Source organism: Acinonyx jubatus, chromosome A2 (genome assembly GCF_027475565.1).
Source record: "Acinonyx jubatus isolate Ajub_Pintada_27869175 chromosome A2, VMU_Ajub_asm_v1.0, whole genome shotgun sequence".
NCBI classification, from domain to species: domain Eukaryota; kingdom Metazoa; phylum Chordata; class Mammalia; order Carnivora; family Felidae; genus Acinonyx; species Acinonyx jubatus.
Genome location: NC_069383.1, coordinates 22,145,965 through 22,218,053, shown reverse-complemented (window position 1 = coordinate 22,218,053; position 72,089 = coordinate 22,145,965). Strand labels below are relative to the sequence as shown.

General features: G+C 45.1%; 1 long non-coding RNA gene across 1 annotated transcript; it reads right to left on the bottom strand.

The window, feature by feature from the left end:
• Positions 1–37,307: 37,307 nt before the first annotated feature.
• LOC106989397 (uncharacterized) lies at positions 37,308–71,058 on the bottom strand. The gene is made up of 3 exons (XR_008296631.1): positions 62,407–71,058; positions 62,058–62,103; positions 37,308–43,229 (listed from the first exon to the last, which is right to left on the bottom strand). It is a non-coding gene; the product is annotated as an uncharacterized LOC106989397 (long non-coding RNA).
• Positions 71,059–72,089: the final 1,031 nt, after the last annotated feature.

Sequence of the window (72,089 nt, the reverse complement as noted above, 5' to 3'; positions counted from 1 at the left end):
TTGGGACCTCATCAAAATAAAATGCTTCTGCACAGCAAAGGAAACAATCAAGAAAACTAAAAGGCAACCAATAGAATGGGAGAAGATATTTTCAAATGACATATTGGATAAAGGGTTGGCATCCAAAACCCATAAAAAACTTATCAAACTCAACACCCAAAAAACCAATAATCCAGTGAAGGAATGGGCAAATGACATGAATAGACACTTTTCAAAAGAAGACATCCAGATGGCTAACAGACACATGAAAATGCTCAACATCACCCATCATCAGGGAAATACAAATCAAAACCACAATGAGATACCACCTTACACCTGTCAGAATGGCTGAAATCAACAACTCAGGAAACAAACAGATGTTGGCGAGGATGCAGAGAAAGGGAAACATTTTTGCACTGCTGGTGAGAATGCAAACTGTTGCAGCCACTCTGGAAAACAGTATGGAGGTTTTTCAAAAAGTTAAAAATAATACTACCCTACGACCCAGCAATTACACTACTAGGTATTTACTCAAAGGATACAGGAGTGCTGATTCGAAGGGGCACAAACACTCCAGTGTTTATAGCAACACTATCGACAATAGCCAAAGTATTGTAAGAGCCCAAATGGCCATCTGCTGATAAATGGATAAAGAAAAAGTGATATACATAAACAATGGAATATTACTCAGTGATCAAAAAGAATGAAATCTTGCCATTTACAATGATGTGGATAGAACTAGAGTGTATTATGCTAAGTGAAATAAGCCAGAGAAAAGACAACTATCATATAACTTCATTCATATATGTAAGATATATGTAAGATACCTATACTAACCAAAGCCATTTATAGATTCAATACAATTTGTATCAAAATTCCAAAGGCTTTTTAAGAAATAGAAAAAAATTCCTAAAATGTGTACAGAACACAAAAGATCCTGAATAGCATAAGCAATCAGGAAAAAGAGGAACAAAGCCAGAGGCATCATATTTCCTGACTTCAAACTACTACAAAGTTACAGTAATTAAAACCGTATGGTACTGGCAATATACATATAGACCAATGAAGCAGAATAGAGAGTCCAAAAATAAATCTCCACACGTTTGACAAGGTTGCCGAGAACACTCAATGGAGAAAGTGTTTTTTAACACTTTTTAACAAAAAGTGTTTTTAACAAATGATGTTGGGAAAACTGGATAACCACTCGCAGAAAAAAAAATGAAATTGGATCCCAGGGTAACACCACTCACAAAAATTAACTTGAAATGGATTCAAGAGTTAAACATAAGACCCAATACCATAAAACTCAGAAGGAAACAGAGGGAAAAACTCCTTGACACGACTGGGCAATGGTGTTTTAGATATGACACCAAAAAAACAGAAGCAAACATCAACAAGTGGGACTACATTAAGTAAAACACTTCCGCACAGTAAAAAATAATCAACAAGGGGCACTTGGCTGGCCCAGTTGGAAGAGTGTGGGGCTCTTGATCTTGGGGTCATGAGTTTGAGCCCCACATTGGGCACAGAGATTAAAGAAGTAAACTCAAAAAAAAAACAATCAACAAAATAAAAAGGCAACCTACAATATGGGATAAAATATTTGCAAGCTATATATCACATATAAGGAACTAATATCCAAAATATATAAAGAACTCCTACAACTCAACAACAACAACAAACAATCCTATTTCAAAAAACAGGTAGAGGGACTAAATAAAAATGAAATCCAAATGGCCAACAGGTGCAGGAAAAAATGCTCAACATCACTAATCATCAGGGAAATGTGGATCAAACCCACAACGAGATATCAGTTCACATCTACTAGAATGGCTGCCATCAAGAAGACAAGACATAGCAAATGTGGGCAATGACGTGGAGAAAAGGGAACCCTTAGGTTGGTGGGAATGTAATTCTAATTCCCACTGTTGGTGGGAATGTAATTGATGCAGCCACTGTGGAAAACAGTATGGAGGTTCCTTTAAAACATTAAAACTAGAACTACCATACGATGTAGTAATTCCACTTCTGGGTATAGATCCAAAGGAAATGAAAACAGGAGCTCAAAGAGACATACGCACCCCCATGTTCATTGTAGCATTATTTGCAAAAGCCAAAACATGGAAACAAGCTAAGTGTTGGTCAACAGATGAATGCATAAAAGAGTTGTGGTACATGTGTAAGAGAATAGAATAGTGGTTACCAGATGCCAGGGGGTGAAGAAATTGGTAATAGGCTGTTTAATGGTACAAACTGGGAACTAGCAAACAAGTCCCAAAGAGCTAATGCACAGCATAGTGATTATAATCAATGATACTGTATTACAGACTTTAAGGAGTTCTAAGAGACTAGATCTGAATTGTTCCCATCACACACGTACAAAAATGACAGTTATGAAACATGATAAAGATGTTAACTAACTTCACAGTGGTAGCATGTAGCTATTATTTAAATATGTTCATTTTAATGTGTAGGTATATTTGTGCTGTCTCCAGTTTTAGGCTTTTATAAACAATATTTCTATGAATATTCTAGTACATGTCTCACGGAATTGCCAAATTATAGGATATGTGCGTGGTCATCTTTACTTGGTAACGTCAGACTCTTTTCACAAGTGGTTGTAAATCATACTCCCAACAGTATGAGTTCCAGTCAACGTTTACCTTGGTTTTCCAAGGTAACGGGTAAATGGTGGTTTACCAATATTTGGTACTGTACTTTTTTGTTTTGGCCAATCTGGACTCATTTTCATTTTGTTTTGATAATTAACTAGGTTGATCACATTTCCATGTTTTTTATTTCTCTAGTTAAGGTGACCAGGTTATACCCGTTGCCCCAACATGATTATTAAAAGGGACCACTTTTATTCTCTAACATGTCAATTTGGACAATAAATTATGTGTGACACCCTATTCCTCGTGGAGTGCCTTCCCTCACAAAGAAATTTCTTTCTTGCTCTTGAGGATTAAGGATCATACTCATGTGCTCAAGCAGCTCTAAAGGAAGAAAAAAAAATTAAGGGTAGGTACAGAGGATGGAGTGAAAAATAAATGAGAAGGAAACCAAACTTATTAACTATGATTATTCAGCCTGACTCAGGGGGACCATTTCCAAAACAATGCGAGATGGAGACTTCTGACGGGCACGAGCAGATGGAGTTGATCATAATCAAGCAAAGTGGAAGAATTTGTTCACTTATTTCTCAGAAATGATTCAAGTCATAATCATTACTTGAAAGCTGGTCATAGGGGCTGCTGCAACCACTCATTTCTCTTTCGGTCTGAAATAGTTCTCTTAAAAACTGGCAGGTAAAGCCAAACGGTACCTTTCTTACCTTGAGATCAGGTTGTGAAGTCCCCTACTCTCTTAAAGACTCAGCTGTAATGATACTGTTGAACAACTTCCATGTTATATTCAAATAGTGCTTCATACCCTCCCCACACCCCAAAGGGGAAATCAAATAAGTAACATCTTCATTATAATTTATAATGGGGGGTACTTTGCATTTGTTAAAATGGCTTATGATGTTTATAATGGTTCTAGTCTTTTCCCTAAAAAAAACCACAAAAACACCCGGAGAAAGCATTCCTCCCCCTCCCGGCCCCTGAGCTGTTTAGAAAAACATGGAAGGCCCATCAAGGCTAACTGAGTGGCTCCTAGTCATTAAGAAAAGGAAGCAGAGTGTTGCCCCAGAACTGCTGAATCTATGGTTTAGTCTAGCACATTTCCTTCCTAATATGAACTAATGGGGTTGTGGTACCCACTCATGTTGAGAATCAAACGCTAAACAATTTTCTTGCTTGATATTCTTCCACTATCATTTCAAATATGAGGTATTTCTATATTCCATATGTCCCAAACTGTATGTTGGGAGAATCATCAATCAGCGTGTTATGGAGACCACGTGGCTACATTGTCCAATATGGTAGCCACTAACCACAGGTAGCTATTTTAATTACATAAAGTTTAAAATTCAGTTGCCCAGTCTCATTAGCAACATTTCGAGTGCTCAGCGGCCACGTGGGGCTAGAGGCCACCATATTGGATAGTGCAGATGTAAAATATGTCCATCACTGCAGAAAGTCCTCTTGGACAGCACTGCTTCTCAGTGCTGTGGTGAGCAAGACTTCCCAAAAAGTTCTGGTGTCCACCTTGTGGGCTGCCTTGTATCTTGTTTCAAAGACCAGTGCGTCACTGGCTCTATCCCAGGCATATCACTCTTCATCAGGGCCAAGGTGCCTGTTGGTTGGTCTACATACTCCCCCACCTCCACAGGGAGCCTCAAATGTAGAAATTCATAGGTATGTTAGGGAAGAAAGCTTTTTGACAGTGACTTTTAGGGCAAGGTGACAGGAAAGCCAATCTCATGAGTGCAACCTATGTAGTTCTGTTGGCTTTCTTTAACTCGAGACCCATCAGGTCACCCAGCTTGTTCCTGGTTGCAGGCGAGTAGGGAGCCATCCTCCGCACCCACCCCTAACTTCCCAACACACCCTGCCCTGCATGTGCTCCACACTCCTTACTGTCCCCAGACTTGCCTGACTCTCACTGACTCTCAGGTCTCCCATCTTTGTTTCTTGCCCTGGCTAAACCCTCTACATCTGTAGCTGACTTCTTTCTGGATTAGTAGCTTAGTTTATGTGTATAACAGAGAAGAAAGAAAACCTGCCATTTCTGAAGAAGTGAGGCAGTAAAGGTACAGGGCAGGACAAGATTAGGCAGGATCAAAAGGCAAGAGTGGGATGGATGCTCATAACAAAGCAGTTTTAAAATTATAACTATAATTGTTCATTCTGTTGGAATTTACTGGCTGTCAGCACATCGTGGGCGTAAATTGTAAGGCATCTGGATGAGTGATCTCTCTCCTCATTCCTCCTGGCTCTCTGATGACTTCCCCTACGAAGCTCAATGTCATTATTAAAACCTAAAAACAAACAGCACGCTGATGAATTAATTTGCTTGGAAGCCAGTATTTGACCAACTCTTCAATTCACAAATTTGGAAATAACATATATTTTACATAAAACAAAGAGTGTGACATTAATTAAGTGATGGAATATCAGTCTTCAGTTATTAGTTAACAGTCCACTTGTTAGGGTTCTTCCAAGAATCAGAGCCAATAGTATGTGTCGAGTGGGAGTGGGAGGTGAGACTCATTTTAAGGATTTGGTTGCAAATCCAGTCTCTGCAGGGCGGGTAGGCTGGAAATTCTGGCAAGAGTGGGTGTTGTAAGTCTTGAGTCTGAAGGCAGTCTAGGGTCAGAATTCCCTCCTCTTCAGAGGCCCTCAGTCTTTTTATTTAGGGCCTTCTACTGATAGGATGAAGCCCACCCACCTGGTGGAGGGTAATCTGCTTTATGCAAAGTCTACCCGATTCAAATGTTAATTATATCTGAAAATACCTTCACGGCAACATCTAGGCGGATGTTTGAACAAACAAGCAGGCACCACAGCTTGGCCAAGTGGCCACATAAAGTTAACCATCACAGCCACCAAACATCTAATTAACGTGATGAATGGGTATGTTTTCTAGAACTGCCCTAACAAAGTAGTACAGACCGCGTTGGCTTCAACAACAAAATTCATTTTCTCACAATCCTGCGGGCTAGAAGTCCAAGATCAAGGTCTTAACAGAGTTGCTTTCTTCTGAGGCCTTTCTCCTTGGCCTGTGGATGGCTGTTTTCTCTCTGTGTCTTACCGTGGTCTTCTCTCGAGGCACGTTTGTGTCCTTATCTCCTCTTCTTACAAGGACACCAGTCAGATTGGATTAGGGCCTCCCTAATGACCTCACTTAAGTTCACTGCATTTTTACTTTTTCCTCTTATTTTTATTTTAGAGAGAAAGAAAGCCCAGGGCGCAAGCAGGGGAGAGGAGCAGAGGGAGAGACAGACAGTATCTTAAGCAGGCCCCATGCTCAGTGCAGAGCTTAACATGGAGCTCAATCCCACGACCCTGGGATCATGACCTGATCCCAAATCAAGAGGCAGATGCTCAACCAACTGAGCCATCCAGGTGCCCCAAGTTAATTGTCTCTCTAAAGACTATCTACAAATAATCACATTTTGGGGTACTGGGGTTTAGGACTTCAACCTATGTTTTGTTTTGTTTTTTGGTGGTGGGGACACAATTTGGATTATAACAGTGGGTGGGGCACCTGGGTGGCTCAGTTGGTTCAGCGACTGACTTCAGCTCAGGTCATGATCTCACAAGTTCGAGCACCACATCAGGCTCTGTGCTGACAGCTCAGAGCCTGGAGCCTGCCTCAGATTCTGTGTCTCCCTCTCTCTCTGCCCCTCCTCCCCAACTCACGCACTGTCTCTCTAACTCTCAAAAAATAAACATTAAAAATTTTTTAAAAAGATTATAACAGTGGGAAAATATGAAACAGTTCTGGAATGGTGGTGGCTGTGAATTATGCTGAGAAGCGCTAGGTTCATTCTAATCATTTGCAAGTGATCCGGGGTGGATCTGGAAGCAGATAATTACTCTGCTCTGACAGATGGACAACTTTCCCGTGGTAAGCTTTACAACTGTCTTCACATTTAAAGAGTGAGTTTTTACAGCTAACGTTATACTCAACGGTGAAAAACTGAGAGCTCTTCCCCTAAGGTCAGGAATAAGACAAGGATGTCCACTCTCACCACTTTTATTCCACATATTACTGGAAGTCTGAGCCACAGCAATCAGACAAGAGATACTGCAAGGTATATTACAAAGCGGTAGTAATCAAAACAGTATGGCAGTGGCACAAAAATAGAGACAGAGATCAATGGAATAGGATAGAAAGCCCAGAAACAAACCCACGATTATATGAGCAATTAATCTTTGACAAAGCAGGAAAGGATACGCAATGGGAAAAAGACTATTTCCAACGAATGGTGCTGGGAAAACTGGACATCGACATGTAACAGAATGAAACTGGACCACTTTTTTACTTTATACACAAAATAAACTCAATTTGGATTAAGGACCTAAATGTAAGAACTGAAAGCATAAAAATCCTAGAAGACAGCACAGGCAGCAATTTCTCTGACATTGACTATAACAACATCTTTCTAGATACGTCTCCCGAGGCCAGGGAAACAAAAGCAAAAATAAACTATTGGGACTACATCAAAGTAAAAAGCTTCTGCACAGTGAAGGAAATAATGAAAAAGACTAAAAGGCAACCTACAGAATGAGGCAAATGACATATCTGATAAATGGTTAGTATCCAAAATATATTAAGAACTGATACAACACGCTGAAAACAAGTAATCCAACTTAAAAATAGGCAGAAGACGTGAACAGACAGTTCACTAAAGAGGACATACGTGTGCTTGTCACATTTCTTATGGACAGTCCGCTGGGTTTGAGGAACGTTCAACATGTTTGTGAGGGCATTGTCGGTCAAAAATATTTAAATGGTTGTATGATGATGCATTTATCCATTTCCATGCATGTATCTATTCACGTCACACTTTTTTTTAAATTTACTGCCTTTAATGTGCTGTGTCTTGTGCTAGGTACTGAGAATGAATTGATAAACAAAACATAGGTATTGCCTTCATAGAGCTTTTCCCATTTTATGGATATCCGAGCATTTATTTAATACCTTTATTCTACTCAAAGAGAGTTGACTTAGTTGGAGGATATTTTGTCCTTTCCCCTCTTTCTGCTGCACACCTGGAATGTGAAATGATGGCTGGCACTCCAGCAGCCATCTCGGACAATAAAGTAACTCTGAGGTTGTAAGCCAAATATTGAATATAGAACATATAGAAATCTGTCCCTAGACAAACCATGGAGATAGCTCATGGGCCCTGGCCTGTCCACATTAGGACTTCATCTGTGTGAAACAAAAATAAGCTTCTAACCTGTTTAAGTCACTGTTATCATGGGTTTTTTCTATCAAATGCAGCGAACTCACTGCCTAATTGATCTAACGCTATTTGTATAGAAGCCTCACGTTTCCATGCAATTAAATATATCACGTTTCATCACTATATCACTACATTTCCTGTAGTGTCTCTGACATCGATATCATCTTAAAGTCCGTGATGACATAGTTTAAATGATTTTGGGGGTAAAATTCGTATAACATAAAACCGACCATTTTAAACTGTACAATCCGGTGGCTTTTAGTGCATCCGCAGTGCGTTAGTGCCACCAGCACTAATCTCAGAACAGGAAACCCTGATAAGCAGTCACTCCCCACTCCCCGTCCTCCTAGTGGAGGATCACCAGGGGGCGATCACTAACCTACTTTCAGCCTCTGGAATTTGCCTGCTCTGGACATTTTCTATCAATGGAATCATACAACATGTGGCCTTTTGTGTCTGGCTTATTTTGCTTGGCATAATGTTTCTAAGGTTCATCCATGTTGTCGCGTGTATCAATTCCTCACTTCTTTCTATGGCTGAATAATATTCCATTGTATGGATAGAACACATTCAAAACAGTTTTTTTTTTAAATTTTATTTTAGAGAGAACGTGCATGAGTGGGGGAGAGGGGCAGAGGGAGAGAGAGAGAATCTTAAGCAGGCTCCACGCTCAGCCCAAAGCCTGACACAGGGCTCAATTCCACAACACTGGAATAATGACCTGAGCCAAAACCAAGAGTTGGACACTCAACCAACTAAGCCACCTGGGTGCCCCTAGAAAATGTTTGTTCGTTCATTCATTCATTCATCAGGTGATACATGTTTGGGTTGTTTCCACTTTTTGGCTATAAGAATAATGTTGCCATGAGTACTCGTGTGCAATCTTTTTGAGGCTACGTGTTCTCACTTCTCAAGTATATACTGGGGGGGAGGGGAGTGGAATTTCTGGGTCATACGGTTACTTTGTGTTTAGCTTTTCGAGGAACCACCAAACCATTTTCCAAAGTGGCTGCACCATTTTACATTCCCACCAGCAATGTACCAGAGTTTGAATTTCTCCACATCCTCGCCAACACTTATTATCTGTCTTTTGATTCTAGCCACCCTAGTGGGTATGAACCACATTTTATTTATCTATTCCCCAGTTGATGGGCAGTGGGTTTTTTCCATCTTCTTACTCTCATGAATAATGGTACTACAAACATTTGTGTACAAATTTTTGAACGTATGCTCTCAATTCCCTCAGTATATACCTAGGTGCGAAATTGACAGGCGATATGTAATTCTATGTGTAAATATTTGAAGAACTGTCAAGGTTTTGTTTTGTTTTGTTTTTTTTTTTACAGTGGCTGTACCATTTTACATTCCTACTGGCAATGTATAATTCTGCATACTCTCATCAACATAATTAAAACAATTTTTTTTTCATTTGGGCACCTGGGTGACTGAGTCGGTTAGTGTCTGACTCTTGGTTGTGGCTCAAGTCATGATCTCATAGTTTGCAGGTTCGAGCCCTCTATCAGGCTCCATGCTGACAGTGCAGAGCCTGCTTGGGATTCTCTCTCTCACTCTCTCTGTGACCCCCCTCACTCTCTCTCTCTCTCTCTCTCTCAAAATAAATAAACTTAAAAAAAATTAAAAAATATTTTCCCATCAACATGATTTAAATGGCAAATTAAAAAATTTTTTCTTAGTGATATATAAATAGTGCATCTTAAGTCAGTGAGGTCTTGAAGCCAGTGAAATATGATATGCAAATTTTCTTTTGACCCCCACTTTTTTTTTGCCTTTTTCATTTTGAAATTTAAATAGATATGCACAGAAAATAAATATTTTCATACTTCTCACCCATTATGGACAAATTAACATTTTTTTCTTTTTTGGCTTTAGATATTTTAAAAGAAAATACAAAGCAATGGATAAAAAGTTCAAGCTTCCTCTTCCCCTTCACCACAGCTGTTACATGGCCCCCTTCTCCAGAGAGAATTACTATCACAAATTTGGTATTTATCATTCTAGAATATAGTTCATTACTATTGATAAATATTATGAATATGTAACATTTCCTTACATTTTTTAAGCTTTAAATATATGCTACCATGCAGTTATCATTCTGCAGCTTATCTTTGAAATAAATACTGTTTTTTGAAACTAGCCAGTGATGTGCTGGTAAATATTTAACTACCAGCTCTTGTAGGGGAAAGGGAGGGTTATTTATAGTTTTTGCTAACTTCTGTGTTGTATGTAGATACTCCTAACATGGCCGATCTCAAGCTACTGATATAATATGAACCAGCTCGTAAAGTTCCAAAGAGTTTAATAATTGGCTCTCGTGAGATGGTTGCAGCATACCAATGAATCTACCGATATTGAAGTATAGGGCTGGGTGTTGTTTTGGTTGGTTTTAATGTCTTAAGACTGTATCACGATGTTTTCATCCATGCAATTATTGATGGACACCTCAAGATCTCTAGGCTTTCATTGCTATAAAATAGTGCTACAGCAAACATTCTTCTATAGATCTCTTGCGCACATGTACAAGACTTTCTGGGTCATCAGGTACGGTCATCATCAATGTTACTTGATGTAGGAAACTGCTCTCCAAAGTACTTACACCTGCTCACCCACTCACCAGTGATTTGTGAGAGATCCCATTTCCCTCCAACCTTGCCAGGACCAGTGTTGTCAGACTCAGTGATTTTGCCAATCTAGAGGGTACAGTTGATGATTTTATATGTAGTTGTCTTTCATCCTGAGACCCAGTCATTTTTTAATGTATTTGTCGTCTTGGGTTTTGTTTTTATCGTCTTGGGTTTTGTTTTACATTTTATTCTGGTATTTATTTAGCTGGAGCTGACTGTAAGGAATACAACAGATTATTATAGAACTCAAAGTCTAGACCCAAAATTAGATACACAGCTACTTAGCTTCTCTCTGAATTTGAGATAAACATTTAATTGTAATATTTAGAAACAGAAGCTGTGTGTAAGATTATAGTGGTTACTATTGCACTTGACTTCAAGCAACAAAGAACCACATTAACAGTGGCTTAAATAATTGTGGTAGATATTTATTTCAAACAATAAAAGTCCAGGGCTGGTAAAGGAGGCAATGGTGCCATCTTGGACCCAGGGCCCACCATATTTCTCTGCCATCCTTTGCCTGTAACAGGCCAATTTTCTCATATGCTTATCACCTCATGGTTACAAGATGGCTGCTGCAGTGCCGGGCTTCATATTACACTCAAGGTAGGAAGTAGAAGCAGTGCTTGGATCAGGTGTTTGTCACAAGGCCACCCTGTGTGTTGGGCAAGTATCTTTAATGGGAAGTATTTTCTCTCATCCTCTGAACAGAATTGGTATTCTATTAGGTTGGGAAAGGAGAAGGGAGACAGATGCCTACCACAAGTTATTTGAAACGTGGATTTTATGTGCACTGATTTATAGTACCATCAAAGTGGGCGAATGTTGGGAACTTATTCAGAAATTTCGAAAAGAACGGTTTTCATTGCTTTCTTGGTCACTAGGTTGCTCATTCCACTGCTTATTAAATATCTAGGTTTCACTTCTCATTGCCCCTTTTTATTAATTCGAAAAGAATGTAAAGTGTTAGAACAGACAAATATTTGACTAGGCACATGCTATCTGATGATGAATTTTCCAGGCATGTCTCATGCCATAAAAGTGCAGAAAACTTCGTAAGTATAGCCTATGGGGTGTGGGGTGTGGGAGGCAAGCACACAGGCTTAAGAAAATCTAGCTTCACATTTATTGTTTGGTGTTTGTAATACAAGTCTCTTTTCGTGTCTCCATATTATTAATATAACTCATAAGTGCTTTTATCTAAAGTTGAAAACACTTAGCAATATGAACAGGCGGGACCAGAAAGGGTGTGGTGCCTTACAGACCATAACCGAGAGGTGAGTCATGGGGATGCTGTAAATTAAACAGGAAGGAGGATATCTGGACGTGAAAGTGGAACATACATTAGATTCCACAGTGATTAGACTTTTCCATAAAAGTGGCATCTGGTTTTGGAACTTGCAAGAAGAATAAGAAGAATTCACAGGAGCCCTGGTGGAAAGCACCGAGGCGCTCAGCTAAGTCAGCAATTAACTAGGAAGTCCTGTGAAGAAAGCCTGGGCTACGGACTCTCATTCCTGACCTGCTTCCCAGGAACACCTTCGACCCGGGACCACACCTGCACTGTAGCACCGGCAGGGCACACGTTGTGCGTGTGTGGTTTTGCGTCACTTTTAATATTCATTTATTACAGATTCCGTTTTATACATTCTGCATTCTTCAATTTTGTATATTCTAGTATCAATCAGGGAAACTAGTCATCTACAAGCAAGTGTTTCATTTTCTATTTTCTATTCCCAGTGGGAGGATTTCATTCCAACTTTGCCAGATTCTGGACTTTTTGAGATAAGAAAAAAATAAACAAATTTGGATTATGTGCTTTCTGACTTCAGACAACACCTTGTGTAGGTGAAGCTTAATTCAGCTTCACCTTAGGAATGCACACGTTATGTAACACGAGGCACGCAGATGACTAGCAAGAATGGTTTCTTTCAACGGCGGCTGTGCATTGTATCCATGTCTGTGCACGTGTTCTTGTGAAAGGGAGCCAGAGGCCGGCTCCCGTGTGCTTTGAGGGTGGAACAAGGCGATTTCCATTGCATACCTGGTACACAGGTCTGCTCAGTAGATGCTAGTTCCTTTCCCCTCTGCCCTTCCAGTGCCATCTGCATGCTAAGTTTGTCTGTACGTGTATAGGGTTAGCCTTTTCCTGAGCAGGGCCATTAGAGGGAGCAAAGAGAAGATTCTGGGATGAAGAAGCTCCTCCTCCAGAGCCGTTGAGGTCAGCCTCCTACCTTGCCTCGAAGGAGCTCTCAGACACATGAACTAACATGGCTAAGAGACAGAGGACTCTTCATTTCACAGATTAGCAGGCCTCGAAAACCTACACAGAGAAAGAACTGATCTCCAAAGTCAAAAAGACCCTGAGTGGGGCAAGTTCAGAGTGACACCTATGGTTGTGGATCTGGGTCCAGTGCAGGTGACACCTGGCAATAAAGTGGTGCCTATTACCGCATGGAGCTGGGGTTTGCAGAGTCTTTTCTCTGGCTGACCTGAACATTGGCCTGATTTTTTAAGAAATGTTTTTCTTTTTTAATTTTTTTAATGTTTATTTATTTTTGAGACAGAGAGAGACAGAGCATGAATGGGGGAGGGTCAGAGAGAGAGAGGGAGACACAGAATCTGAAACAGGCTCCAGGCTCTGAGCCATCAGCCCAGAGCCCGACGCGGGGCTCGAACTCACAGACCGCGAGATTGTGACCTGAGCTGAAGTCAGACGCTTAACCGACTGAGCCACCCAGGCGCCCTGAAAAGTTTTAGATTTACAGAAAAATTGAAAAGAAAGTTCAGAGATCTCCCATAACCCCCCCAGCCCTCACAGGTGCATAGCCTCTCCTGTTACCAGTATCTACCACCAGAATGGTATATTTGTTACAACTGATGGGCCTGTATTGACACATCATTATCACACAAAGTCATAGCTTACATTAGGGTTAACTCTTGTTGTACATTCTATAATGACACGTATCCACCATTATCATAACACTGCCCTAAAAATCCTCAGTGCTCTGCCTATTCCTCCTTCTCTCTCTCCTCACCTCTGGCAACCACTAATCTTTTTACTGTCACTGTACTTTTGTCTTTTCCAGAATGGCCTATAGTTGGAGTCATACAGGATGTAGTGTTTTCAGATTGGCTTCTTTCACTTATCAATATGCATTCAAGTTTTCTCCAAGTATTTTCAGGGCTCCATAAGCTCATTTTTGAGTGCTGAATAATATTCCACTGTCTGGATGTACCACTGTTTATTCATTCACCTGCTGAAGGCCATCTTGGTTGCCTCTAAGTTTTGGCAATTATGGGGGCACCTGGATGGCTCAGTCAGTTGAGCATCTGACTTCAGCTCGGGTCACGATCTCATAGTTTGTGAGTTTGAGCCCCGCATTGGGCTTGTTGCTGTCAGCACAGAGCCTGCTTTGGATCTTCTGTCCCCATCTCTCTCTCTCTCTCTCTCTCTCTCTGCCCCTCCCCCACTCATGCTCCCACTCTCAAAAATAAATTTAAAAAGTTTTGGCAATTATGAATAAAGCTGCTATAAACAGCTATGTGCAGGTTTTTGTGCACAGTTTTCAACTCCTTTGGGTAAATAAATGCAAAGGGGAACAGCTGCTAGATATATGGTAAGAGCCTGTGTAATTTTGCAAGAAATCACCAAACTATCTTGCAAAGCAGCTGTATGTATCATCTTGCATTCCCATCAGCAATGAATACAAATTCCTATCGCTCCATATCCTTGCCATCATTTGGTGTTGTCAGTGCTCTGGGTTTGGGCCATTCTAAATGATGTGTACTGGTAGCTCAGTGTTGTTTAAAAGGAGAATTCTTCAGGTAAAGTTTCCCATTATTTTCCTCCTACACAGAGAATTTGTTTCAGGCCCCACTTTATTATGGCTCTGACCATGGTGCTGAATCTTTGGATCTTGAAAATTCAGCTCCTACAACGGCAGTAGATTCAAAGTCTCACAGTTGTGGGATGTGTTCAAGTGAGATTGGTTCGAGTGTATGCCCTTCTTTCTTTGATAATTCCACTAATCACATATTTAAGCTAAAGAATTTATCTACTCTCTTAAACTCCTTTTGAGAAATAGGATTGGGAGAGAATCTTTGCCTAAAATCTACAGATTCAGATGTTCCTAGTTCCTGAACTGTATCTGAATAGGAGTAGATTTCTGAATAGTCAGAAAACCATCTGGCACCAAAGGACACTGAATGCAGGTCAAGAATGACATTTTCCCCAGAAATCTCTAGGGAATAACAGCTATGCAATAGTTCCTAAAACGATGACTACAAAGAGGCTTCTGTTTCTCAGCGTGGAGGTCCCTGACTTCAGTGGAGTTTGTTATGTTATTGACATCCAGCAAATTTGTGCTTACATAAAGCTTTATCGAAGGTTAATCTTCTAAAGGTTTTATGGGAACAGAAGAGCACTTTTCATGCCAATTCATCACAGAACGCCTACAACTGTGCTAGGCATGTGGTCCCTGACATCAAGCAGCTTACAGTTTGTTAGGTGAGAAAAGCATGAACGCGAGGGACTAATACAAGGTGGAAAGTACTATGTGCCTTAAAAGAGAGATCATTATCAGAAAAATTGTGACACTATGGTGATCCATTCTGATCTGGAACCTAACCGGAGAGAGTTCTCCAGAGTCCTGAGCTCTGGTCTTGACTTCCACTCCCCTTCCATTTCAGGCCAGACACATCTGAGGTGATGAAGCCCAATCAGCCATAAACCTCTTTTTAGAGGTAAATTCTACTTTGCTAGGAGATCCTGCTAGTGACTCTCAGGACTCCTGCTTGCTGGGAGCTGGGGTGGATTGCATTTGTTCCTCTGAGTAGTGCCAACCAGTGAGGGGACAGTCACAGGCAGGTTGGCGCAGATAATGTTCATCTGTCCCATGGACACAAAATGCAGCAACATCTCGACCAGCTCTCTGCCAACAAGCAAGGCAGAGAAATCAGTGTGTGAGGGGAGGGTGTAAACAAACTGACACACAGGTATTTGTTTAGGAAGGACAAACCGTATTATCAGCCTTTACTCAGCTGACTTGGGAGGACACTGGTCAGCAACAGGACCAGAGTGTCTTTCATCTAATTAAACATCAGGTTTTCCTCCCACTGTTCTCAGGAGCTCTTCCTCAGAATTTCAGGTACCTCAGAGAGAAAGTTGTGGCATGCCAAGCCGGACACAACTTTGTCTAGGCTTTTAATAATTGCATGAAAAGATGGCACTGCTGATCAGCTTACCAATATCTTGAGGTAGAAATGGACTGAGGAGAACAGTTCTGGGCATGTTACAGTGGGAGCTCTGTAGGTAAGGCTTAGAACGTTGTAGGCGTTCAACACATTATTCAACCAGATTACTGCTGAGATACTAAAAGAATGGGGGATGGTTGCTTCTTGGGGCCAATATTGTACTCCAGAAGGCAAAGAGGAACTATTCACGTGTTCTGGTCCTTGGGGACACTCTCACAATCCATAGGTGATAATTTTCACGATCTGTAACACCAAGGAAGTCCTGGGGCAGGGGTGTGAGGTATGAGCTCAGGAGAAGCTCACCGAGGGACCCAGAATCAAACCCATCTCTGATGGCCACGTCATCTTCAGTTTAACAGGGTTAGTATACCTGTCCACAACTCATCTGTTCCTCTTTATGGACTTTCCATCTTTCACCTTCAAGACACCTTAATGAGGTACGGCTATTGACCTTACCTTTAGTAGGAAACATGAGGCCACTGGTTTCTTTCTTGCCCATCAGTGTGGAAACAGGACCTTTTCAAGGTCATTTCAAAGTCATTCACAGGCAGGGTCCTCCCAAGAATCCCTTATCTGTTCGCTGTTTTGTTGTTGAAGCTCCGTTCACTTACACGTCTCCCAGCCTCTTTCCCACCCAACTCTCTAATTTTTTGTTTTGTTTCGTTCTACATATGCAGGAAGTCCACGAGCTAGGATTAGAACATGGCTGTATGTACAATCCACACCTCCTTCCTTTGTCCTTGTTCTACTGCCTGCCCTTGACCTTCCACTCTGGCCTGTTCAGTCACAGGAAGGAAGCCTGAAGGGAGAGGCAGCTGTTTTCGTAGACTAAAAATGCCTCCCACAAAAGTACACCCAAGGGCTGTGCTTTTTTCCAAGACCAGTTCTGACAGCTAAGAAGGCTGGCGCCCAACTGGCACACTCCAATACCTTTGTCCTGTCACCTCCTGCCACATCAAGCCTTTGGCATAGTATTGGCTACTCAGCCTCTGCCAGGCCTGCACCAACTCTGCCCAACCCATAGCGGGTGGTGTCCAACATGTTCGGGGTTGATACAGTTTGGTATGGGGCCATCATTTTCCGGACTCTTTTTTTTTTTTTTTCCATGGAGGCAGGATTTTTAAAAACACCCCTATCCTTCCTCTTGCCTCCTCTTTGACTTCCTCCTATGATTTTTTGATGAACAAGCTCCCTGCCCACCTACGGGCCCCTCTCACCTCCCAGGAGGAAGATTTACGTGCCCCCTGCCCCTCATCTCTTCTCTGCTTTTAGAAAGTGCTAATCTTGAGACAAGCAAGTCTATACAGTTTGGCCCAAAGCTTCTCGACCGCACCCACATACCAGGGCACTGCCAGCCCAGGCAGTTATCTATTGTTTCCACACAGTGGGCAGGGCTGGCCATTGGGCGCTAAAGGCCAACTAGGTGGAATGAGCCGTGTCAAAGGGGAGTGGCTCCAGAGCCATTGGCTAGAATTTATCCCTTGGCCCTTAGGAGACAAAGAGTTATAAATGAGGGGGGTGGAGCCCAGAACTTCTCTAGAAGCAGATCATGGGAATTAAAAACAAAAAAGGACCCCCCAAAATCAATGCCCCCAAATTCTTTAGCCAACATTAAAAAAATTTTTTAAGTTTATTTATTTATTTTGAGAGAGAGAGATCATGAGCAGGAGAGGGGCAGAGAGAGAGAGAGTAGAGAGAGAATCTCAAGCAGGCTCTGCGCTGTCAGTGCAGAGCCTGATGTAAGGCTCAAACTCACAAACTATGAGATCATGACCTGAGCCGAAACTAAGAGTCAGACACTTAAGAGACTGAGCCACCCAGGCGCCTCTCTTTAGTCAACATATTAACAAAACACAATTTCATGGGGTGCCTGGGTGGCTCAGGTCATGATCTCACGGCTCATGAGTTTGAGCCCCACGTCGGGCTCTGTGTGGACAGCTCAGAGCCTGAAGCCTGCTTCAGATTCTGCGTCTCCCTCTCTCTCTGTCCCTCCCCTGCTCACACTCTGTCCCCTTCATCTCCCAAAAAATAAATGAATGTAAACAAATTTAAAACAAAACAAAACTTCAATGGGGTTCTAGGCTCCATTCTCAGAAAAATCAAAACCCACACAACGGGTGGCCATTATGCCTAGATGAGGTAGAACAGTGAAGATGCCAGAGCCTCTTCCCGACCCTCGCTGACCCACTATGTCGGTGTTAGGACAACAGCTCTCCCTTTGGGTATCTGTTTTACCAGCTGTAGAATGGGGTAAATACTGTTAACACCTATTTCAAAATCTTTTTTTTAAGGATTGTTTGGCTGATGGAGCTGCTGCTTTAATTATACGCCATAAGAAACAATCCAACGTAACTTTTACTCAGCAGACTCAACTCCCTAAAGAAAATTATAGCATGCAAAATTAAAAAAAAAAAAAAAAAGAAGAGGGTGAAAAAAATTACTAAGGCATTGGAAGGCGGCACAAAGGTCACAGGTGTGTGGCATCCGTTCATTCCATAATAATCCCACTGTGGCAGAACACCTGGGTTCCAAGTAGCCTCAACCAGATGGCAAATGGAGACAATTAGCATCGCAGGGCTACCCTGAGCTCGCTTAAGGTCCAGAGATGAAGAGCTGTAACTACAGTGTCACATCAACTTCTGGGGGCAGGGTGGTAGAGACCCTTCTCTATTTTAATGTTTATTTCGTTTTGAGAGAGGGAGGCAGAGAGAGAGGGAGACACAGAATCGGAAACAGGCTCCAGGCTCTGAGCTGTCAGCACAGAGCCCAACCTGGGGTTCGAACTCGTGAGTCGTGAGATCATGACCTGAGCCGAAGTCAGATGCTCAACCGACTGAGCCACCCAGGTGCCCTAAGACCCTTCTCTTAACTCTCCCTGACCCAGACTACAGTTGCGTCCTCATTCCCCTCATCTTTCTCAGTAGTACAGACAACAGCTCTGTATGTCAGCCACTTAACCCGCAGCCCGGAACAAGCAGATCTCGCTCCTTAGCCAGATGTGGTATAACATGCGTGGAACCCCATTAGCTGCGCTGCCCCTCGGGTCCTGAAGAGCTGGAAATAAAGACCAAAAATAACGTAGGGCCACTGGGTACACAGTGATGCTATTACCTAGTTTCGAGTTCAGTGCAGCCTGTTTCCTTGACGTTGTTATTCAAAATTACATGCCACGAGAGAATACGGTTAGGGAGGCCACTGCTGACGTCACCAGTACCACATTAGCTCCCTTCTGGCCAAGCTGCTGCTTAGATTTCTCACCAGGATTCCATGGCATTTGTCACGGTGAGCAAACGAGAGAGGGTTTCTTTCATCTGTTCAGTCCTTCCACTGGTCGTGCCAATTAGCCGGCATCCACAGCCACTTATATCTCAAAGCCCCTGGACTCTATGAACTGAATTCAGACTAACTCTTGGACTTCACCTTTTGTTTTTTTTTTGTTTCCTAACAGTATATTGAAACTATTTTGTTAACTTTAAAAAGGTCAGCTTCAAATGTCACCTTTGAAATCTATTATATATAAGGCACTTTGAGAATCAGAATGTCAGGTCTTAAAGTGACAGCAGAGACCATCTAAGCCAGGGGTTCTGAACGTGGGGGTTAATACCCTTGGAGGGTTTGTGGAAGGCCTTTGGGGCCCATGAACCTTCTAGAACACACTCAATTTTATGTGCATATGCACTACTTTATTTTTATTTTTTACGGGGGGGGGGGGAGAGAGAGAGAGAGAGAGAGAGAGAGAGAGAGAGAGAATGAATCCCAAGGAGGCTCCACATTGAGCCTGATGTAGGGCTCAATCCCATGACCCTGGGACCATGACCTGAGCCAAAATCAAGAGTCAGACACTCAACAGACTGAGCCACCCAGGTGCTCCTCCACCATTTTTTTTTCTTAAACAGAGAGGGGTCAGACCTTTCATTAGAGTCTTTAAAAAGGACCCCCAATGGCACCAACTTGCTTCAGAGAGGAGAAAACTGGTGTTCTCACAAGTAAAATGGCAAGATGCCTGGAACCAGATGTGGTTCGCCCGACTTCAAGCTCTTTGCACTATACAACATTTATATTAAACATTGCACAGACTTTCACTTAAACACAGTAACACATGGGCTTGTCAATGTCCTGAAACCCCACTAATCTGATAAAGGAACGATTCAAGTATGAACCGACAAGGACGGGGAGACCGACAGTCACAGCAGCAGGTGTCAGCTGTCGATAGAATCTGAGAGAATGACCGCCACGTGGGAAACGTAGAGCAGAAAAAGCCGCAACCCAACCCTCAGAGAAGCAAGCCCGAAAGAAGCAATCGGTACGGAATGGAACGGAAAGGCTCGGGGGGCCTGGGCAGGGCTGAGAACAGGACCGTGTGAGGCTCGTCCCGCTCTTCTTCCCCCCCCCCCCCCCCCCCCCCCCCGCCTTCTCCAACCCCAGTCCTGCTCCGGGGAGCTGGGGCTGGAGCAGCGCTGGACTTAGGAGTATTAGGCAAGGCCAAGGAAGGAATGGGTGCCTCGCTAAAAAGAGGGGCTGAATTTGAGTCCATATTCTGAACAATGGGGATTCCCGGAGCCTTTCCTCACTCAGTTCAGCTTCCAGAATCCAGCAGCCAAGCTTGTCCCTCTGTGCTGGACTATCGTCCATCAACTGGCCCCCATCACCAGCCCACGTAAGGCTGGGAACCACGCTTCCCAGAACCCCTTTCCATATGTGGCTCCACGTTGAGTTTGCCAGTGAGAGGAAGGTGCATTCGATCTGGGAGGCGGAAGCGACACGAACCATCATCCCAGTGTCAGATGTGATGGTTCACGGACCTCCCCCCACCAGCCCCCACTCTGCGGCCACCCTGCTTTGGTGGCTCTGTGCTGTGGCTTCGTGGAAGCCACAGCTTCCCCCGCTCCAGTGCAGCAAGCTCACATCTTTGGTCCTTTCAAGTCCCTCCCTCACTCCCTCGACACCCCTGCACTGTGGAAGCCATAATACGTATACGAGACGCTTTACTCTTGTAAACGTTGGAAAGGGTCTGTCTGAGCCTGATACACCCTCTCCGGCAGGAGACTAAAGGATTCATCGCTGACCAGACCAAGAGAGGGGAAAAAAAACCCCAAACTCATAAATAATGATATCGGGAGTCCTCAGTGGAACAGCCGAATCTCCACTCAATCCCCCGGTATTGGCTTTCTACTGCTGCTGAGACAATTACTACAGACCCAGTAGCTCAACGTAGCCCAATTTTACTGGCTTACCATTCTGAAGGCCCGAAGTCGGATACAGGTCTCACTGGGGCAAAATCTTGAGTCAGCAAGGCTGTGTTCCTTTCTGGAAATTCTAGAGGAGATCGTTCCCCCCCCACTTTTTCCAGCTTCTAGAGGTGACGGCGTTCCTTGGCCAGCAACATTATGTCTCTCTGACCACAGCCGGGAAAGATTTGCTTTTAAGAACTCATGTGATTGGATTGATCCTACCTGGGTAATGCATGCTTCTTTCCCCATCTCAAAGGCCTTAACCGAATCACCTGTGCAAAGTCCCTTATGCCATCTAAAGCACCGTTTTCACAGATTCCGGGGGTGGAGACGTGGGCATCTCTCACAGGTCATTTTTCTGCCTACCACGCATCCTAAAATGAGGCCCAAGAGTTGATTAGTCCTGACAAAGTACAGAGAGCTTCCAACAGTTTTAAGGCCCCATCCGTAACTGTGAATGGATAGTCAAGAATCTAGAGACATTTGAGCAAATTTTTTTTTTCAAGTAGGCTTCATGCCCAGTGGAGAGCCCAGTGTGGGGCTTGAACTCACGACCCTGAGATCAAGACCTTAGCTGAGATCAAGAGACGCTTAACCGACTGAGCCACCCAGCTGCCCCAATTTGTTTTTAAAGAGAGGGACTTTTAAAGTTTATTTTTATTTATTTTGAGAAGGGGGGAGGCGGAGGGAGAGAGAGAGAGAGAGAGAAAATCTCAGGCAGGCTCTGTACTGTCAGTTTGAACTCGTGAACCACGAGATCATGATTTGAGCTGAAGTCAAGTTGGACGCTTAACCGACTGAGCCGCCCAGGCACCCCCAGGTGCTCCAATTTGAGCAAACTTGTTTTTGTTTTTGTTTTTTTAGTTTTAAGTCTGAGAGAGAAAGAGAGCAGGCATGGGGGAGGGGCTGAGAGCATGGAGACGGAGAATCCCAACCAGGTTCTGTGCTTCTGGGGCTCAATCTTACGGACCGTGAGACCACGATCTGAGTTGAAATCGAGAGTCGGATGCTTTACCGACTGAGTCACTCAAGTGCCCCCCAGATGCCCCAACTTGAGCGAACTTCTAACACGAAAGACAAGAGTAAAAGCAGACAAAGAACCTAGAAGAAACAGAGACAATGTCATGACCAGAAATCTTTAAAAAGAAAAAAAGAAAGGGCTACTGGGTGGCTCAGTCGGTTAAGCGTCTGACTTCGGCTCAGGTCATGATCTCACGGTTCGTGGGTTCGAGCCCTGTGTCCGGCTGTGTACTGACAGCTCAGAGCCTGGAGCCTGCTTCGGATTCTGCGTCTCCCTCTCTCTCTCTCTGCCCCTCCCCAGCTTGCACTCTCTCTCTCAAAAATAAACATTAAAAAAAATTTTTTTAAAAAGGAAAGGAAAAAGAAAAAAAGAAAATTATTTAACATCCTGAGAGACATTTGTGAATCCTCCCGACAAAACAAAATGCTAAGAAAAACCTTTCAGATATTAAAAATACAGTTGCAGAAATCAGAATTCAGTGTTAAGTTTTAGAAATGGGGGTGGAAATTTTCCCAGAAAGTAGGACAAGATCAAAAACATGAAAAACTGTAAAGGAAACAAATGGGAAAAATCACAGCATTATTCCAGGAGGACAGATGGATGAAACTTGGGAAAACAATAGGGAGAATGAGGAAAAGGACTTACCCAGGAAATAACAGCGGGGTATTTTCTAAAGTTAAAAGACACAAACCTCCAGAATGAAAGGGACATTAAACTCTTGGCCAAATAAATGAAGTTGCCCTCTATTCTGCCACGTGATTATGAAATTTAAACTCAAGGGATAAACAGACTCTCCTAAAATTTCCAGAGAAAAAGGTCAGTAATCAGCACTATCTCAGACTTTTCAACAACACCAGGAGTCAGAGAAGGATGTTATGGTTCTGTAGTAAGGACGTGGAATTAAGTAAGTATATGGAAAATTAAGCAAATTTAAAAAAAGAAATTATTAATTTCAGAATTTAAAAAGTTTTAACAGGAAATGGCAAACTATGTAACTATAAGGTCAACAGTATTGATACAACTATCAATTCTTTTTTTCTTTTTTTTTTTAGTTTATTTCCTTGGAGAGGGGGTGGAGACGGAGAGAATCCCAAGCAGCCTCCGTGCTGCCAGTGCAGAGCCCGATGCAGGGCTCGATCTCACTAAGCGTGAGATCATGACCCGGGCTGGAATCAAAAGTTGGATGCCTCACCAGCTGAGCCACCCAGGTGCCCCTCAACACTAATTTAATCAAAGTCGTGCCAGAACTAAGTTGTGAAGGTGGATGGAGCGGGGTACATGGTGGTGATGTTAAGAGCTAAATCCTCACTTCTACGGTAGGGAAGTAAAATAAAGCCAAAACCAAGAAATAGTAATATGAGCATTTCACATGGAAGGAAATAGATAGATGGGCTGAGAGTGGCAGCTTTGAGGGTGGGCAGAGGACAGCCCTTCGTTATTGCAGGATTTGGTGCTGCTGATCTGTTGGTCTATGCACACAGGACACGGACGGAAATAAAAACAACATAAAGAATGACAACCCGCATGCCCATCCAACTGATGGACGGATAAACAAATTGTGGTCCGCCTACGGAATAGGATGGGATTCGGCCATGAGAAGGAATGAAGTTCTGACAGTGCCACAAGATGGACGCACCTCGACAACACCACGCCAAGTGACAGACGCTGGTCCCAAAAGGCCACATATTGTGGGATTCCATTTATAGGAATGTCTAGAAGAGGCACATCCACAGATAGCAAATTAGTGGTTGCCAGGAGCACGGAGGAGGGGCGGATGAGGGGTGTTTACATAATGGCTATGGGGTTTCTTTGTGATGCAAATGTTCTGGAATTGGTGGTGATGGCGGCACAAGGTCACGAATGTACTACAAGCCAGGGAATTGTACGCTTTAAAATGGTTAAAATGGTGGACTTTACGTTATGTGAATTTTACCTCAGTAATAAAAAAATGTAAGGAACAAAATATAATGGATTTTGTCTGTGTAGTATACAAATTCTATTTTATTTTTGTCTGAGTCTCTACAACATGTTTATACATTCTTCTGGTTTTCATTAAGCACAGGACAATGAATTGAAGTCTTTGATGATTTATGGCTTCTACAGTATCTGCAGATCAGTCATTGTTTTGAATAAGCCAAGATTGTATTTCAGGCACAACAGGCAGAAATGAATTATGTACTAACCTCAAATGTAATATTAGAAATATTTATGCGTGAAATTCTTTAGTAAGCCTCACAGGTTGCTTTCTTGTAATCTGACACTTTCATTTGAAGTTAAGAAGGGCAGAAAATTTAATGAATTCAGAGTTCTGGGAACTAATATGTTGTCAATGAGGTTACATTGTGTTTTCCTCCTTTTTTCCCAATTACGTTTGATTTCTCTCTCCTTTGACACCCCCCTCTTTCTGCAACATTTTCTACTGTCTGTTTTCTCCAGGAGTCAACTATTGAAAATCAGCAAGTCCTGGCTACGGAGAAGAGCGAGACCCCTCAGAGTCAAGCCAAGAAGCAAACCTCAGCCACTAAGACTCGGGGTCTCACGTGTGCATTAATTTCTCCAGAGTCCAAACTGGTTTCTGTTCATTTTTTAATGGCTTATTTGGGTAAGGTCACCAAGAAGATTTTTAAAGTCCTGTCTTGCTTTTAATGGCTTTTGAGGATTACACACTTAGCTAAAGCCACCTGATTTTCTCCTTCACCTTGTTTAAAAATTCAACCAAGAGATTATATGCAGAAGTAGGATGTCCTTTCTCCTTCAAGCAGCATCACTCACTTGCGTGTGGATTGTTCTGTTTTACTTTTTTTATTTAAAAAATGTTTAAATAATTTTTTTAAGTAAGCTCCATGTCCAATGTGGGGCTTGAACTCACAACCCTGAGATCAAGAATTGCACTGCTCTACCGACTGACCGGCCCAGCCAGGTGCCCCAGGATTGTTCTCTGAGGATCACCTGAAAATGAATGTGGCTGAATGTTTCATCAATTGGGGAAGAGGAATTTTTATTACTCTTTTACAGTTGTATATACGAAATGTTTACAAATATTAAGCATCCGTAGTACATGATTTGTTGTAAAATCCCAGTAATATAAATTGATACTAAAGGAAAAACCCAAGAAGGCCAGGATCACACTGCATAGGGATAAAAAAAAAAGGAAATCAGTTCTTTTAGATGAATACTTTCCATTAAAATACTTGTAAGAAAATTAAGTATCTACATATTATATAAATAAAAATTAATTCCAACATGATAATGTACCAACATGATAATGCAAAATAACCATTTCCAAATCTGGTAACATTCAATAATCTTATTAAATGAAAATTTAAAAAGTTTTAGTTTATTAAAACATTCTTTTTTTAAGGTAGACTTGATTTTTTAATTGTTATTTAAAAATTTTTTTAATGTTTATTTTTTGAGAGAGAGAGAGAGAGCAAGCAGGGGAGGGACAGAGCAAGAAGGAGACAGAATCCGAAGCAGGCTCCAGGCTCTGAGCTGTCAGCACACAGCCCAATGCAGGGCTTGAACCCATGAACCATGAGATCATGACCTGAGCTGAAGTTGGACACTTAACCAACTGAGCCATCCAGGCACCCAGGTAGACTTGACTTTCTGAAAGTATTTCTGACTTCTTAGGGTCTCATCATTTTTTATTTGTAGCCACTCCTACCTCCCCTTAGTCATTTCACATAATAGACATTTTTCATTAAGTTAATATAATGGTTATTTTTCCAAATAATTATAAAACAAGACCCCCTAATTAAAGACTTTGCTAAATTCTCTTATCTGTTGAATGATTTCCCAAATTGTAGCAAACATATATATATTTCTTTTTACACACAGTTATGAGGCATGAGATATGTTAGGCTATTAAAATATGCTACCAGTCCCAGAACAGGAAAAGAACATCAGTGGAAAAACTAGTGAGATGTGAATAAAGTCTGAAATTTAGTTACCTTTACCTAATGTTGGTTTCTTAGTCCTGACAAATGTACCATGGTTATAGAAGATACTAACAACACAGGAAACTGGATGAAGGACAGAAAAGAACTCTAGTATCTTTGCAAATTTTCTGTCCATCTAAAGTTATTCTCCAACAAAAGGTGTACCTAAAGACAAATTAGGTACCATAAACAGAGTCTGAGTGTAGATATGAGTACTATGAGCTGTATTGTTGCATTACAAATAACCCCCAAAAATGTAGTGGCTTAAAATAATCAACATTATGTCACAATTTTTGTGGGTCCGAGTCTGGTCCTAGCTGGGTCCTCTAGTTCAAGGTCTCTCAGAGACTGCAGTCAAGGTGTCGGCTGGAGCTGCAGTCATAGGCAGGCTCGCCGAGAGAGGATTCATTTCCAAGCTCCTGTGGGTCTCAGGTCATTAGCAGCTGTTGCCTGAAGACACCAGCTCCTTTCTACCTGGGCTTCGCCAGTGGGCAGTTCCCGACATGGCAGGTGACCGTCCTTAGAGAGTGTGAGCCAACACAAAGACAGGACCAGCCTCATCTCAGAAGTGACTCATCTCTGTAGCCATCTTCTGTCCATGAGAAGCAAGTTATAAGGTCCGGCCCATACTCCAGGGTTGGGGACTGCACAGGGCATGAACACCAGCAGGTGGGGCTCAATGGGGGCCATTTTAGAGGCTGCCTACCCAGATGAGCAGGCCTGTCATTGCATCCACCACAATGAAAAGAACAGTCCTAAGTAAGAGCATAGCATGGGAAGCAGAGAGACCTGGGTTCGTACGCCTGCCTGTAAACTTGATCGTGGACAAGTCACGATCGTGGACAACGATCGTGGACAATTATTCTTTGCAGTTTGTTTTCTCATCTGCAAAACGAGAAATGATGATGATAATAATAATACCCACTTCCCAAGACTATTTTGAAAGTTAGAGTAAATGAGATAATTCGTGTAAAATGCTCAGCAAGTGACTAGCACAAAGGAAGAGCTCAGTGTTTGGTATCATCACCATAATTGTTTATTATCCGATTTAGAATACAAAGCTAATGTTGACAAGCTGTGAAACCCCAGGCAAGTTACCTAACTTTTCTGTGCTTCCATTTCCTCATCTAGGACTCGGGCAAAATACTACCCACCTGGCAGGGCAGTTTGGCGTGATGGGCGGTGATCATGTGGTTGGCACGCAGTAGCTGTAAATTATGATTTTTAACGGGCGCAGGTCTGCTCGGCAAACATTCACTGCTTTTTAGAGTTAGGGCACGTCTGTTTTTGTGTCTTTGCTGTTCTCTCAAATAGGGACAACGATCTTTCAGGAATAATTATTCTCCCCAAGGCTAACTCCTTAAATGTATCAATTCCTAATACTTATGCACATAAAAGGAAAAAAAAAACACCTGGAAAACCCATAATGGAACATACATCAAAATCATATTTAAAAGTTTTAGAAAAGGACACATGCTCTTTGAGGCAGATTTATTTTCTTCTGTTTAATTTGGGTCATCACTAAAAGTAGTTTTTATTCCCCATGCATTTGGCAAATGAAAATGGAGAGAAACAATGAATTGGCCGAAAACTGGAAGCATAACCTAGAAGGAACATTTGTCACAGAAGGTCCTCTGTGTGTGTGTGTGTGTGTGTGTGTGTGTGTGTGTAAGAACTGAACGTATACACAGTGTGTGTCACCTACCACCCCTCTCAAATCCAAGGATCTTACAGTCTGGCAGAGAAGACAAGTAAATAACTGAGTGATCACAGAAAAGACAACATGGAGAGCACCATATGGTTCTAAAGGAGGACAGAGAAGAAAGCCACTGCCAGTGTTCAAGCCTCAAAGCTGAAGACAAAGTGAAGTTCACAGACATGTACACATGTGAGCCAGGGGTTAAAGAATTAGCTGGAGCTCCCAGGAGGAGGAGGAGGAGGAGGGTGAGGAGGAGGAGGAGAAAGTGGAGGAGGAGGAGGGTGAGGAGGAGAGGGAAGAGGAGGAAGAGGTGGAGGAGGGGGGGGAAGGGGGAGGGGGAGAAGGGGGAAGAGAAGGGGGAGGGAGAGGAGGAGAGGCAAGGGGAGGAGGAGGGGGAGGGTGAGGAGGAGAAGGTGGAGGAGGAGGGTGAGGAGGAGGAGGAGGGTGAGGAGGAGAGGGAAGAGGAGGAAGAGGTGGAGGAGGGGGGGAAGGGGGAGGGGGAGAAGGGGGAAGAGAAGGGGGAGGGAGAGGAGGAGGAGGGGCAAGGGGAGGAGGAGGGGGAGGGGGAGGGCTGGGCAGAGGAAATGTGAAGGTACCTGGGGGGACAGCAACAGCAAGGGGCTGGGTGAGCTCAGAAAACAGGCGAGAGAAGAGGGATGAAAATCACGAAGGGTGGGTTTTAAAGAGTTGAGCACGAACAGCCACGGGCCTTGGTGAGGTAGGTGGGTGTGGCAAAGCAGGGGTAAGGGAGTGAGAAGCGTCCTGCAAGTGTAAGGTGTTCAGCCTTAACCCACGGGTGGAGCGGGGGCTGGGCTGGTTTTGGGGAAAAGATAATGGGTTAAATTGAGGGGTTTAACAGGTGGAAGCACCTAGGAGCCGCTGAAAATATGGAAATGGTGAGTTCTGGAAAACCATCTGCAGCTAGAGCTCCCGTTTGGGGGAAATCAGTACATGGTGGGCGTGTCTGGAAGCAGGGGAGTTGAGCACGATTAGTCAGGGAAAAGAGCGGGTAGGAAAGCAACAGAGAGGGTTTTGGGGAAATTGTAACCACAGGACTGCAAAAGAAGCAGTGACATGACCTCACTTGATGTGGGCGGCAGACAGAAAGTTTGGGCTGCAAATTCCAAGTGTTTTCCCAGACAAGTAAGAAGGAGGTCAGAAGGAGGAAGCGGTGGTGAGGAGAGCAAGGGAGGTCGAGAGGCCTGAGCTGCGTTAGGCAGGGCTGGCGGTCACCTGTCAGGTGGCGCGGCTTCTCCGGGCGACAGAGTGCGCAGAGTGCAGCAGGTGCACCCCACCCCCTCCTCGGGGATGCCACGTGGAGGCACGCAGTGGCAGCGGCAGGCTGGCCTTTGCCTGGGTCAGCACCTGTGGGCAGAGGCAGCGCTGATGACCCCTGCGAGCTCGTTCTCAAGCCTTTTCTCCCCACCTTGCTTGGTGCTAGAGAACCAGTGCTGTTTTTAACCTGACCACTTCCCTTCCGTAGTAAGAAAGTGTAATTTACAACAGCTCAAATATAACCTCTGGCTTTCTTCACCTTGTGTTCTGCTTTTGTTTTTGTTTTGAGAGGGAGAGAGAGAGGGCACGAGTGAGTAAGGGGCAGAGAGAGAGAGAGAGAGAGAGAGAGAGAGAGAGAGACAGGCGGGGCTCACGCTCACCCAAAGCAGACTCAAACTCAGGAACCGTGAGATCATGACCTGAGCCAAAGCCAGATGCTTAACCGACAGAGCCACCCAGGCGCCCCCTTCGCCCTGTTTTCTAAACTGAACCGTATTAAACTTAGTTCTGTCCGAGCCACAGAAACCTAGTCATCTGTACCATTTTTCTTCATGTGCCTTGTTAGACTGAACTTCTTGCCAGCTTGAGCCTGGCCCTGCCTTTTAAGAAAGTGACCTGGTTAATATGGAATGAGCTCACTGCCAGGCAGAAGAGGTTCACAGATGAGGTCATCGCACTTCTCACTGTGAACAGAATTTACTCCCTTGCTGCTCCTTTTGAATGACCTGAGGCGGTCTTTGATTTTATCCGTTTTTTTTTTTGTTTTTTTTTAGGTGTCTAGCATCAAAACAAAAATCCTCAGGAATACTGCAGAACTTCTCTAAAATAGAACGATTGGCAACACGCTAACAGTTAACCATTTATCAGCATTATAACACATGCAATTCAGGGCAATGAAATTCAACTTAAAAACCGGAAGAAGTACTTTGGTCTTTCTGCTCTGTATTTCTTTCGGTCTTCTCGGTTCTTATTCACAGTCCCGAAGGTCACCAGTGTATTTTCTCTCCTTTAATTGGCTTCACGGTGCTCTTCCCCCATCATTATAACCGATTTCAGATGGTGCTAGAAAATTATATTGACTCTGAACACCAAAAGAAATCAGTCATCCTCTAAGGGGCCACGGGAGGATGTGAGGGTCGGCAGGGACCAGAGGGTAATCAATCCGCCGTACGTCTGGTCTTTTAACCCTCACACGATGGAGTCTGTACGGCAGAAGGATTATTACACAAACGAGGATGAAGTTCTCACAATGAGACATCCACACAATTAGCTCGTTAGATGTGACGTCGCTGTTGGCGGGGCGAGGAAGGCATTGGCTGTGTCAGGCAGACTCTCGTGGCCGTCTGGTCTCCCGGGGCTGTCCCGTGCATCCCTTGTGCAGCTGGCCTCCCCCAAGAACACTGATTTCAAATGGTGCTAGACAATCACTATTTAAATCTAAACCACCATATGAAACCAGCTTCCTGAAGAAGCTTTATGATCTATTTTTTCTTCAGAATGCTCTCTTACAATAGACTCAAGACAACCTAGAAAGGAAAAAGCTGAAACCCGGCTGCGGCTATTTACTTTGTGGTCTAAACAGAGCTTTGGTGAATCCTGTACGGGTGTACTGTTATCACCGAATCTGCGGTTGGTGGGGGGGGGGGGGGGGCACGCCTGTTGAGTCTTTATTCTTGATCTGCCCAGACAAAGGTTCAGTTTTATCATTCAGAGGCAAGGGCACGTGTCAACCCCTTTCTTTCTGATGGGAAGTCAAGGGAAATCCTTTACTTGGGTAAAGACGCAGAGCTCTTCCTGGAGTCGAAGCATCCAGGTGCAGAAGACAACCAGAAAGGGGCGCTGACGAAGCTTACCACATACGTGTACGTGGTCCCAGATAGGCGGGTGGTCTCGTACAAGTTGAAGAAAAAACTTCCCTAAACCTTACTTTCTCTTCGAGGTAATTTTTTATGATTCAAAGGATTACTGTGATTCTAGGGTCCAAGGAGGCGACAGGATAGCTCAGAGGCAGAGGAACGGGCTGATGCTAGTGAGAGCCTAATGCTTTCTTCCCAAAATAGAATTCCTTCGACCACGTCTATGAGTTAAAGAGTTTTGGTAGCTTTACTTAACTGTTACGAAAAATTTCAGACCTCCGTGACGTTTGAATGACAATAAAATGAATTCCTGAATTCATACCACCTCAACCCAACCATCGTTCATTTCTGCCATCTTGCTTTAGCCCCGCCATGTATGCGTAAGACCCCGTGTTATTTCTCTGCTGGGTTGTTTGGAAGCAAATTGACAAGTGTCCCGACACTCTGCTCCTAACGTCTTGAGCATGTGTACAACGAGGCCATCTTAAAACAATGAGGCCATTCTTCTGCACAATCACAACACTTTCATCATACCTAAGAAAACGGACAACCCTTAGTATCCTCTAGAACCCAGTCCACATTCAACTTTTCCCATCAGCCCAGATCCCATCAGGTTCACCCGCTCAGGCCCTTTTCACCCTACACTGCTCGCCACCTTTTCTTGGCTTTGTCATGACACGTCACCTTGTGAAGACGGGTTCTAATCCTGGCAGCACCATTCGCTTTGTCTGTTCCTGTTGGCTTAATAAATAAATGAACTGAACTTCAGCCTCTCTTTTTGACTCTCCTCATTCATCATCCTCCTTTATCATCTCCCTATGAGCTTGGGAAGAACACCCAATTACAATGAGCCTGTGGTTGATGATTTCAGGTGGGCTCAGCAGGGTGCCATGGGGGTTGGGGGGGGTGCTTCGCTTAGGTCTGATTAACATTCTTACCCCTTACAGGCTGGACCGGTTTTCTCCTCCTAAGCAGATCCCAACACAAACTCCTTCTTCAGGGAAAAGCATCCGCTGCCCATGCCTCCTGCTACCATGCTGGGTTTTCCATCCGTGTGAGTACGGGACTGGAACACCGTGGGCTTACAGAGACGTGCAGCAATCACCGCATCAAAGATGCAACAGCTCACAGACCATGAAGGGACGCACGCACTTTGTGAGGCGACAGGCAGTCAGTTACAGGTTTCAACTGGAGAGTCCATTCATTCAAGCATTCAAACCTAAAAAAGACGAATCCCTGCAACTCTTCAGTAACTATTTCACTAATTTTGGGAGTAGCTGGGGGGGCCACCGCATCTTTCCGTGTGTGCTGTTGTCATTTGTAAGGTCAGCACTGAAGCGTGAAGGGACAGCCAGGTTACTCTCATCAGTGCAAACATCCAAAATCTAAACAGAAAGGTCTGCTTGTTTTTTGTTTTTTTGTTTTTTTGTTTACAAAGGACTAGTCCCAGCTCTTGCCTGCTACCAGTTAGAAGTGTTTTTCTTTTTTCTTTTTTTTTTAATTGTTTTAACATTTATTTATTTTTGAGACAGAGAGAGAGTATGAACAGGGGAAGGTCAGAGAAAGAGGGAGACACAGAATCTGAAACAGGCTCCAGGCTCTGAGCGGTCAGCACAGAGCCCGACACGGGGCTCGAACCCACAGACCGTGAGATCATGACCTGAGCCAAAGTCGGATGCTTAACCGACTGAGCCACCCAGGCGCCCCTAGAAGTGTTTTTCAAATGATGGACACTTCAGTTACGGGGAAAACTTTTCCTAAAGAATGAATTTCTTCCTTTTATTTACGTCTGATGAGATCATACATGTCCTCGTACCTCGAATGTATGTCACACCCACATATACACACATACATGCACACGCACGTACACACTACACATACAACCATATGGTTTTGCAGAGCCGATCAGACACGGTAGCTTTTCTGCATTATGCTTTAAGCATGCTTCTCAAGAAACTCGGCAGAAGAACAAAGGTGGATATGTTCTTTCCCACCTATCGCTGTCTCCTCCTGTGAGCCCTGTTTGACAAGGCATTTTCAGCAGACAAAAACTTAATAAGCAAAGTCATTTAGTATATTTCTCTGCAGTTTTGAAGCCCTTGGGAAGAAACTGAGATACTTTGTTGGTGACTCTAAAATGACTTAGAACACACGGAAACGGAGGTCTTGAGTTTGGGCCTCTGTGTTCACACCATCCTCTAGAGCAGGAGGCCGGGTTCTTGAAAGGAAGTCTACGTGAGGAGGAGACTGGCTACCAAAGCAACGGGGACAAAGTCTCATCGTTCATTAGGAGGGAAACGAACAAAAGTAAGTTGATAAAACAACAAGGGCTCATCCATTCTCTCTCTGGGACATGCACAGGGACACAGGATGACAGTGACTGGTTCCTCAACTTGGGTAGGGAAGTATCTGCTTACTTTGTGGAGTCTTTTGGTGACATTCAATGACAAGGAAAGACTGGCGTGCTTTCCATTCTCCCATGTTTTCCATCTCCAACAATCAGCCTGACTGTTCTGTATTTTTAGGCCAGGATACGGGAGGGCTGAATTTCTGCAATCCAGGGGGTTTCTATTTTAACCATCAACGATTTGAAGGTGCTGCACCATTTGAAAGGAGTGTTATTTTTTTGCCAATTCTTTCTCACACACAGAACACACGCTTAAAATCGTTAAGCTCTCCCTCTCCAGCATTAATCACCTTTCAAGAAGCAAATCGTTCCTCAGTGTCTCTTGGCCCGCAAGCCACGAGAATGGGTTTCTGTTTCAAAATCCAGTCTGTGCCAGCGTACTTCATGCTGTTTTTGAGCAAGCTGCCCCTTTGTATTTTTTTCTTCCAAATCTGATAGGAAAGTTGGAGCCTGAAATGTGAATCAATAAACCACACCAGTAACTCCTCTGTGGCAAAAGCGGAACAGCACAAGTACATTGTTTTCATCGAAGTGAAATGCCAGTCTGTTCTTGCAGGAGCAAGCTGGATTAGGATAACTTCCCTGGAGGCTTAAGAATTTCACAAGAAGACTGTATCTGCCTAGGACACTTAAGAATGCAGCTTCAAAATGTTACAGGCATCAGTATACAAGAGGCCCGACTTGAGTAACTCAGGCCAGACTAAAATTGCAGCTGTTACTGGTATGGTGCTAGACCATTTAATTCTCATTCTCTGTTGACTCCTATGCCTTTAAAGAATGCTTTCCTGCAGGAAGCAAACGAGCAAGCTGGCAGAATCTGGAGCTGTGGTTCACAGGTGAAGCTTCAGCTGTGCTGTTTTCTAACCATGGGATCTCAGTGATCATTTAATTTTTCCAAGCCTTAGTATCCTGAGCTAGAGAATGGAGATATGCACTCCTGTGCTGGAGTGGTCGTTAGGGTCATATGGAAACAGTCTAAAATTTTTATTTTATTTTAATTGAGTGAGAGTGTGTGCATGTGAGTGGGGGAGGGTAGAGGGGGAGAGAGGGAGGGAGGGAGGGAGGGAGGGAGGAGAGAGAGAGAGGGAGAGACAGACAGACAGAGAGAGAGAGAGGATCCCAAGCTGGCTCCATGCCTAGTGTGGAGCCTGACACAGGGCTTGATCCCACGGCCATGAGATCATGACTTGTGCCGAAATCAAGAGTTGGATGCCCAACAGACTAAGCCACCCAGGCACCCTGGTCTATAATTTTTAAAGCGCTACACACATTTGTCATTTTATTGGATGGGTCAGAACTCTGGAGTGTCTTTTCAGGGTAAAGGCCAAAATAAACTCAGAAGTAGACGGGAAGGCATTTTGAAAAGCTTCTGTTTTGGGAACACCTCCTCTGTGCCAGGCACTGTGCTACGTACTTTCAACGTATTTTCTCAACATTCACGACCACCTAACAAGGCTGGTTGGTATCCCCATTTTCCAGGTGGGGGAACAGAGACTTAGAGAGGGCACAGGACTTGTTCTTGGCCACAAAGCTCATGAATGGCAAGACCAGGATTCAAACACTGACATGGCTGATTCCAAGCCCAGGCTCTTAGCCATTTTTCTTTCCTGCTCAGTGCTTTATAGATGCTGTAATGGCTAATCTTCAATGGCCTCCGGGATGTCTGAGCATATACTGGCTCCAGGTTTCAGGGTTTCATCAGGGAGCACATCAGTCACTCATTAAAACCAGCTTTGGCCCTGATTAGCAGAAGCAGCACCACACAACGCCCCTAGAGGAACTAAAAAACTTGGAAATGAGCTGGGTCTGGCTAGCACTGAAGGGTCAGGGACCTGGACCCTCAGCCACACTTCTGATTTGCAGCGTGACCTACAGCAAGTCATACCTTCTTGGAAGCTTCGTTTTCCCATTTATCTTCAGGAAGCTCAAGTCAAAAGAGCATGGTGAACGCGTCCAACAGATCATGGCATGCTATCAGGACAGTGCTAAAATACCATCTCCAAAATACAGCCCAGGCAATTCTCCCAAGTTTCCCATTTCTGCGGGGCAGTGGGGCAGGAGGGGCCGCGCAAGCTTCTGGATCCAGCATGTCAAATCTGCAGCTGGCTCCCTGCACCGCCTTGGGTGAGTTGCTTTGACTCTGGGCTTCAGTCTCCTCACCTGTCAAATCAGGGGAACAGCAGTACCTGCCACATAGGGTTGCTGTGAGAATTCAGACACAGAGGGAAAAGCAACTTGAACTAGAAAGAGCACAAGGCAAACGTTCAGTAAATGATGGCTGTGCTGTTGGGAATAATAAATCAGTCTTCCTTCAGCACACCGTGAGCAGAGACGTGTCTGAGAGATCTGCCACAGTTTGTAACGAAAGGGCTCACGGTCCTGCCTGCATATGTTTTGTTGTACACGAAGGCATTCCAGAGTCGCTAGCTGCAGAGGTGTTTGAAAACTACTAAAATCTGAAGAGATGCCCTTGGATGTACAAACGGCATCTCCCACTGAATTAACTGAAATGAGTATCTTTAATATTTTCCAACTTTCTCTCCTCTTCCTATTCTAAGACCCGAACATGGGATCAATACTCTTATTTTTAAGCAGGAGTTCATATTATAGGCTTTTTTCTTTTTTGCAATAGTAAATCGGGAATTGGGTGTTCAAAAAAAAAGGAATAAAGATGAAACACCGATGACCATTAAATTCTTTTTACTGGAGAAATCATCTGGGAACAAAATAAAACAAAACTCCCTTAAGACTGATTTACGAGCACAAGCCTCTACTTACATGGGGATGTAAAAGCAATATGATGGATGTTTTCCAGGCGCAGAAATCTTCAGGAGGCATTTGTTCAGAAGACCAGCGTCTGGAATTTAAATGACAGTGTGAACCCTTCGGAAACATCCCAGAGCAACAGAGGAAGTAAAAGTCATTGTTTTCTCTTGTGGCCCCACCAATGTCAGAAAGAGACGAATTTTTAAAAATGAGAAATAAACAGCACCTTCTCTTTCCTGCTTAAGACACAGAGGTTGGGGAAGTTCCTGTGCACTGAGGGGCCTCCTGCTGGTGCTCTCTCTGTCCAGGTGTGGCAGCCGCTGTGGAGACAGTCTGCTGACACGAAGCCACGCATTTTGCAGATCGCCAGGGTTTGCTCAGCGAGAGGGCATACAAAATAAAATATGGTATAAATCTCTAGCTCTAATCATGAAAGAAGGCATGAAAGCAGCCTGCCTAGAAGATGTGAGGAAGTTTCTATTTTAAAAGTTGACTTTGCAACCTCATGTTGCAGCAGCATGGGACTCCAGAAGGCCAGCAGAGGGCAGCACTGGCCTGGAAGTAAACCTTCACGGCTTCAGAGCTGGGCAGAGGGCAATTAAGAACTGAAACCGCAAGACGTTCTTCCTTCCGTGGTCTAACTTTAAAGCTGGAATGCACCTTGCACCACATCACAGGAGAGGACGCCCATTAGAGAGGTCTTTGTTGCTGAAAACCGATCATTCAAGGGCACCTCAGTCTCCTGACATGTGACCTGTCACAGCAAGGGGGTGGGAGGGGGTGGGGGGGGGCTCCAAGGAGGGTTCCTCTCGAGGAGCTTAAATCTCACCAGCTCACATTTCACCCAGCGGAAGGCTCAGTGACTCAGCAGCGCGATGAAGAGAAGTCCACGTTGTCAAGTTAGCACCAATTGCAACTTCTAAGTTAATGATTACAACTCCGCAGAGGAACTTAAACACAGCCGAGGCCGCAGAGCAGGCCGTGCTCATCAGCAGATGGGGTGGTGCGGTCTAGGTCTAGGTACACGCATCAGAGCCGGCTGGGGAAGAAAACAGACTGCCCTTCGCAGGTGTGGTCTGTAAGCCAAGTGCCGTTGGACACGTTCTCCCGCAACTATGCCCGTGCACTTCAAGACGCTATCAAAACAGGGACATGCTGGGGCGCCTGGGTGGCTTGGTCGGTTGGGCGTCCGACTTCGGATCAGGTCATGATCTCACGGTCCGTGAGTTCGAGCCCCGCATCAGGCTCTGTGCTGACAGCTCAGAGCCTGGAGCCTGTTTCAGATTCTGTGTCTCCCTCTCTCTCTGCCCCTCCCCTGTTCATGCTCTGTCTCTGTCTCAAAAAATAAATAAACGTTTAAAAAAAAAAAACCAGGGACATGTTATGTGGGGCACATTCTTGTGAGCTGGGCCTGAACTCCAAGAGCACCTTGACAAGTAAGCGAAATGGTCAAGAAAGGCCATAGTTCTATTCCATACTGTCAAACAACAGAAAAATGAATCTAAAAAAATTCAACCTGAGGGGTACAGATGAGAAGGAAGATCAGGGTAAACATAAAATTCAAACCACCGTGGACTATTAGATCACACACGATTCTGAAAATATTTAAATACTATTACAAAATAACAGCGTGTTTCCTCAACGGTCTGATCATAAAAACGAGGACAGGAACCAAAGTCACGGAGGCGCTCTTTCCCTTTGCAGCAGAAACAGAGATGTGTCAGGCTGTGAGGAGTGCCAGTCTGTTTTTCTGGAGCTTTTCAGCATTTGGAAAAGCATGTGGAGTAGTCCATTCAAGGTGCTGGGAAGTCCTCCTTTAATTAACCTTGTCCTATAAATGTACATGACAAAGCCTGGTTCTGGGCAGGTGTCTCCCATCCTTGCTGTGGCCCCCTGTGAGCACTGGGACCTACAGCCTCCTAAGGTTTAGAGGTCTGTACATCACATACAGATGCGAAGACCAGAGCACAGGAAGGTCTGGCTAGGAACACTGAATGAGTTAGTGATAAGGTTTCTCAACTATGAGGATAGGAGCTTGACAAGCCCATTTTCAGCTTCCCACTAACACCCCCTTGCGAGCACTGGACTCCGTGCCTTCCACAGTGACTCTTGGTGGTTCTAATCTAAATGCGGGGCTGAGGCCTGGACCAAACTTACCCCACAGGGGAGAGTGACAGGCAAGGAGCACGCCTACTTCACCACTGGGACTCCTGTGGCTTTCCTGAAAGGAAGTCAAGGGTCGACATGCCTTCTCAATATGACAGCCTTGGTCACAGAGGGCCCCCAGAGGAGTCATCGCCCTGAACCTTTAAGGTCTTAGAAGCAGACCTCTGTCAATCCCTGCTCAGAATCAAATCTACCAATAAATATCTTTTCCTGGTCTTTGCCTTTCCTCATGAGCACCTGCTTGTCCGAATTAATATGCTTACACGCTGCCTTTTTAATGTCATAGGCAGTGAAGTGACTGCCCATTTAATGGCACATTTAGACTGGAAGCAGAGGCAAGCAGCATGAGGTTAGGGGCCAGAAAGACGTGGATTCAAATTTTCCCTCAGTCGCCTGTTGCACAGCTGGGACAAGGGATTTATCCTTTTCTGAGCTTTAGTTTCTTCATATATGAAGTAGGGACAATAATGTTACTTCTTAGAGTTGGGGAAAAGGTTAACTAACCCAAATAAAACACATGGTACATAGACCTTAAATAAATGTTAACCCCTCTCCCACCCCGACTCCCCATACTCCCCTGGGAGGGAACAGCACATCTAACATTTTGGATAAAACGTCCAAAATACAAGGGTGCCTGGGTGGCTCAGTCGGTGAAGCGTCTGACTCTTGATCTCAGCTCAAGGCTTGATCTCAGGGTAGTGAGTTCAAGCCCTGCGCTAGGCTCTGCACTGGGCGTGAAGTCTACTTAAAAAAAAATCTGGAGTGCCTGGGTGGCTCAGGTGGCTCAGTCGGTTAAGCGTCCGACGGGCTCAGGTCATGATGTCGCAGTTTGTGGGTTTGAGCCCCAGGTCTGGCTCTGTGCTGACAGCCCAGAGCCTAGAGCCTGCTTCGTATTCTGTGTCTCCCCCCCTCTCTGCCCCTCCCCTGCTCATGCTCTGTCTCTGAATCATAAACGTTAAAAAAAAATCCAAAAGTATATACAATCAGTGTGATAGATTTGGTGCGAGAGACTAAAATAACATTGGGCATCAGTCCGTAGAAGCTGTGGGTCGAGAGCTTCTCTCAACTTAAAGGGTGGCGTATAAGCCAAGGACGTCACAAACAGGGATTCAAGAGTCTGGGAAAAGACACACAATCGGAAACTGGGACGAGGATATTCCAACATTTCCGTCTACCTGTTCACACACCATTGACGCATGCAATTTACGATATACCAGGAGCTGTATGAGGCCCTGAAGGTATGTGTACAAACGAGGCAGGTGAGTCCAGTGCAAGCAAACACATAAACAGATGACGACGGGGCATAACCGGGCTCTGAGGGAAGGTGGCACGCAATGGGGCAAACGCGGGAAGCCCCAGTATGTTGAGTGGGTTGCACACAGGGACGGTCACACATCTCACAGAGGGAGTAGCCACCAGAGTGGTGCAAAGCCACCAAGTCACTGCTCAGCGCCACTGATAAAGACAGATGGGTTAGAACCCATCAAGTGGCACTCACAGACTGCCTCCCAAGAGCCCAAGCACCTTGCTGGATACCGCCAGATTAGGTACGTAGGTGATGTGCATGAGACCTCAAACTCTAACTGCGGAATGAAGTCTAATTAATACATAGGGACAAACCCCGTGCTGAAGTAGGTCACGCTAACAGAGAGGACCAGAGTCATTTAGGATGAGATGAGGTTGGGACAGGCTAACTAGGTCCAGGGCTTTGCAGAGGAAAGGGGCCTGAGCTGGGCTCTACAGGTGTCCTGGGCAGGTGGCAAAAGGGGGTTTCAGGGAGAGGAGGGTACATCGTGTTAAACGCAGCAGGAGGCGAAGGTCGGGGAGAATGGGGGAGCCCCTGCATTTAGGGGGACCTTTGGGTAGTTAGACTGCAAGGGACCTGAAGTGACACTGGATGCAGGACAGAGAGAGAGAGACGGTGCACTCACAGATGTATCCCCCCTCCCCCCGCACTCACACAGGGTGTGAGTTTTGAGATCAGGGTTGGCACAAGAGGAGAAAAAAAAAAAACCACGTATGAAGAGCAGGAGAAACGTGTCTGTTAAGACCTAGTGTGGGGGAAGCACTGCACTGGAGACACAGAGCGAGGACAGGGCACCAGCCCTCCGGGTGCTTGCAGGCTGGCAGGGATACAGACAAATAAGTAGACAGCATTAGGACGATGGGACACGTACCAGCAAAAAGGAAACTGCAGGCTCTGTGGGAGCCACAGGGAGGCACCAGATCTGGGGTCTGGAGAAGCCCTCCCAAGGTCCTTCCATTCTCCATCTCCACAAAGGAATGGGCATGGGTGTGGTCATTTCCTGTGGGTTTCCTGGAGAGGCCGGGAGTCCCTTTCTCAGGGTGCCTTAATGAAGGGGTCCATTTGTCTGGAATGCAGTTTTGGCTGGGGACAGAACAGACTGAACGATCCCCTGTACAATGCCCTTCAGCGGGACAGGAGTCCTGTTTACTGTTTAGAAGGACCGACTCCCATCCTTTAGAGTCCAGAGGGGGCCGAGCGTGTCCGGGATGCTGAGTTACACTCGCAGAGGTGAAGCGGAGGCGGGACTTTCACGGGCACCGCTGAGACCTTCCCATATGCCTGCAAGTGCAGGGGAATTCTCCAGGACCACCAGAGACAGCAGCAGGGGAGGAGCGCGCCCTCACACCCTCTCCCCAGCCCTCTGAACCCCGCGTAAGAAGCCTGTGAACACGGCACCACCCTGAGCAACAGCGAGGGCGGGTGAGGGGCATGCTAATCCAAAGCGAACACGAAAATCCTAAGAAAACAACACAAGCTGCTTCCTATTTCATTTTTCCAGCTTACTGTGTAATCTTCTGTTAGGAAAATTTTACCCATGGCTTCAATTTGAAACACTTGCTAGATTGTAACTTGTTAAGTATACACAACTACAACAAAGCAAGAAGAAGAAAACCCCCGGAGATTGAGAGAGAGAGAGAGAGAGAGAGAGAGAGAGAGAGAGAGTGTGTGTGTGTGTGCGCGCGTGCCAAGGTGCGCTCACGTCTGTGCGGCACATGACACAGCCCCACCTCCCTGCAACAGTGACCCCTGGGAAAGGCCACAGGGCCCCAATACAGCCAAACGCCTCTCCCCACTAGCTCTTTACAAATAAGTGGTCTACCTTAACAGTGAAGGGAATGAGGGTGATGAGACGGAAAAATGCATTGTTACTTATCTCCGGGATCATGCTAGAAGCTAAACATGAGAAGATTTTTCCTCCACATGGTTTCCGGGGGGCCTGGCCAGCATGGCACTAGATGTTACTAGGACTAAGAAACAGTTCCTTCCATGCAAAGATCTCGCTGGGGATCCTTCACTTAGGATATATTTTGCTTTACGTCCTTAGGGCAAAACACCTTTTGTGATAACCATGCCATTAATGTAACAAAGTGATAAATGACAGTTGCCTGCCTGCCACCCCGGGGCCAGTGCAGCCCCCCAGGAGGGCTCCCAGACAGGGATCTGGTGCAAATTCCCGCTCTTTGACTGGCGTTTTCTTCCTTAAATTATTTCGTCTCTCGGTTCAGGCTGTGACCCTTACACAAATAAAGGCCCCTTCCTCTTTCTAGGCACCTGGGGAAGCCCTGGGAGACAGCCGGCGTGGTCAGCGCGGGGACCCGTGCCACGTGCTTTCCTGGCCCCTATGGATGGCGCAGGTGGCATGGAGTCCGAGGAAGAAGTGGTCTTGACCGTGCTGGGGACAGGATGGGGGAGGGGCTCCCCGACCGCCGGCTCCCACTTTGGCTTATGGGGAAACGACTCCTTCCTGGGGGCTTGCAGGACCCTCAGGTCCTCCCCCAGGCAGGAGGACGGCGCTCCAGCTGCTCTCCCAAAGCCCTCCTCCTCCGGTCTGTCCAGCTTCTCTTTCCCATTGTGCCCCCACTGCCCTCCCTTTACTCCATTACCAAGGGGCACTTTTAAGCCTTCTGGAGCATCTTCTAAATATTACATTTACTCGGTACCCAAAAGAGTACAACATGTTCTCAGAACATTGCTCAATTCTTTCTCCTGTGGGAAGGACTCAAAGTTTGTTTTATTAAGATCTAGTGCGACATAAGTTAATTCTCATCCAAAAAAAGAAGGAGAGAGAGAGCGAGAGAGAGAGAGAGAGAGAGACAGATCAGGTCTCCTACTCTGGCACGGAGATAGAAATAGAAATGTTATTCTTATTTCTGCCCAGAAGCTAATAAATTCACAACACTGACAAAAGAGATTTTGAAAAAGCTGCTTAGGTCAAATAAATGATTTGTTTCATTTTGTAAAAAATGAAGTTCTCTGCTCTGACCTAAGTAGTTTTCTAAACATTCCTCAAAGGGCAAGCGGCCTCTCCTGGCCGGGAGGCCAAAGGCCTGCTGGAGCCTCCCCCCAAGGTTTGGACAAAGGGCTGTGTGGTCAGAGGAATGAGGCCGGGCTCAGACTGGCAACTCTCCTTCCAGCTCTGTGGCCTCCAGACGACCAACCCCCCCATGCCTTGGTCTTCTCCCTGAAACAAGGAAGCTGTATTTGATCATTTTCCTCTTGCTCTAAGTAAGATGATTATAAAACACGACATTAAGTATAAGGCTGGTTTCTGCTGTGGACCTCACCTAAGGAGTTTCAGTCATAACCCGTGTGCGGAGAGGGAGAGAGAGAGAGAGAGAGAGAAACATTCTGAATCATTCAAAACCATTAAGAATGTTGGCTCTGACTTCTGAAGGGCAGGATAAACACACCCGTGCCCAGGCGGGAACTCACTTACTGGATGTCTCTGCCTTTTTAACTCATCAGGGCCCGAGTATTTCCCAAGTAACTTCTAACGGCTTCGATGCTTCATGCTGTCACACTGATCCAATAACACAGCTTCCTGAAAGGCTGGCCACACGTCACTGGGTGTTGAATCCTTATTAACCTCTCAGTATGTTCACCTGATAGAGGCTTTTTTTGCAACCTTTATCCAAAAGGTGAGTCCTCCCATACCCCATAGGTCAAGGAGTAAATAAAACTTCTCTCCTTAAAAAAATTATCTTTCTCCAAACTGCATGCCAAACCCAGAGAGTCGAGACATTCTTTTGAGTGGAATGGATTCCGGCAGAATCATCTGACCTCTAACCTCCAAATGCATTCAGATTCAGCCTTTATGGATCTGAAATCACAAAGGATATAGGGATCAGCACATAGTTCTGGTTTCTAGTAGAATCTACCTCAATTCTTCTGCCTTAGAAAAACCACGAAACCTTTTAATGTTCTGTAATGTTTATATGGCTCATTTTTTATACATACAGTATTCATGGAAAGTCAACAGAAGAATAAAGGAGGAAACATGAGTGTTAGCTGTCTGGGCCCCAGGGAGGTCACAGACCATGTGCATACTAGAACTCAGGACAATTTGCTCGAGAAAATGACCTCATTTTTGCCTTCAGAGACATTCAGCTGTATAGGAATAACTGGGCATAGGATGGGTAAAGTAAAAAAACAAAAACAAAAACAAAAAACCAAAACCAACTTTTAATTTTAAAAAATCCCATACTCAAAAGGCGACAGATGCAATGTTACTTTCTCCAATTTTGAAAGCTCACAGTGGGGACAGCAGAGTTAACCACGCACAAAATTTGCAGTCAAGCAACCGACTGATTGTCACCAGACTTTTTTTTTTTAAATGGCCTTATAGGAACTGAGCAAGCTGGTAGTATTTCCTAAGAGTTATTGTTCAGTTGTGAAAATGTAGAGAGCTTTTTGTTTTGTTTTTGGGAAAATCATGATCAGCTGAGATGATGAGTAGGCAGTCAGGCTTGTACTTCTTTTGCTACTTGATAAAGGCTTATTCTGCCAGGCAAGGAGAGATACTAGAGTTCACTTGTTTTTCTTCTGTTTTTTTTTTTTTTTTTTTTTTTTTTTTGGACTGAGGTCATCTCTATTCATTGGTATAGTAAACAAACCATACTTTTTTTTAAACCTTTTGCTTTTTTTAATGTTTATTTATTTTTGGAGAGAGAAACAGAGTGGCAGTGGGGGAGGGGCAGAGAGCGGGGGAGACACAGAATCCAAAGCAGGCTCCAGGCTCTCAGCACAGAGCCTGACGCAGGGCTCGAACTCACAAACCGTGAGATCGTGACCCGAGCCGAAGTCGGAAGCTTAACCAACTGAGCCACCCAGGTGCCCCTAAACCTCCTTTTAAAAGCAACAGTACATTTCTATCCTCCCTGGGAATGAGATAAAGGCATCATAATTTTTAACACCAACATCCATCAGAGCGTCTATGAATAATGAAAAACAACAAAAAAACCCCACCCTATACCTCATTTGATATAGCTTATATAGCTCTCCATTTTACTTCTTAAACTCTCTTAATTCAGAAGCTCAAACAGAATTTTAAAACATCATTTCAAAATCCTCTTCGTTGCATTTTTAAAGATATCCTCAAATGGGTGATTTTGGTGTGTTTAAGTGAAACCACCATAGACCGGAACTGTAATCTTGAGAGAAGAACTCTTGGTGCTTTGCCAAAGACACTAGTGAGCCTACCATTAGGGTAAGTTCCTTTTCAGTTCTTCAGTGGGCTTGATTTCACCTTCTTACCAGCTCGGTGACAACACTAGATGCGTCCAAGAACCCATTTTTCCTTTGCTCTCGCTGTTGCACTGGGAGCCCTCACAGGGCCCGGGCGAGGTGGAGAGTTCCTAGTTCGCCCAAGCTGGCCTCCCCAGGGCACTGTTCCCAGGGTGGTGACTCAGCTTTGGAGGCCACCTGCTGCGTGGGTGCCGCCACCTTCCGGGTCATTACCAGTCACGAGGGTAGAGGCACAGGGCAGAGCTGAATGGACCCAAAGGATCAACGGCTCAGGGCCAGGTCAAGGGCAGCGCCGGAAGGAAAGCCTTTGTCTTATGAAAGATTCACCCGAGAGGTGAGGCGACGGAGGCAGAGGGGCTTCGCACCTGCATCCTACGGTCTCGGGGGTCTCTGCATGAGTGTCAATGCCGCGACTTATGATGAAGACAGGGCCACGGGGCAGCTCCCACTTTCAATGCCACTTTAAGTCACCACGGATGTTGAAAACAATAAATGCCATCCGCTGTCTCCAAGATACCCACGCACCTTTGAGGCCTTTCCACCAGCAGCGTCCAAAGCACCTTCAGGGCATTCTCTCTCCTTCCTTTAGACAACCCCCTGCTCCAACTAAAATAACCTGTCTGCCGTCACCTGCTCGGCAGGCCCTCTGGCTCCCGAGTACTGTGAGAAACGGCGAGCTGTCAGCGCTCACGACGGTCACTTCTGTACCGTGTCAATCAACTCATGTTCACGGAGTCCCCTAATGCGTTAAGGGACGAACGCTCAGGGGACACGTATGCCATGTCTGATGCTGTGCAAGTGCAAGGAGCACGAAGGAGAGAGACGGGGCGCCTGCCGCAGGAGGCTCCCTCCCTTGGAGGGAGGAGAGGGATGGGCGCCGGGCACATGAGGGGAGGCCTGTCTGGCAAGGGAGCGGGGAGGCTCGGCGGAGGATGCGCCAGGTCGGCCCGCAGTGTGCCTGAGTCTGACGACCGACCACTAGGCTGAGTGGTGAAGGAAGCGCGGGGTGTGAAAGGAGGAAGTTAGACAAGGAAGGGAGATGAGGAGGAGGGACCCGTATGTGGCACCTTCTCTTCAGCGTGGCTGCAGCACGGGGTTCGAGGGTGGGGGGCCAGCAGGGCCTCGTCCCACAAGGACTTTGCACGGCCGTCCAGGTGCCTAGGTGTGTGAAGTGGAACCAGAGTCACGTCCGAGTGGGACAGGGGCGGATGGCAGTGCTGCCCGGAACTGGGAATTTTTCAGCCGAGAGGCACTTCCACATACATTATCTTCTGTAGTCACCACCACACTCTTGAGCCATTTATTTGGCAATTAATCACACACCGCCTTGTGACATGTTCATTTCTGCTATCTCGTTCCTTAACGCTGCCTGCATGTTTTTCGTCTTCTCCCTTCTCCTGGACTATCAGCTCTTTGCAGGCACAGAACGACACCTTCTTTTCTGGTGGTTCCGGTGACCAGCACAGCGGCTTACACCCACAGACGCTTGATAACAGATGTCTTAATTGAAATTTTAGACGGTGCTTTTGCCACACGGCCGGCCAAGTAAGTAAGTAAACTCACAGCAAATGACCCTCGAGTCCTAGAATTCAGATGATACGTATGGCACAGGTAAGAAATGGTATGAAATACAGGTGAGGTGAGCTCGTGCTGTGAGGTCCTGGAATCCGAACTCTTGCACAGGAGGGTTTTGAGCAGGACAGTGATGTGACTGATGCATGCGTAAAAGGATGAATCAGTGAGCATCAGGAGGGGCTAACAGAGAGAGGGAACAGTACAGGAGAGGCAAGCGTCGCTCACCGAGGGGACCGTTTCTCTGCCATCTGCAGGGACACGAGGCTCTTTGCTCCAGGGCCCCCTGGGCTCACCTCCATTCTTCCCTGAGCTCCATCACACCCAAGAGGAACATTTGGTGCTTCGGGTCTCTGCTTACTTGTCTTCCCCCTCCCTTTACTCGCTAATAATTAGCAAGCAACAGTTACATGTCAGACACTGTGACACAAAGATGAAAGTCTAATATCTAATACAGTGCAGAGGGCTTCCTGAAGGAGGTGAACCCTGAAACGAGTCTTAAGAATGAGTAGGTGTTAAACAGAAGAGGAAGAGAGAAGAGCGTGCGCAAAGATGCAGCCCTGGGGCAAAGGAGCTTGGGCTCGGGGAAATTCTGAGAGATGTGCTGGAACCTGGGTAAGGAAGAGCCATTAAAGGGCTTTAAGTAAGAGAAAAAACACAATCAGATTAACATGTTGGAGCAAGATCAGTCTGGAGGCTGAAGGTAGTGACCCTGGAGCCTGGTAGTGACATTGTCCTGTACAGATTCGACAGAAGCAGAATGATTAAGCCCTGGAGATGGAATGTGTAGTGAGAGGGTGACTGAGAAAAATCTTTGTAAAAGAGCTTTAAGATTGACACATTTCACACAGGGGATCCGGCAACAGGTAACACACGCACTGCCTGGTTCTGGCCACAAGGTGGCAGCTGCACACAGCCACACTGGCGGCCAGCCCCGTCCAGGTTTGTTTGCAAAAAACAGGACAGTTGATTTTGATCACCAGAAGTGGCTGGCCTTTTTAAAGGCTTGTGGGACTAGTAATTTTGAGTGACAAAGAACAGTTGCCATTCTCATAGTTTAGTTCACTGTGAAGTCAACTTAAGACGTTCTCTACTCAGGCTGGTTTCTCCTCGCTCCCATGAGATGTGACAAAATTTCAGATCTGTGACTTGCAAGACAATCAGCACAACTTTACCACCTTCTTGTCTTTCCATCCCCAGACCGATCACCTGATTAGCCCCCCCCCCACCCCGAGATTTTCAGTGCCGCTTACCAAGTCCCCAAGCCCCTGGCAGGGCAGCAGAAGGACCTTCTGCCTGGGGGCAGCCTTTAAGGATGTCATTCTTGGTGGAGAGTGGATGGAGCCACCCAAACATAAGAGAACGGGGCTCTCCACCACGCAGGGCAGAACCACTAAGTACATTCTGGAAAGGAGCCACAAGCTCTCTAAGCTTGCCTCGTAAGCGGTTTCCTCCCTCTGAAAACCTTTCATGGTGGAAGCCATGACGTATCAGCTGATTTGGGGGAGGAGCGTGAAAACTGCTCTCCTTACCCCTCAGGGGGGCTCTTTTAAGGGCAGCCAGCTGAGCCCTCAGAGAAATGTGCTGAGAGTCTAAAACGTGTAGGCTGAGAAGGAAGTTTCAGTGAAAGGGCTTTCACCAAGGAGAACCAGCTAATAAAGAGCTTGGCCGCCATGACTAAGTCCGACAACGACCCTTGAAAGTGCAGGAAAACTGGCGGACGCTGCGGGGGACCTCAGCAAGTGGGGGGTGAGGGGGGCACCACCTCCAGGTCAGCGGCGACGCCTACCCGAGGCCCCTTGTCTCCACCACGTAGGTCATCTGAGGGCAACACTGGGGCATGTGTTCCACGTGGGACTGAGAAGGGCCACTTCTTCCGCTGAGGGAAGGACTGCTGTCTAAGCACCAGGGGAGGGAGACGGGGCACGTGAGGAGGTGCCAAGCTGAGCACTGCTCCACAATGGAAGGGCTTCGAGCGCCCACGGCCCCTTCAGCTTCCCTGGTCCGTCACTTGCTCTGACTGGCTCTCCCGTGAACCTGTGGCCCATTTACTGTTTCTCACTCAGAGGCCAAAGAGCCTAAAGAGCCTGAAGAAAGAGGAACAGATCCCATCACCTGCACGCTTCACTTACTGCACGTTCAAATCCTTGCAGCAGCCCCTCGAGGCAGGTACTATTTCAATTCCCATTTTATGGATGAGGAGACTGAGACAAAGAGACATTAGGTAACTTTAAGCAGCCAAAGTCACACACCTAACAAGCGTGGGATTCAGATGTGGCCTCCTGCCTCATCACATCAACAGGGACAGAGAGGCCAGTAACCTGCAGAACCACACCGGGCACCCGCGGGGCGAGGTGCATGTGGGGGGCTGGAGGGAAGAGCCCAGGCTCTGGCCTCCTAATCCCAACCCCTGTGTTTCCTCCACACACTCTGTTGTTTCTTCTACACTTGACGGCCAGGAGAGACAGATGGAACCTCAATCAAAACCGAGCAGCTAAGCAGAAGCTTACGAAGAGAAACCCTTCCCTTGTACGGAAATCAACTCACGCTTTTCTCAGCACATACAAAAGTCCTCCGGTCTCGAAAGTGATTCTGGAGAGGATCACCTACACCCCAGACAGGATCCCTTCCATCCCTTCCCTTAAGTTGTACTTAATTTATAACCTCACTGGAGTTTTTCAGTTGATTTAACATCACCGGTGGTTTAAATCGGCGCACCACAACTTGTAAGAACCTAACGACAGAGGTCATGTTGTTCTCAACATCAGCACAGCGACGCCTGCTTGAATCCGCTCCCGGGAAAAGAGAAATAGAGTGGACTATGTCCTCAGGCCCCAACCTCCAGGGAAAACCACACTTCTGAGGCAAAAGGAGTGGCTGGTTCTCCCAGTCCACACTGGGGCCCGGGAGCCCCCCTAGAAGCCCTCTGCAACAACATCACACATTCAGGCTGCATCTAGGGACCCTAAAAACCGAGCCCATAATGTGGGTTTCAAAGCTACTCCTTTGTCAAGTCAGCAACTCACCAGCCCTCATGAATATTCTGAAGTATAATACGGAAGTGAAATGCGTTATACACTAAATTAGAGCAGATGCACTCCCCACCGAACCCCCTGCTGGAATTACTTGGGGAGGGGGGATGGCGGGAACCAGTGTTTCCAAGCGGCCCTGACGCGCTAAAAATATCTCTTCCTTCTCCTTTCATCGGTCTGGTCACCGTCCCAGACGCAAGCTCAGCACCGCCTGGTCCACCGGACCTGCTACATCGCCATCTACCTCCACTTCTGGACAGAGCGAACATTCGCAGATGTGAGTGCGAGGTTACAGGCTGGGATGGAACGCACCCCGTTATTCAAACACAGCTGCCGAAGAGAGCTGCTTGAGACCTTGGAAAGTAGAGACCTTTTTTAAAGAAAAAAAAGACTGACTGCTTTAACTAGAGCCTGGCGGTAACAACTCACTCCAGAGAGCCAGCTAAATGTTGGCACAGAAGTTCCTAGTGATACTCAGGCAAATTAGGTCTTATAAAGGGAAACTTGTGCGTAATATGCCTGTGGACAGGCTGCTCTGACCTCCCTTTGCAGCTTCAAAGATCTGCTCTGTTGCGTAACCCACAGCCTAGAAAAAATCAGGCTTTCCTGCCAGCAGCCTTGCTGCAGCCACCTGTCCCTACAGGTAGTAAAAGATTAGAGGGATCAGACTGCAGTGTTTACACAACACTATCCAGGGCTCTCTTCCTTCTAGCCCCCACCCACCCCCCAGGTTCAAAGTTCATTCTTCTAAAACAGGGGCAGAGGTGAGCTGAAGAGCACACAGGACAAGAGCGAAGGAGACCTGCTTATGGGCAGGCCTGCCCACTGGTGTCACGGGGTGGGGGGGAAGGAAGCAGGACTGCAGAGGGAGAGGGGAGCAGGGAGAGGGGCTCGTGAGACGGGCGCCTGCCTAAAGCCGGCCTGATGCTCGCTTGGGATCCCCTAACTCGTGGAAGTTTAAAATTAGAAGGAGGGCCAGATGACAGCCCCCAGAAAGCGGCTGCACTTACTTCAGGGAACGATCTTCCCCAGGACTTCGGGGAGCCAACGCTGCAGGTTTCGCTTTTTCAGAACCAAGACTGTGTTCTTCTTTTTTTTTAAGGTTTCTTCTTGAGAGAGAGACAGAGCATGAACGGGGAGGGGCAGAGAGCGAGGGAGACACGGAATCTGAGGCGGGCTCCAGGCTCTGAGCTGTCAGCACAGAGCCCGACGCGGGGCTCGAACTCACGAACCACGAGATCATGACCTGAGCCGAAGTCGGACGCTTAACCAACCGAGCCACCCAGGCACCCCCCCCCCCCCGTCCCCCCAAGACTGTACTTTTCTACTCCTACTGCCCTGCTGTACTCACCACCGGTTTGAGCTCACAAGACCTGCGTGTGGGAGCCACGACAGAGCAACCCCATCTATTCAGAGCCATTTTAAAGTCCCTTGGGCCTGTCTCTCGTGGTTTTTAGCACCTGAAAGGACTCCTGCTTTCAAGTTCATGAAAATCTGCGTTCACTGTAAAATCTCCTTGTTTACTCCCCTCCACAAGGGGCATGAGCAGGAAGAGGGAAGTGGCAGGCAGTCTCATGGGGATGAGGGCTTTTCTAGGAGCCTGGGGATGTCCTGGGCTGGGGACACTTACAGGGGTGATCGAGAGACCCCAGGAGACTTCTAGGATGGCCGCCTTTCAGAGCAGGGCCACACCAAACCGAAGGCCTCGGAGGGGCTGCACCTGCTCGCCTCTCCCACCCTCATCGTGGGCCACATCTGCCTTCTTCTCGATCCTCAAAGGCCAATCTCGTCTCCACTCCAGTGCCTTTTAACTGTGCTGTTCTCTGTGCTTGGAAGCTTCACCCCCAACTCCTCCACCCACTCTTTTCTCAACCTCTGGCTCCCACCTTAGAAATTACCTCCTCAGAGAACCACTCAAAGGAAGTCCCCCTTTCATCCTGCAGCACCTTTTCCTTCACAGCACAAAGCCTGAGTTCATCCCCCGCAACTGGACTGCTTTCCCACGCACGTCCTTAGCTTCCATGATGACAGAGATCACGCCTGTTTTTTTAATCACCACCATCATCATCATCCCGGTGCCGACCAGTGCCTGGCACACGGCAGATGCTCAGGGAATCTCTGCTGAGTGAATGAACAATGACACCAGCTTCCTCTCCCTGAGTTGCTCTGATCTCTGAATGTCCCATAGGAGGTACCTCTAACCCCATCTCCATGTCCTGTCTCCCCTGCCCTCCAATAAAACCACAATAAATGCTGGTATATCCTCCGACTGCAAACAACCAGGTATAAAGTGAGAAGTTCGTAACGGACACGGGACTGCTGGAAGGATTTGTGAACCTGGGTCTAATGTTCTACTGTGGTGGCAAAAAATTAACTTCTCTATGAAATTAAAAACTCCTCCCCCTCGGCAACGGTGTTGGGAGCACCCAGAATGGAGCAGGGTTGAAGATTAAATCGTGAATTTTAAAGCTCAGGAACTGCTACCCCCAATCTCACTTTTGTCCCTCCTCCGATTATGCTCTGCTCCTTGGAGTACCTGTTTGTGGAGACGTTCCAGGTTAAGCCCCTAACACCTAGCACCGTGAGTCCAAAGATGCTGCCAGCCAGCTTGCTTCCACTCTGCTCCCCTGCAGGCCTGTGGAGGACACCCCAGCGTGCTACTGAGACCTGTTCAACTGCTTAATTGCACAGCCCAGCCAGCCAGCAACCTCTCTACGGCTTCTTCCTCGACAACCCAACCGGCCCCCCCACCTGCATCCTCTCACTCACGGTCTCAGCACCACACTGATTTCTCCCCAACACACCTCGATCTTAACATATCAACGTGCTCAGGGACTCCACCTGAACTCCTAAGCTCTCCACCTTTCCAAAAAGCTCAAACCCCAAGGAAAGAAGGGCTACAGCCAGTCTGGTCTGAATACAAACAAAAGACTCACTGTCAGCACCTTGAAACTTGGAAAGAATCCATCACATGTCAGCGTAAGGCTTCCACCGGAAACATGGGAGGTAGGAAGATGTCAAGGAGGAAAGGCAGAGAAATGAAAAGTCTGCCGATTCTCCCTCTGGGTCTCGCTGGTGAGGACAGAAATGCCGCTGCTTCTGTTACAGATTCTAACACCCGTGTTACAGACCGGCCTCGGAATATTCACACAGTACAGTAGAGCACAAGAGCTGGGGTCAGAAGACCTAAGCTCAAATCCTGGCTTTCCCACTACAGTGGTCCCCCTTTGCCCCTTATCCACGGTTTCACTTTCAGCTACCTGTGGTCTGTCTTCCACGGTCACCCATGGTCTGGAAGCTGATGATCTTCCTTCTGACTTATCGTCACAAGGTCAATGACTGCCTGAGGTTACGTCACAGTGCCTGTGTCATTCACCTCACTGCATCTCACCACAAATCCGTTTTTATCATCTCACATAATCCCAAGAAGGGTGAGTGCAGTACAAGAAGATACTGTGAGAGAAAGACCCCATTTATATTAAGTTTTATTACAAGAGTATAATGTTATAACTGTTCTATCTTATTATTAGTTATGGTTGTTAATCTCTTACACTAATTTATAAATTATAAGTTAAACCTAATTATATACATTACAAATTAAGCCTCATTTATAAATTAAACTTTATCCTAGGTATGTATGCATGGGAAAAAAGCCAGTATTTATAGGGTCTGGTCCTATCCGTAGTTTCAGGCATCCGCTGGGGGTCTTGGACACATTCCCCCAGCACATAAGGGGACCACAGGACTAACTGTGTTAGCAGATGTTTCCAGGTCAGTACAGTGAGGATCAAGAAATCTTCCTAGAATTGCTGTGAGGATTCGGTAACAGAACACGTACAAAAACGCCTTATGATCTGCAAATATTAGACACCGCATGTATTAGTTCCCACCGTTACCAAGTATGTCATTTCTACCTCTCTCATTCACACGCTCGTTGGGTGTCTGCCATGAGTCAGGCACGGTCTTGTGTGTCAGGGTGTGTACCCCAAAGTCAACAGTACCGAGCCTGGTTCTCCCAGTGCCACCGCGAGTCAGGGCAGATGGACAAGAAACAGGAAGCTAGAGGCTAGTATGGTATGTACCCACAGGGGTAGGTGGGAGAGGGTGCTGTGGAAGCACCCAGGAGCACCTGACCTGATCCTGGGCAGTCAGGGAAGCCTGCCTGGAGGAGAATTCATCTGAAAGGAACAGTAGTGGTTGGCCAGGAAGAGGACAAAAGAAAGAGTTTCCATGCAAAGGGCAAGCACGACCTGCTTCATTTGCAGAACCACAAACCTGGACCGGAGAGCCCTGAATGAAGGTAAAGATGGGAGGAATTTTAAGACGACAGCAGCGCGTGGAGGGCCTTTGTGCCACGTGGGTGGCACAGCAGCTTTCCCTCATGAGACTCTATGTAGCCAACTCAGCAACAATATCGTAACACAACAGATTTTAGGGTCCTGACAGTGGGCCTGAACTTACCGGAAGGTACAACATTAATGAGCTCCTATTCATTTCCAAAAATAAAAGAAAGGAGATTCCATCATGGGCCATGCCAAGTTGGTTTTTTCAGTGGTTGGAATAGCTGCTTTGTTAATTACCTTTTTGGGACATACTCTCTTATAAGTATCAGCACAGTTGCTGGAGTCACGCGGGCAGGCTGTGGTAATATGCGCCATCAATATCAGGCTGTAATCTGGTGACCCACAACAAGGTACCAGGAGAAGGCCCAGCACTAGGGGATGTACCACCGAAGACAGCAGACCAAATGAAACTGGGTGGCCCCGCAGGACAAACATGCCTCCAAAGAAGAGTCATTTATGGAAACTGAAAATGATACAAATCAAAAGCTTGGGCTTAGGAGCCAGACTGCTGTGATTTGAATCCTGGCTCCCCCCCCACTTACCAGGCTGCATCATCTTGGGAGAAATGAGTTGACTTCTCCAAGCCTTAGTTTCCTACCAGAAAAATGGGTATGATGATAGCACCTGCCTCACAGGATTGTTTATTAGAAGAGATAACCAAGTCAAGGACTTTGCACAGCGCCTGGCACCCGCTGCTCAGCTGACAGCGCCAGCCCTTGTTGTGACTGCCATCATCAGGACTCTCTGGCACCTGGACTAGAGCAGGTCTCCTCTCACCCATGGCTGACATCAGTGAAGAGTGGAGACCCGAACCCAGAAATGAATTACCCGTTAACCCTGACCCCAGAACACTGACGCCACGGGAAATGCAACCACAGCGACCTGGCATTCTGGGTTAGTCATGGTTGGTACGTATTAGGTCATAGCTAACTGACACTTTATCATTATGGTGGGGATACTTCTGTTTCGCAAGAGAGAGCTCTCAGTTAAATCAGCCCAGGACGAAGGCTACCCTGGAAAAGATTCCTAATCTCTCTAAAACACTGTTTGCGGGCCCTGTGCTGGCTTTTTAGACAGTCCTTCACGGTGACACGAGGGTGTATTTCATTAGAGCCTTCTCTTCGAGATAGCTGCCTTAAAAGTTAAAGGATGTACTACCTCAGATATCTCGTATTTTCCTTCCTAACCCGTTAAATAATCCCAGTGCCTGTGAGTATGTCCCAACTTTATTTGCTGTTTGCATTTAAACTCATTTTAAAGCTATCTGTATCGTTGGCACGTTACCACCTCTGCAGACACGAGGTTCCGTACAGGTGCGACTCACTTGTAAAGCAGCCTCCTCAGGACTTCCAGGGCTCACGTGCTGGGATCTGGTAAGCTAACTTCATCCTCATTCCATAGCGTTTATGATCTCACCATCTTATTTCCTACAGATCTATCCCGGGAGCTAACTTTTATTTATTTATTTTTTATTTATTTATTTATTTATTTTTCAACGTTTATTTATTTTTGAGACAGAGAGAGACAGAGCATGAACGGGGGAGGAGCAGAGAGAGAGGGAGACACAGAATCGGAAACAGGCTCCAGGCTCCGAGCCATCAGCCCAGAGCCTGACACGGGGCTCGAACTCACGGACCGCGAGATCGTGACCTGGCCGAAGTCGGACGCTTAACCGACTGCGCCACCCAGGCGCCCCGGGAGCTAACTTTTAAAAAGAGCTGTGGGCTGAGGCACTCGATGCACAGCACGGTGGTGGCCAGTGGGAAGCGTCTGTCTTCCTCCCACCGCGACGGTAAGGAAAATAACAAGTTATAGCAGTGCTTTCGGACTCTCCTCCCTTGCTCCTGGCAAATTAATGGATGCCAAATAAACCAACCCGCTAGGACTGGCCATTCCACAGAGGGAAAGGCAGCCCTGGGCTGGGAGAGGTTAGTATTGGTGGGGCTCCTCTGGGCCAGAGAGGTGGGCACAGGTAAGGACGGGGGTAGCTGCTTCTCAAAGGCAGGGTAACAGGAAACAACATGGCAGATATGGGGAGTAACAGGCTGACTCTTGCTGAAGCACAGACACTTGAGAGGGGACAGCAGCAAGAGAAAAACTCTGGTTGTTTCACTGTTTTTCTGAAAATCATTCACTCAAACAGAATGCCTCTTTTGAATATTGACAGTACAAGAGTATCAATTTAGTTTCTGCTGAATTTTTTCGGTAAAGTGACCCTTAAGTGCCTAAGCATTTGCTGGCTAGGCTTCTAAAGTGCTATAGCATTATTCCCTAGGAGCAGGGAATTTAGAACAAAGGTGACGCTGGGGACCACCACAGAGGGAGTCTCCTGAAGGTCAAGGGGGAATTTGCTCCGTAAGCAGCTAGTCAGCTCATCTGCTTCCTGTGAGTCAGGCTTCCTCTGAATGATCTCCGGAATGCCCCTCATCCCTGACAGGAGCTAACGGCTTTTGACACTCTAGCCCTAGATCCAGCGTCTGGTGAACTTCGTCAGCGGTCATGCCCTGGAAAGGATTATTCAGAGAAGCTGCAAAAAACTGTCTTCCCAGATTTCTGACAGAGTGGTGGATACTGAACGACATTCAAAGTTCTAGATGAAAATCACAGATTCTGGGTAAAGACAAACACTTTCTACATAATCTAATAAATCAACTTATTTTACAAACAGGAAGTTAAGGCTCAGATGGAAAAAAAAAAGGTATGAGAATTAAACCATCGTTAATGTCTAGTGGTGACCAAAGGCGAGTCTGTCAATCAGGTTGTACATTTTCCATTCAACTAGCTGTATGCTGCGCTAAGAGGCAGATGTGGTAATTCTGTTTACTGTTAACACACGGTTGCAAACCTGTCTCTAAGCTGGGATCCATCAGGCTTTAAAAACTCATGGGAATTTAGGGAGCTCATTAATTAGGCTGGAAGAGGTGATCAAGCTCCTTTACCTGAGGTTTGGCCTAATCGCCACCGTGAACCAGGGACACTCGATGCCAAACATCAGTACGCGCTGCCCTGGGCAAAAGCACCTGTATGCTAAGGGCTCCCATGGCAGGGCCTGATGGCGGCCACTTGGGAAAGTGACCGGATTCTGACAAAAGTTTTCTTTCAAAGCCCACTGTGCCCAGGCAGCCCCTTTGTCAGCTCTGGGAGGATGGAGTCCTTAACAGGGAATTGTGTTTGAAACACAAATGCATTGTATGTGAGTAATCATCATAAGCCTTAAAAATCGAACCATATTCATAAAATTAGATGACCGACACGTATCTTGGCATGCAGTTTCTCTTGGTGCATATTACTGTTCATTCTTTTACTGTACTAAGATACATTGCTGAAACTTTCTTGGAAATCAAACCTACAAATTAAAGGAAAAACAAGAGAACAGAATGAAAGGAACTGTCTCTGATATCCCGCTTTTGAATTTAAATGATGACTCAGGAGGTTTAAAAATTATCACATGAATAGGTAAATAATAAAGGGAAAAATGATAAAATGCTAATTGTAGAATCTAGCTGGGGTATATGAGGGGGTTCACTGTGAAATTATTTCAACCTTACTATATACTTGAGATTTTTCATAATGAAATGTTGGAAAAAAAGTGTATCACATCCTCCACACAGATACCAATATCCCCCCAAATTCATGGACTCTTTCAGCTAAACATAATAGCAAAAGGTCTTGAAGTATAAAATAAAGGAAGCACTAAAAATTAACAGGGGAAGATAAATGATTTCATACAGGACGTTGGGTGATTGACCACATGAAAAAAAAAATCCCTTATACCTAACTTCTAATTTGGTGAGTTTAATATACAAAATGAAATTATTTTTCAGAAGAATATCTTCTAACTTCTGGTCAGGAAGGAATTCCAAAGCCCAAGTTAACAGGAGAGTCACAAAGAAAAGAAAAAGACAAAAATCACTTATTTAACTAAACAGAAGGTAAACATTCTGTGTCTCAAAAGAATCATAAGCAAAAATTAAAAATCAAAAAAGGTGAGAAAAATATTTGCCCAAATACTGCTAACACACACACACACACACACACACACACCTCTCAAAAAAATTACAGAAACAGTCACACTTCCATAGAAAAGTTGATAATGGATGTGAACAGAAATTTACAAAAAGAAACTGGGTTAAGAAACACACAAAAAATTTAACCTTTACTGGAAGCAATTACAGAATGCCACGAACCTAGCACAGAGAGGGCAGCCACTGCCTAGCTGTCGAATAAGTGAGCCAAAAATAATGTAACATTTTTCTCTAAAGATTTTTTTAAAAGGTAATACTCAACACTGATGAAGATACAGTGAGATGGGCGTTTCATTCATTGCTAGAATGTGGGTGACCTGGTACAAGTTTTCTAGGAAACAATCTGGCAAAGAGGCATCAAGAATCCTTAAGAAGTTTAATTCTGGGCTTCCTGGCTGGCTCAGCTGGTACTGCATGCGACTCTTAATCTCAGGGTTGTGGGTTCGAGTCCCCTTGTTGGGTGTGGCGCCTACTTAGAGTGAGAAAAATAAAAATAAATAAATAAAAAGTTTAATTCCTTTAACTTAATAAACTCACTACAAGGAATCTATCCTAAGGAAGTATTTTAGTATATTATTTAATATTAATATGTTATGTTAATATGTCAATATTATTAATATATATTAATATTATTGCATTACTTTACTATATTTTAATGAAAAATGTCCAAGATTCATACTTCAAAGGACAATTATTATAATGTAAAACTGGCTTTTAAAAAAAATGGAAGCTGACTAAACACTCTCAGATTGGAGAATATATCACACTGTTAAAAATGTTTTTAAGGCATTTTTAAGAAGCACTTGGAGAAAATGCTCATTGAAGAAATGGGATATAGAAGGTCCTACACAGAATGATGCTAATTCTGTAAACACTGTGTGTGTGCAGGAAGATGCTGGAGGAGAATACAAATGTTAAGAGCTTTGGGTGATGAGATCAGGGATAATTTATATTTCTTCTTTATACTATTTCATATTTTAAAGGCGTTTTATTACAAACAAGTTAGAAAAAATAGAAAATACCATGTAACAATTTGGAAGAGATCCACTGCTTCAGAAACAGGTCTCGCACCAGTCAAGACCACCCACCGGTAAAATAATGACTGTGAGCTGGTGTTGAAGGTCTACACCTCCAGCTCCACAACCGTGCCCACCACCCTGCCCCTCCCCCGGTCTCCTGCACACCTGCCTGTCTGTGTGCACTCTGCTACGTCCAAATGCTGCCTCATCTTCCCTCAGCCCTGCTTTTCGTCTGGAAGTTCCTCTTGTGGTGAATGATACCACTTAATAACCTAAGCCACTGTCCTTACTCCCCCTTTGCCCTTTCCCACCTCACCAACCTCTCCCGAATCCCCCGCCGCAGGGGTCCTCGTCGTTTCTCCACTGGAGGGCTCCCACGAGGGCAGCTCTCTTTCCATCTGGTCTCCTGGCCTTGTCTGACCTGCCCGGCTCCCCTTCCCCCCAGTTCATTCTCTTCACTGCAGCCCCTGTGAGCTTTCCAAAGTGCGTCTGCCCACGTTACCCTCCCAGACAGAGACGTTCAGGCTAAGGTGGTGTGGCCTCTTAGAACCGTTGTCAGGGACTCCCTTCCGGCTTCACCTTCTCTTAACTGTTCCTCTCTCACACCCTCCACTGTAGCTCAGGCGCTGAGCCTCTGACCCAGAGTCTCGCCACAATGCTTGCCTCCCTTGTCTGGCTAACTCCTAGCTAACAAGAGTCAATTCAGACATCCCTTTCATCAGGAGGCCTCATGGATGGCAGCTAGGTGTTACCAGGTCCCACGGCAGGCTGATTTTTATGCAACCGCGGCCCCCATCGCACACTGTGATCTCTATTTTTGTGCCTTTGCCTCCTCTCCCAGAATGTGAGGCCTCGCAAAGGAGGCCCTCAGTGTTTGTTGAATGAATTAATAAAGGTTTCCACCATCTCAGACACAGTTACCTATTCTCATCTTGGGAAAGATCTCAACCCAAGATCTCATCAACTCCCTCGGCCAGCCACTCATCTACTTGATAATCTTGGCAACGGAAGTAGTCTTTCTTATCTATTCATCAGCCAACAAATTTATTATATACCTTATGTTCTTTAAAAAAATTTTTTTAATGTTTATTTATTCTTGAGAGAGAGAGACAGAGACAGAGTGCGAGCAGGGAATGGGAAGAGACAGAGGGAGACAGAATCTGAAGCAGGCTCCAGGCTCTGAGCTGTCAGCACAGAGCCTGACGCAGGGCCTGAACCCACGAACCATGAGATCATGACCTGAGCCGAAGTCGGACACTTAACCGACTGAGTCACCCAGGCACCCCAATATGCTTTTTTAAAAAAATTTTATTTATTTATTTTGAGAAAGAGAGAGGGAGTGCAAGTGGGAGAGGGGCAGCGAGAGAGGGAGACACAGAATCCGAAGGCACCTACAGGCTCTGAGCTGTCTGCCAGCACAGAGCCCGACGTGGGGCCTGAGCCTATGAACTGTGAGATCATGACCTGAGCCAAAGTCAGACGCTTAACCAACTGAGCCACCCGGGCGCCCCTATATACCTTACGTCCTGAGAATATCTCTTTGGTTTTACGTGAATCCATTTGCTCCTGCCCAGCCTATCGTGGAAGTGTTACCAAAGTCCTCACACAAGACAGTCATCTAAAACACTGCAATTTACTGAAAAGCAAGGCAGTGTGCTGCGCCCCAGGGATCTAAAGATAAATCAGACTCCCACTACTCATAGACCATTAGCAAGAAATCCCTTAGACTTTTTCAGGCTAAAACTCTCAGCCACTTTATCTTTTGCTGGAAGAGTATACAACTTTTGTTGCTTGTATATCTGCTCTTTATAATCACCCCAAATCTTTTTTTCAAATGTGACTCAAATTGGACACAATAACGAGTGTGACTAATGCAAGCCTTGTTTTCTTACCCTTTTATGTCATACTTCTGTTAATACAGCCAAGACTCATATGTCTATTTTTTTCCACAACAGACTTACAGTACTGACTTGAATTGACTTGATGGGCAGTGAGGACTACATTCTTTTTAAATGGTGTTTTTCTGTACTCAAGTAAACTACCTTCCATCTATCCCCACCAGATTTCTTCTGCTAATGGAGAACCATTTTTCAGTTTGTTACACTTGTTTTCAATTACATTTCTGGAGTCTGGATGATTTGTAGTCCTAATTTGGTAACGTACACAATGGAAAAGGAAAAAAAAAAAGAAAAGAGATTTCATTATGTATGTGAAAAATCCTCCCCAACTGTTAACCATGAGTCTTAAAGTCTCTACAACGATACATGGTTAAATGTTTAGGGATCCTGCGGTATCTGTTTGGAGGTTCTGAGAATATTATCCATTCTCCTTACTTATTTAGTATCAGTCACATATTTTCTCCACTCCACCTTTCTTCCTTCCCTTTTTCAGGCTTTGCACCCCTACCTAGCAAACAGAGAATGACTTCTTTCTGACTCGGATGCCTCCTCTTTTAAATCATAGTGTTTACTAGGGAACTCAGGTATGGCAGAATCATGGTAAGGTCTGGCTCTGGGCTGTGTCCTTAACCTGGGGGCCCCAGATGAGCCCTACTGAGCTACAAATGTCCTGAAATGTAGGCAACTTACTGTGAGTATGCTAAGTGGGCTCATAGCTTCCATCATCATCTCAAAGGGGCCCAACACCCTGAAAAGGTTAAGTACCTCAGTTCTAAGGCACTCAGACACAATAAAGCAGTAAACCGAATAAGCAGCACCAGAATGACCGATTCAACTTTCTACTCTGCCATTTCCAAAGAGAAAGAGAAATTCTGCCACAATTCTACATTAAGCATCTTCTGCGTTAATGGAGACCATAACTTCAAGGTGTGATTTGGGAAACCCAACGTACACGAAAAGATAAGAGGCGATAATCTAACACTTCGAGTGTTAATCACTTCAAATAGCTTTCTACTTTTAACAAAGTTCAGTAATACTTTCTTTGTCCTCTTTTGATACCTTTAGTTTATCTGGTAATATTGCTTTAAAACCCAAACATCAGGAATCAAAAAGCTTCTCTGCACACAAATGTTACTAACCAAACACATATGCCTTTCACCAACTATTAGTAACTTTATTATTTTTGCCAGAACGTACTGTTATCTTCCATACGTGTGTTTTAAAGAACATCACGAAAACCCTTAATGTAAATATGTCAAAATCAACACTGCCTTTGGGAAGATATGCTGCAAAAATCAATCTATCTTAACTCCTAACTTCTATTGTCGTCTGTAGGTTATACCATCTTTTAGAATTATCACCACATCCACAGTATTTTCTACAGGTAAATGTGAAATGTAGTATAAATGGGCCAGGAAAAGATGCTCTTTAAAGCTTTTCCTAGGACGAAAAGCCATTTAGAAATTTAGAAGCAAGAACCAGCGGAAATCAGAAACTGCTGTCATCCATACTCACCACTGAGCAGTGCACAGAGGATTCTGGAGCACGGGCTGGTCTTGTCCTGGAAACAAGCGATTGAATTCCGTCAGGAAAACAGGCAAGCAGAGACAGCAAACGGCAACACTACCTTTCTCCAACTCCTCTTACTTGCAGACACACACATTTTGGAATCTTCCAGGACTAACAATGAAAACCACACTAGGTTGTTTTCCCAATTCCTATGAAATGAGTCAGTAGGTCAAACAACTTATCCGCTTGGGAGACAGAACAGTTCCTTAAACTGCACTCACTGTTTCCAGTAACTGTCTTTCCCTCTCTTCGCCCCCTGGATAAAAGGGTGGCCGGTAATCTATGGAGAGCTCACCGGGTTCTGAATGAGACATATCGCAGGCACTGCCAGAAGGTTAGTCTTCTTCCAGTTTCTCCTTGTGAGTATTGAGGAGGAAAAAAAAAAATCCAGTTAGGAGTAAGACGTGGATGAAGTTTCTTCATTTAAAAAGAGCTGCCATAACTTTTTCTCTGTTGAGACCGTACATTTGTTTCTATCTTCTAAGAGGGCAGAACAGTACTTTACATATAGAAGAGCAGTAGCTGTAGCTCTAAAAGCCCCCCACAAACCGCTTCCTTCTGTAAAACATCCTTTCCTCCTCAAAAGGACTAGTGTAACTCAGAAAAATAAAAATAAAAAAAATCCAATGGTTATTCAGTTACTCCACATTCTGAAAAACGCTTCACAGGCTTCTGTGAATCCTGTGGTTCCATCCACTAAATCATATAAAGCAGTAGCATTTAAGAGCTTGCTGGCAGTCTTCTGAATCCACAACTCAAGACCATGAACACTGGTTTAGCAAAAATCATCGGAATCTACCACCTACTCACCGGACAGAACATTTCTTCTAGTTAGCGACCTTCTGCATCAGAAACCACCAGCCACCGGCAACGAATCCATTAATTCTGAGAACTCACGCGTTTCAGGCAAAATACACAGACGTGTGTCTCTAAACACAGGTACGGAGATCTTCTGTGACAGTTCTTCGTGAAGAGACTGGAAATACTTTTGCTTTCTGTATCGAGAGTACTTTCTTTCTTTTTAAAGAGGAGGTTTCGTTTTGATCTTGAGAAATTTCTGATAAAACCACCAACTGAAAACCTGCCATTATGAGTGAGGGATTTCACAACGTTCATTCCAGAAAAACTGTGGCTATTCATTTCTGGAAGTGATTCACTGCGAAAGAATCGCTGTTGGCGGTGGAGGGAGCATTCATTTTTAGAAGGCAGCCTGCCCTCGGAGCAGCGAGCAGAACCCTCAGACACAGCAGCCACGTGCCTTGCTGACCCCACCGCAGCAACCTGAATCACCCTCCCTCTCGAGATGACGCGTACTGACCAATTTCCTCTTATGACTCCCTGGCTCTACAAAACCCCTTTGGTCTATCACACCCTGAATTAATCCTCTGCTCTGGTGGAAATGTGCAAATAAATCTGGGAGGGCTGCAGCCCTATTCTCCACCTGTCAACGCTCAGTCGCTGGCGAGAAACCAGCATATGGATACTCACTTCCTGTGAGTATTTCTAAAAGAGCTTATGATATTTCCTTCGGGAAAAAAAAAAAAAAAGTGGGAGGCAAGCAACACAGGGACGAGAAGTAACTCCAACACGCAAAACTAAAAGCATGCAACGTGATCACTGTTTACCAGCCACGCCTAATTTTAATTTGGTTTCTCAACCCCTGTGTAATTAAGACAGCCAAGAGAACAGCATCAGGAGAAAGAAGGGGGGGAAAAAAAAGACATTTCACAAATGCTTAGACCTTCAGTGCGCGTGACCAGAAAAGTAATTTTAAGATTCGAGCGAACCAATCCAGAGCTGGTTGGAGCATTAACCCTTCAAGGAGAGACAGAGTTATTTTCACTTGTCCCCAAATTTCGAATATGGAAATCTTCTCTCCTACTGGGCACTGAGACACGGAAGACCCCAGGCTCTGAGGGCCATCCCTAGGGTTTGTGGAAAGAGAGAAGTTTTTCAGATTTGTTGATGATGGGGGCAGAAAAATAGTTATTTGTAAGATCCCATCCATCACATTAACAGGATGGCCATGTGGCGTTCACACCAAAGCACCCTTTGAAAACTGGTCATGTAGGGCTAAAATACGACATTTTGTATTTCTCTTGGCTTCAGCCAAACATGATCATTTATGTCAGAGAGGAACAGAATTTCTTAACAACTGGGCAAATTTAAAAAAAACTGCTTTTATCCTAGAGAGTTCCAATGCTGACAGAGACCATTTTCTGATGGGACTAGTAGATACTGTGCTGAAAGAGGGGCTTTAAAAAAGTTTGTCCTCTGGGGCGCCTGGGTGGTTCAGTCAGTTGAGCATCCAACTTCGGTTCAGGTCACGATCTCGCAGTTCGTGAGTTCAAGCCCCGCGTCGGGCTCTGTGCTGACAGCTCGGAGCCTGGAGCCTGCTTCGAGTTCTGTGTCACCCTATCTCTCTGTGCCTCCCCACTTCACACACTCTCTCTCTCTAAAATAAATAAATAAATAAATAAATAAATAAATAAATAAATAAAATTAAAAAAAAAAAGTCTGTCCTTTATTTTCAGGTTGCTAATGTGCTTCTGTCTTGGGTGGAAGTGGTGGGGAGGGGGCGGGGCTCCTGAAGGTATGAGGAGAAAAATACCAGCTTCCACTTAGTGCAAACTCAAGACTAAAGACCAATGAATGGACAGTTGTGACCCAGCACCTTCAGCCCGTGATTTCTAATGTGGTGGCACTCTGCCACTTTTATCCCGACTCTTCTTGGTTTTGAATACTCAAGGTAAACATGGAAAACACATGGGAAGATTTTTTAATAAAGCCATTGTGTTTTATGCTTTGGAAGCCAATGTTCACTAATGCGATATATTTTTATAATCTTTGCCAAACTGATACTTTATTTTATTTTAGTTTTTTTAAACGTTTTTGATTTATTTTTGAGAGAGAGAGACAGAGTTGTGAGCAGGAAAGGGGCAGAGAGAGAGGGAGGCACAGGATCCCAAGCAGGCTCCAGGCTCTGAGCTGTCAGTGCTGAGCCTGACGAAGGGCTCAAACACCCAAGCCAGGAGATCATGACCTGGGCCGAAGTCAGATGCTCAACTGACTAAGCCACCCAAGTGCCCTTCAAACTGGTATTTTAAAAAGAACAGTAGGGAACCATTTGCATGATATGAATATAATCTTCAAATTGAGAACGAGTAAAAACAGCATCAATAATTGATGTTAAGAATTCTATCCAAAACGACAACACAACATAAGAGTCTATCCTCTGCCCTCACTCCTAAGACCTTATGAGCCTCCTCAACAGCAAGAGGAACATTCTGTATAATGTCAAAAGAAGAGGAACCCATTACAGGGAGAATAGTTTTAAGTATCTACAACTTCAAAAAATCCTATCAATACTAAGCTTGGTGAAAGGAGGAGCAATGATGGGACACTTAGGTGGCTCAGTCGGTTGAGCGTCCAACTTTGGCTCAGGTCATGATCTCGTGTGGTTTGTGAGTTCGAGCCCTGCATCGGGCTCTCTGTAGTCACTGCAGAGCCTGCTTCAGATCCTCTGTCTCCCTCTCCCTCTGCTCTTCCCCTGCTCACGCTCTCTCTCTCTCTCTCAAAAATAAAAATAATAAAAAAAATTATTGAAAAAAATGGGGGGAAGGGGCACCTGGATGGCTGAATCGGGTAAGCATCCAACTTCAGCTCACGTCATGATCTCACGGTTCAGGAGTTCGAGCCCCACGTCAGGCTCTGTGCTGACAGGTTGGAGCCTGGAGCCTGCTTCGGATTCTGTGTCTCCCTCTCTCTCTGCCCCTCCTCTGCTTGTGCTCTGTCTCTCTCTCCAAAATAAATAAACATTAAAAAAGATTAAAAAAAAAAAGGGGGAGGGGGACAACTGGGTGGCTCAGTCGGTTAAGCACCTAACTTCAGCTCAGGTCATGATCTCACGGTTCGTGGGTTGAAGCCCCGCATCAGGTTCTGTGCTGACAGCTCAGAGCTTGGAGCCTGCCTTGGATTCTGTGTCTCCCTCTCTCTCTGCCCCTCCCACACTTGCGCTCTCTCTCAAAAATAATAAATGTTAAAAAAAAGCAGTGATTAGAGGCCTGACAACTACTCAAGTGTCAGAACAGGTTACTGTCCTCGCTCACTAAAACACCAGCTTCTCTCTCACACTGCGCCTTAGTCACACACATGCCCAGAGCTCTCAAAGCTTCTGTGCCTTGGTTTCCTTTTCAGACTGTGCTTCACAGGAATCTCTCTCTTAAGGCCTGGGTGGCCAATGCGGATGTTTTAAGAAAAGAAAGGAAAAGTAGAGCAACACAGAATAAAGACCATGAAATACAAAATACGTGCTTGGGGGGGAACAGCACACAGAACACGGACCCTCCAGCTGTGCTGCCCCCAAGAAGCTGCCGCCTGTCAGGACTCCTGTGCGCTGGGGGTGCTAAGGGGATTACTTCTCAGGGTGGGTATTTTGAACGTGACTGAACCACACAGACTACCCAGGTCTTGCTGCCAGCTGGTGTGCTGCAGACATCATTCAGGTCCAAGTTTATAGATCAGTGTTCACTCTCCAGATCTCTGGGCCCGCCATCCCCTGCCCCGCTCCTCCCAAACAAAATAAAACCCTGTGACAAATGTTTTTACGTTTAACCTGACTCCAAGTTTTCTTTTAAGCAGTGAAAAGGAGTGCACTCTTTAGTAGCACTTTTACAGAAAGGGAGGGGGGGGCGGCCTCGCATGGGGAGGGCACACAGAAGGCCTGTGTTTGAGCTGCGGCTCTTCCTCTGGCTATGCTTTGCTCTGGTTCGGGTCACCCGACCCCTTTCACCCAGTTTAATCATCAGTGGTAAAGGCAAAACGACATACAGGGCTGGCTTACACTACCACGAGCTGTACACATACTCGCTGAATTCCCACCGCAACCCTGAATTCCATCACTATCCCCGGCCTACACACAAGGAAACTGAGCCTCTGGGCCTTTACAGACCTGGTCAGGGTCACACCATCAGTGGGTGGTGGGGCCAGGATTCAAGATTCAAAACCAGGGAGCCTGACCTTGACCACTCTGCTCTGGAGCCTTCCACGGGGATGCCCACCAGTCACACCAGGCTGGGTGCGCGTGAAGTAAAATAGCACTCGGGAAACTGCCTTGTGCACTATTCCTTGAGGCAGATTTCTCATCAGGCCACATGCAAATATTTTCTCTACCGGATTTAAAGGAAATTAAGGACAACCAAGTACTGGTAACTCTAATACATTTGTTTTCATAAAATTGCAAACTACTTCTTTGCAAAATCTGTGATACTAAGTTTTAGAGGTAAAAGGTATTTAGACACTGTGTTTTCAATCAGTGTAGTTAAGGGAGGCTCACGGTTACAGGGTTAAAGTTTGAATCTCCACCCAGTCACTCCCTCAGTGGTGCTGTGTCACTGTGTCACAGCCCACAGGGGCTGTGGAGGCACGCGGAATTATGAGACACTTCTCGGGTATTCTTATCTGACTAACTGGCATCCATTCACTCATGTGATGCATGTGTGTGTAATACCGGTCGGTCCTAAGAACAAGCATCAGTTATAAACTTTCTTCTCACTATAAGTCCCTCAGGCTTTAAGAAGAAAAGAGGAAGATGAGGAAAAATCATCTTTTCTTTCCATCATCATCATCATCATCATCATCACTATTAAAAACAAAAGCCTCCATTAAAGGTCTGCCGGTGAGGAACATACCCGAAGTTCTACCCAATTCTTTCTTTTCTCTTAAACCTGCTCATATACAGACTCTTGGATGTTAAACAAACTGTCTTTCCCACTTGCTTACTGAACATGGATGGCCCCACGAGTAAGAGAAGTTAGGGGACTCCTCTGCTTTGATGGCGAGTGAGGACTTGGCCATTTACTCTTCATGGAAAAAGAACTTTCCTATTCAGTGCCTTCAAGCTTTTCATGCTATATATTCCATCAAGTCTGGCCCTATTATATATTCACTTAGAACTTTTTGAGTGGTTCTGGGTCATGTTGGGTCACACCAAAATACCGGAAAATGCCCATTCCTAAAACAGAGACATTTATCGACAAGAAAAGTTAGGAAAAGGAAGAAATAAGACCACATGCTGGTGTCATTTCTACTTAATAGAGCAAAGATTCTGGGAAACTTACGTACGTTAGATTTATAAGCCGGCACTTTTTTCCCCCAAAGATTTACTTGGCATGAAAAGTTACTTCCTGCACTATATAATCATAAAATCAAGTGTTATTTGCTCCTATCATAACCATTCACATACTTCCTGTCATAAAAACTTGAACTTGACTGGAATATTAAATAAAACACACACACACACACACACACACACACACACACACACACACACACACAAACTCTACAGGTAGGAAGTGACCATATGAATATATATTATTATAAGTTCACTTTCCAATCTAAGCAAGGGACGAATTATCCTTCAGCATTATGCTTTCATCATCTTGGGTGACTAGTCCCATTTATGGTCCACAGAATGAACTTTAAAAGTAAAAAGAGCTTTATTCACTGAGCTTAATCAAAAGTTTTGTGGCAGCTTTAAGGATGTCTTTCAGGGCTACTGTGTGTATAGTGGGCTGCAATGTATGCTTGGAGAGGTCACTGCCTGGAGTTAAAATAGTGAAGATTCAAAACCTTACACAGGATAGATGTGTACATGTTTAATGCATGGACACATTTTTCTTTGATGCCTGCATAGTTCTAAAAGAAAACAAGCTTCTAACTTCCTGGGCTTCCGTGTGTCTAGAGGGAAAAGCAGAGACAGTTGTACACACACAATGATAGAAGAAAAGTGTGCACGAACAGATTTGTTTATAAAACAGGGCCCGGCAAAGTCTGTCTCTCGGTGCCACAGCAGGAGCCATCCAACAAAACAAACACACAAATGCAGAAGAATCTATGGGGACAATTCTTTCTGATGAAGGTACAACAGTTAGTGATTATAACTGGGCAGGAAATTACAACAATGTGGGCTGGTCTCAAACTGAGAATATGTCACAAAGTCCAGGTGCATATATTCACATATAGAGACAAAAACTGTTTCAATGCTCCTGCTTTGGCATTTTGGTCTCAAATTTATGTCTTCAGCACTGGTGATTTCTCCTACTTTTAACCCTACCTATTTCCATCTGGATGGGGCGGTCCCTTTAAACTTGTTAGGAAGCAACAAAACCAAAACCAACAAATTCTACTTATTTTAATTTAATTAACTGTATGGCCATCCAGCCAAGTTTGCAAGCTCAGCCTCTGACTCCCCTCTTCACGGAGCCTGGTAAAAAAGCACCCATTTTCAATGACCACTGCCTTTTCCCTCCCCCTCCCTTTCCCACTGCCAATAAACATGGTGGACCTCTGTTCCTGGACAAGTACAGTGGCCTTTTTAATTGGTTCTCTTGACAATGAGCAACTATGTGATGGGAAAACACAGTTAAGGAGTAAGAAGATGGGGTTCTAGGTAGACCTCTGCCAGATACAAACCATGTGATCCTGAGAAAGTTGTGTAATTTCCTTGGGCCTCACTGTTCCCACCTACAGCATGAAGGAAATGGTGATCAAATCATGTGGTCTAATCCATGACGTACAGGGTCGCCGAATATAGTCTTCCAAAATTTAGATTCCTCAGGTCACTGTAGACCTTAAAAATCTTTAGTGATTTTCCTAAAATTTCAGTTCTTCAGTCTGAATTAAACGTGAGAGTCTTACATAAACCGGAAGGCACCACACAAATGCAACACGAACCCTAACAGGGAACATTTCTCATTTTGACTTGCATGTGCTATGTAGTACCCAGGAGTTTTATATCCATGGGCTCGAATTTCCATGACCAGTCTGAAAGGCTGGTTTTATTACTCTACATTACATATCAAGAACTTGATTGAGGTTCTGTGATTAACTTACCCAGGGTTCTAGAACCTCGTTAAGTGCCAGGAAAGTGCATTCACACGTACGTGTGTTTGATTATCAAGCCCAATAAGCCGTACTGAGCGCTTTAGATGTAACATAATATGGAAGGGTCCGTGATTACTTCAGTAATCATTCTGGGTCTCTGTGGTGACCAGGCTGCACAAGGAAGCACATGTCATCATAACATGAAAACACTGACAAAAAAAGTGATCACTTAATGCTTTGTCCTCAACATCAGCATCTATTCTGGCTCACTCTTTGGTTGCTACGTATCACAGAACGCAAATGCAATGTGGTTCACTTGTGCTGAATAGCTGACGACGAAGGAAGTCAAAGTCAACAGAGGTGATTTCATGAGAGGGAGCCTCTTGAAGACCATGGTTCGTATATCCAAAGGCTAAGAGAGGCCCTTGGGAAACTTTGAACGCTTACACCAAAAATCACTGTCTTTACGATTCTGTGGCAGAAGTCACCGTGCAGTTTTGTTCTAAGAAGTAACATATTGGCGCATCATATCCCAAGTTTCTTTTCTATAATGTAAGACAAATTTAAATTCCGCTTATTTTTAACTTTTCAAGACTTAGTCCTAATACCAATCTCTTAAAATAGCTTTTTCTCTTACTGTTTGTTTCAAATATCTGATTCAGTTTTAAGTTGACTCTCTTAAAGCAGTTTTCTGGTGCCAGTTCTCTTCAGATAATAAGGACCTTCTGAAATGGCAGGGATAGAAAAAGAAGAATGAAGGGATTATTGATGGGCAAATGGCAGTCAACAAAAAAAGGGAGAACTTCTCTGGTCCACAAAGGAAAAGTAACGTCCTAGTTTTCCTCTCACTTCAAGATTCTCAGGCTCCCCTAGTCCAAGGCACCCATGAAGAAGCTATGCTCATCAGCTCCCTGCCCCGCTCCCCTCACTGCATCTATGGGGGCACAGGCGTGGCATCATACATCAAGTCTGACTGTCTGTGTGAAGCTAGACTGCAGTCCAGTAGACTTAGTGTAAGTCCCAACTTTATAAGACTCACCCCCATCCATTCCATCTTTACCCAGTTTCCCCCTGGAAGACACGAGTTTATAATCTGGAAGAATTCTGTCTTGTAAGAATTCACTTTAAAAAGGCCCCACTGTATTCAAATCCTTCCCAACAAAAAACTTGTATATATGCTCATATATAAAACTAAATGGTTTTGGGGGCCCCTGGGTGGCTCAGCTGGTTAAGCATCCAACTTGATTTCAGCTCAAGTCATGATATCATGGTTCACAGGTTTGAGCCTCGTGTCGAGCTCCATTCAGACAGAGTGCAGAGCCTGCTTGGGATTCTCTCTCTCCCTCTCTCTCTGCCCCTCCCTCGCTTATGTGCTCTTTCTCTTTCTCAAAATAAACAAACACTAAAAAAAAGAAGAGATGGTATATATACACAATGGAATATCATTCAGCCATAAAAAAGAAGGAAATCTTAACACCTGGAACCACATGGATGGAGCTAGAGAGTATAACGCTAAGACTCTTTCAGAGAAAGACAAGTACCATATGATCTCACTCATATGTGGAATTTAAGAAACAAAACAAATAAGCAAAGGGGGGCGGTGGTAAAAAACAGACTCTTAACTATAGAGAAAAAATTGATGGTTACCAGAAGGGGGTGGTAGAGTGGGGGGAAACGGGGTGGGGATTAAAGAGTACACTTACCATGATGAGAAAAAATACAACTAAATGGTTGGGGTTCCTGCAAATATCCTTCAATCATAGGTTCAGCAAAGGGCTATTTTGAGAATGATTTAATGGGATTTATAATATAAAACCTCAAATGCATATTGACTTAACCAGGACGACTCTGGAAACAAATTGTGGTTGTTGTGCTTTTTCTAGTGACTATAATGTCCACTTCCAAGAAATCTAATAAAATAATGTGGTCTCCCATGCCAGAAAGAAACCCAAGAAGGTGTGCCCTCAGAAGACGGATTCTTAAGTTGGTAAACTGTGTCAGCAATCAGAACACTACCAGTGAGTTTCTCGCCTTGCGAAATTATTATCCTCTGTAGCGATCTTGGCCTGTTCCTAAAGAGACAGCAGGTCTGTG